General features: G+C 43.6%; 2 protein-coding genes across 2 annotated transcripts in view; both read right to left on the bottom strand.

The window, feature by feature from the left end:
* BUD13 (BUD13 homolog) overlaps nucleotides 1–4,436 on the bottom strand; it is a 33,961-nt gene extending 29,525 nt beyond the window's left edge. The window contains exons 1-2 of the mRNA XM_068240924.1: nucleotides 4,280–4,436; nucleotides 3,445–3,535 (exon numbers count right to left, since the gene is read on the bottom strand). Of these exons, the coding sequence (XP_068097025.1) occupies nucleotides 3,445–3,535; nucleotides 4,280–4,419 (231 nt within the window). The 5' untranslated portion in view covers nucleotides 4,420–4,436. The remainder of the gene's footprint in view (nucleotides 1–3,444; nucleotides 3,536–4,279) is intronic.
* Nucleotides 4,437–15,834: 11,398 nt separating this feature from the next.
* On the bottom strand, nucleotides 15,835–62,573 carry ZPR1 (ZPR1 zinc finger). The gene is made up of 14 exons (XM_068240923.1): nucleotides 61,985–62,573; nucleotides 50,901–51,062; nucleotides 50,228–50,318; nucleotides 49,503–49,573; nucleotides 48,216–48,302; nucleotides 45,796–45,918; nucleotides 43,842–43,907; nucleotides 42,886–42,952; nucleotides 40,572–40,642; nucleotides 39,816–39,905; nucleotides 33,270–33,380; nucleotides 31,233–31,322; nucleotides 22,018–22,083; nucleotides 15,835–17,493 (listed from the first exon to the last, which is right to left on the bottom strand). The coding sequence occupies exons 1-14, from the start codon at nucleotides 62,105–62,107 to the stop codon at nucleotides 17,356–17,358; spliced, it is 1,356 nt and encodes a 451-aa protein (XP_068097024.1). The 5' UTR covers nucleotides 62,108–62,573; the 3' UTR covers nucleotides 15,835–17,355.
* Between the last annotated feature and the right edge of the window lie 9,516 nt (nucleotides 62,574–72,089).

Genomic DNA, 72,089 nt, shown 5'->3' with positions numbered 1-72,089 from the left:
CAAGTTCTTCAGTGTTGTGGTTCTGCTATGAACTCCCCCTTCCAGGCCCCTCTATGCACACTGCCTGTGTGTTATTTAGGATTAGAGCAGCTTCTCTCTTCTCTCTTATCTTTTACAAGCTGGATAAATCGTCCTCTGAGCTGGCTGGGCTTTCACATACTGAAGAATTACAGACAAGGGCAAAGCTGTTTGCAGGAAGAAACAAGCAGCCTGAAACTTCAGTGCATGAGAACAGGGGGAAAGAAACACACAAATGATCTCCTGAGATTCAAAAGGAATGCTGTATACAGCCTGCTTGTGTATGGATGTATTTTCTATGTGTGGACATACTGTACATCAACCTACATCCTGTTTTGGTGGCCACTTTGTTTGTTTATAAACAAACTTTTTAAAACTGTTTTTAACCACTTTTAATGCGGCGAGGAGCGGCGAAATTGTGTCAGAGGGTAATAGGAGATGTCCCCTAACACACTGGTATGTTTACTTTTGTGCGATTTTAACAATACAGATTCTCTTTAAGGAACACAGGTAGTTCTACTTCTGTGGGAAAACACAGGATTGCAAATGTCTAAAGGTGGCCATACATTAGGCAACTTGACGGCCCATCGACCCTCCGATTCGATTATTATAATCTGATGAAAATCTGTGCCACCAATTGACAAAGCGACCAATTTCGGGCCAAAATTGGTCGCATTAATCGGACATGCTGCAAGATGTAGGGCCGACTTGCTCAATCTGGTGCACGGTGGTAACGGCAAGCCATATCGGGACGAGCGACAAAACCCCAGCGCCGTCAACCCCCAACCTCCTGATTCGGAGTGCAAGAGATACATAACCTGTCTATCACCTCCACTTGCCCCAGGCTTCCTCTGATATCCATGACGTCTGACTAGGCAACCACATGCTTGTATGGACAGTGGAGGGAGCCTGGAGAAAATCAGAGGTTACGGACAGGTAATGTATCGCTTGCACTGGACGTCAGGGGCGGGGACGACATTAAACATTAGGGCGGACAGCCTCGGGTTGGCGAGGTGGTCGGATGCGGCATCACAAGGGTGATTCCTGATCAATTTCAGTTAGGAATTGATTGGGAATCGGCCAGTGGAGTATGAGCCGACAGATCTCTCTCTAATCAGATTTGATTAAGGTGGCCATACATCAGGCAACTCGGCAGCCGATCGACCACCCAATTCGATTATTATTATCGAATTGGATGAAAGTTGGTGCCGCCAAGTGCATGCTCGGCCAACAAAGGGATCAATTTCGGGACAGAAATTGGTTGCATTGTCGAAAGCGCATGCAGGTTGGGCCAAAGTTGGTTGGTCGGGTGCAATTACCCCATGATCGACTAAACCATCCGCCGTCTCGCCGCTGTGCCCCCCTAATGTCTGCCGTGCCAAAGTGTCTCTGCTTGTCCCCCGGGCACATTCTCCTTTTCCGTATACATGCACGCCCCACATGGTTTCCTGGTAAGGGCACGCGTGTGACGTCAGACATGCTCCCTTACCAGGAAACCACGTGGCAGTGTTCTACCCAGGATCAATCAGCCGGGCGGAGCACCCAGGGAAAAAAAATGACCGCCCGACTGATGAGACTGCGAGCTGCATTCTTCCATGACAAGTGCCCGACTGTCAGGACGCGCTTCTTCTCCTTTGCGCCCGAGATCTCACGCTTCCCGGCGAGCTTGTGCACTTAGTGGGTCAGCGCATGGAGAGGCGTCACCATAGCACTAGCCACCGACTTTCACTGTGACTGCAGAGGCTCGTGGCTGAGGCTGTCAGTGAGCTGTGCAGGGATGGGCTGTGCACAGACTAGAGACAGAGGTATGCGCACAAACATTGACCAGCAGAACATCAATGTTAGATTTATATGCACAACATTCAGTGCATAGAGCGGGACGGAGGAGTGCGGCGGTCTGTGATTCATAGCACAGTGGAGAAACACATGTTGGGAGTAATAGCAGAGCTGACAGCGGGACGGAGCAGTGTGGTGGGCTGTGATTTATAGCACAGTGCAGGATCGTGGGCAGGTCATGGTGAGGGATGGAATGCTGTCTGTGGAGTCAGCCGTAGTGTAAACTACAGCCATAACGTGGCGAGAGCCAGTGGAAGCACATGGCTTTCTTATTGATCTATATGTGTGCTTGTGAGGTCCAGACAGCAATCCTTCATAAGTGACTCTGATGGTCTGTTCTGCCTATGCAAGCTGGGGAGGATATATATTTATATTTATTATTATTCTTTTTTTTTCCTCTCCTACCAAAGTCTGAGATTCCCCTGTCCACCAGCACCTCCCCATCAGCATCACAGTGTGAAACCCCCTCCATATCACCCAAAAGGGAAATGCTCCCTTGTCCATTAGCAGCAGCCAGTGTGTAACCCACTCCACTAGAAACACACAGTATGAGGCATCTAGTATGAACCCCTCACCCACATCAGCAGCACCCTTTCAATGGTACTACCTCCCTATCCAGTAGCACTCAGCACAATCTTCTCCTGCACCTGGTAGCACCCAGGGTGATCGAAACACCCCACCCGACACTTATTGTGATTTTTTTGCACATGCACGCACAACTCCCCCCCCCCCCCCCACCCCCAAAAGCGTGACGCTCCTTCACACAAAGTGACCATACTTCCCCACCCGGCTACTTTTCCATGCCAAATTTCTGGGGAGAACACTGCATGGGGCGTGCATGTATGTGGAAGAGGAGAATGCGCAAGGAGCAGCGGGTGACAAGCGGAGGCAGCAAACAAGTAATGTATACACTTTGCCACGGTGGACATGAGTGGGGCACAGCGGCGAGGCAGCTCATAAGGGCGATTTCAGCATGAAATTGATTGGGAATCGGCCTGTGGTGTATGGGTAGATGACAGATCTCTCTATAAACAGATTCGATAAGAGAGAGATTTGTCTTGGTTGGATCTGCCCATCATCGCTAGATGTATGACTACCTCAAGCCAATCCAAAAGATTTTATTTCATTCTACTCCTTTAACCTACCAGTAGTGATAATGAAACAGCTAGAATACAGGCTAAAATAATTCTTTATTAAGCCTGTAGAATGGGTAAGATACCTTTAAAGAGCACTTTTATCATTTTACTATGATTTTTAGTCTAATCCCACTTCAAATTAAATTTGTCATAAAGCAAAATACCTATGTATAAAGACTCTCAATGAATAATACATCAATTATTCTAATTTACTGCTTGCTTATTACAGTGAAGTGGAGCTTAACTTATTGAATGAATTAATTACCAAGAACTAACAGTAATATCAGTAACATCAGCCTTTGATATTGTAGTGTAGTCAGGCTTTGGCTATTTCCATGAGAGCTTCTGCAGAAAAGCTCTTGGATGTAACCATTAGTCATAATGCCTATAGCCAATATTTATAGATAGGCTGGAAAGGAAAAGATTATCTCTATGAATATGTGGAACTGCCTACCACCGGCTGGTCCTCTTCCTCCTCCACAACCTCCTCTATCTTCACAGGCTCTTTCTTCCAGTCTTCAGCATCATCATCTACTATCCGCATGCTGTTAGTAAATAACACAAAATAAACAACATAAAGACTCACAATCTCCCCCTTCTCATGACAATACAGATGCCTCATATTCCAAAGAACTTTTTCCCAGTATAATACATTCTTAAAATATTCAGTATAAATTAAAAGTGTCAGTTATCCGTAAAAAAAAAAAAAAGTTCCGAATATAAACTTTAGATTGCTGGCAGTCATCAGCACCAAAGCCAACAGACACAAACAACAAAAAGTTCTAATAAAGCAGAACTACAGTCATAATTAAATAATAACAATAAATTGGCCACACTACTATATCATACGTTTAAAAAAAAATACAGTCAGTCAGTGTTCATAGCCTTATTTTAATTTTGACCTTGAAGACTAATAAGTGCCCAGCGAGCTCTTCACGCCACAGAGATTTATGTTTTATCTCTGAGCCTGGATTCACACTTGTGTTCCTGTGCAGACACATGTGTGATCCCTCCCTAACACTAAGAAATACTAGTAACAGTATACTGCAGAGAAATCAGTCACTCTAAATGCTGGTCTCCAGGCTGTAACTTTTGTCTGTATAGTTGCCATGCTGTCATTAAAGACAACTGAATTCATGTTGTCTCTGGCGATAGGAACACAGAGAGCCTGTCATCAGCACTCCAGCACAGTGTACACTGTATGCACACACATGGAACTAGATGGATCCGCACTAAGCAGATCCAATCTGTGCAGCTCTCCCCGCACAGCTCACATCTGCCGCCCTCACCCCTTCCCCTCCTGCCGCTTCTTCTTTTTCTTCTTCTTTCTGGCAGCCCCATCCTCTCCTCCGGAACCACCGGGCTCCAGATACCGCTTAAGGTACTCCGCTTTGGAGACGGCAGGTGCACTTCTCCACTGCGCCGCCATCTTTCCGGAGCCGGAAAGTCACTAGACACTTCCGGAAGGTCAGAAACGTCACTTACGCTGCCCCATAGTTCAGTTCAGTTGTTTTACTCATTCTCTCGTAGCCAGTGTAGTATAAATAACGTTATAAAAAGTAAGATCGTTACTGGCTTCAGTCCCGTTCCTTTCAATGCTTCTTTAGCTGGATAATTAGACTAGTAGGGCAGCAAGTTTCTACTTGACAGACGTCAGGCCGCAGGAGTCTATAGATCTTATTGGTAAAAATGAGCAATGATATCCTAATAATTTTGAGTTGATGCACATTTTATGGAAATTTTATCTAACTTGTAACTACATCACCTGTGAAATGCTGCTTTTGATTGAGTCATGCATACGTTTGGTTAAAATTACGATAACATTTTCAACAACTCAGAATAATCAGCATCTTACTGACCATCTCTGTTTACTAGTAGAGATGATATGCAGATAGTTCCAAGTTAGTGCAATTTTTTTTGTCCTCATACAGGCCTCTTTCAGATGGTAGCTGACAAGCTGTGAATTTAATAAGTGCCAAAACATTGCAAGAACAGGGCTTTTTATTACTGGTATCCAGTGTTTCTTTTGCTCCGAGTTCCACCCAATTTTGGATGGGTTCTGCGGTTTACCTTGTGTTCCTCGATGTGGAGCACAGAACTTAATGAACTTAAATGGCATCCACTACCCCGGGAAGCGAGTACATTTGAAATCGGCGCCGGTAGACTTGGCGCAGGATACAGCCGGTATATCTATCTATCTATCTATATATATATATATATATATATATATATATATATATAGCGGTACTTATCCGTTAGCCGGGCGCATCCGGCAGGTGGCAACAAAACTCCACCAGAGTTACATCTTTCCCTACTATCCATGGCGGCCTGGAGGGGGAATAGTAATTAGCGCCACCTGCTGGATGCGCCCGGCTAACGGATAAGTACCTATATATATATATATATATATATATATATATATATATATATATATATATATATATATATATATATATATATATATATATATATATATATATATATATAAAAGATACTGCTTCTGCACAAGTCCGGGCCGTGTTAATTACTATTCCCCCTCCAGGCTGCCATGGATAGTGGGGGAATGATATAATTCGGCCTCCAGCAATATATATTATTGTGTTTTTTAAGCAACTTCGGCTCCGTCTTCTGACGGCGCAGACGTTACTCACTGAGCGCCGCTATAGACTGATTCCCATTATAAAATTCACATACAATTGTGTGCTAGGCACACTATAACACTAATGAAAAAAAGTTCAAAAACCCATAATTACAAAAGTATAAATTCATTTATTACTAAATAATCTATAAAAGACAATGCGGTGTATGCCCCAAAGTGCAACCCCCCCATAAAAAGACCCAGGATTCAAGCCCCAACACCACCCACAAGCAATACCCCTGACATGGGAGAGAAACCACCACAGGTAAACCTCCCTGCCTTCTACCCTCAGAGCTCTTGTAAAGCAGGACTGCCTAATACAGTTCTTAGTGTTGTCAGCAAAGCAACATACTATGTAGCATCTAGCTGGAGAAGTTCATATTATGGCGTGTAGCACAATTCCTGCACGCAGACTAAAAATGATTCCCATTATAGTCTATGGCGGCGCCAGCTGCGCCGAAAAGCACTGCTCCGCCAGGAAGCACCTGCCTTGGTGATGCCAGGGATTACCAGTGAAATCGGTTAGCTTGAGGTGGCCACTAATGATCCAATCTTTTTCATCAAATGTTACCAAATCTATGTAGTATAAAGGTAAATTTAGTGAATATGTTGAATGGATAATTTAGGCAGTTTCTTTGTAATACACAGAAATGGTAAGATTGGATGAAAAAGATTAGATTAGTGGCCACCATTACAGGCCCGCCTTATTTGCGACGGCCTTCGGCAGGGAGGGGGGAATTATGTAGCTAGCGCTCCCTCGACATCCTTCTGGTTCTTCTCCTGGTCCCACCACCAAATACAGCACCTGGGACACTCGGGACGGGTGTCCGGCTTCTTCTTTCTGATCGGTGACGCTGTGCGTCATCACGCCGGCCGCCGTGATCAAGCGCAGCGTCACCGATCGGGAAAAAGAAGCCCTACCTGGTTGTTGCCAGTGCGGTATGCGGCGGAGGGCGCAGGAGAAGAGCCAGGAGGACGCCGAGGGACCTCCTGACCTAGGGTGGGCTGGAGAAAGCCCCAGATGAGTACCAATTTCATTTATTTTTACTCCTCAGAGTCCCTTTAAACAAGGAGACAATAATCTCTTTGGATTATACACAAACAGTTTGGCTGTGATTGGGTCACTAACTGATGCAATTATCTGTACCTTTGGACTATATACGTATAATCAGTCTGGCTGCGAGTGGGTCACTAACGGACAATTGCAATACCTATATATACATAGGATATAAGTCCTTTCTTGAAATTGGTCTATATATCTATTCTTAACCTTTGTATAACTACACATTGACTGTGAATGGGTCACTGATGACTAATATCCAGCTGTTTACCCTCCTTTTGGTTACTCTGAATAAATTACCTCAATGGAGATACCAGTTGTTAACTACCTTGGAGTGTAATGCCAGGAATACACGGTACGATTAAGCCATTAGATGGCTCGATTGATAATTTCCGACATGTCCGATCACCCGCCGGATCGATTCCGTGCTCGATACCGCGGGCGGGACAATGGAAAAAGATAAGGAAAACGAGCAGAAGATAAGAGAATCGATCCGGCGGCATTATTGAGCGGTACCGTGTATTCCCGGCATAAGGCCTTGTTCACATCAAAATCAATCATGTCAGGGGGTTTTTGTGCGCAATTTTTTTTTAGTGCCTCCCGGCGATTACCTGTGTGCTGCGATTTTTTTTTTTTTTTTATAAAGTGCTTTTCTAAACGCTTTTGCAGAGTGATTTTTTTTTTACTTCCTGACGTCAGTCAGGAAGTGAACTCTTTCACTTGGAAATGAATACAAAATTATTCATGAAAGCGCTTTTTCAAGCATTTTGCGATTTCCCTATACCTTCCATTGAGGCAAATCATCCTGAAAATGGTACAGGCAGCACATTGGTGAGCGGATTGGAATCGAACCGCTCAGATGTGAACACTAATAGGGAATTATTGCACAAGCACTTTTAGGGCGATTTTCAAAATCGCCAGCGCTGAAAAAAATCCCAACAGTGCCCTTAGTGTGAACAAGCCCTCAGGCCTGGAACCCACTGAAATCAGCAAACGCGAAACGCAATCGCTAGCGTTTTGTCTGAGCGGTTTGCAAGTGGATTCATGCGCGTTTTCGGTCACGTTTTGCAACATTGTATTTTTTTGCTCAGCGGTTGCATAGCGTTTTGCGTTTCGCGTTTTTATCCTGATTGGTCCTGTGAATTATTTTTCATTTTGTTACAGTGTGCTGAACCGCAAAACGCTAGCAAAACCGCTCAGTTTAGGTTTTGCTGAGCGTTTCCACTAGCGTTTCAATACTTTACATTGAAGCGCTAACGCTCCCAAAATGCTGCACGTCCTGCGTTTGCGTTTCTGGGAAACGCAAACTCTCCTGTGGAAGTTGCCGAATCCATTAACATTAGCCCAGCGTTTTGGCAAAGTGCTAGCGTATCGCAGCGCTGCCAAAAGCGCTCCTGTGGGTTCCAGCCCTAAAGGTGCGTACACACATGCGACTATAGTCGTTTGTAACGATCGTTCCCCGATCTTTACCAACGACGATCGTTACAAAAAACGAACCAACGACTATTAAGGCAAACGACGAACGAGGCAAATCGCTACAAAACAAAGTTCTGTCTTGGCGGATTTTTACCACCGACGATCGTTAGCAAAAGTGGCACATCGTTGGAAACGATCGTTCGTACCAGGCTGGACATGCGCATTTCACTTTTTCTCCAAGGAACTTTACAATTTTATGCGCAGGCGCATTAAGTGCTTTTACGTGGTGTAACGTTCGTTCTAACGATGTGATCGTTACATACTTTTTACAACTAACTTTACTTCGGTCGTTCTTTCGTCAATTAAAAGATCGTTCGTCGTTGACAACGAACGATCGTTGTCGCATGTGTGTACGTAGCATTACTGTTTGGGAACACATATATTGGAACTATACTGGGTTTTATGCAATTGTTTGGAGTACTTTTGCCAAGGAAAATACTGTTTTTAAGAATTTTAGTGATTGTTGCACAATAAATATCTGTTGTTGAAAATGTCCACTCATACTCATGGCATGGCAATGCTACAGGATTCCCAAGCTATACTAAATTCAGGTTTATTTATGGTTTATCTCAAAGTTTGAACTTGGGAGTACTGTTATCTGATCTACTGATAGAGCTCAAACATGATTTACTTTGGTTACAGCATATTATGCAGGCTTTGGTGGGGTCCAGACATTAGGCACTTTTTAATATACATAATTTTTTTGTATGTGACTTAATAAAAATTGTTATACTTTTAGGGCTCTTTCACATTTGGACGTTGCGTTTTAGGGGACGTTAACCATTTCACAACTGAGGGGTTTTACCCCTGAAACACCAGCGCGATTTTTACCTTTCAGCGCTGCTTCCATTCCAGTATTGATGTACTATGATTGGTTATTGGGGACTGGAGGGTCCCCATAACCAATCATTGTACTGCAGAGCCTGGGTGTGTGCGCGGGTCGCTCGATCCCGCACTGCACGTTTGTTTACCTTACATTGTTTTGAATGAAAACGGCTTCTGTTTGAAGCCGTCTTCATTCTACTCACAATCGGCAAGGCTAATTGGATTTAGGAACGCTTGTTCCTAACATCCAATTAGTCACCTGCTGTGCGGGCTGGCTGGAGTGTGCGCAAGAGTTCCCCGCCCACTCCCAGCCAGTAAACAAACAAGTGCGCCTTTCTCCGTCCCTGGGGGTGAAGCGGTGCGCAGAGGGACGGAGAAATTTAACACTGGGGGGGTGAAGTGGTTAAGATCTCATAATGTCCCCTAACGCAACGCATGATGATGGTATTAGGACGACGCTACATAGAGCCGCGTTAAGCGGCTCTTGGTGCGCCTTTTTTGTCCTACAGACTGCGGAGACCACATGATCGGAACACTCCACATCACATGGTCCCGCCAGCCAATCAGCGGCCGCTCCAGGAAGTAAACACTGCAGTGCAGTGAATAATAATTAGCCATGTGGCTGGCCGCAATAGCGGACTCTCCCCTCCTCCTCTCCTGCATAAAACAATAAAAAAACAAATTACTGAGCATGTGCAGTCTAACGCGGCTAAAACCGCTTAGAACACACAGCATGCTGCACTTTCATACAACGTCCAGCATTACAATGTAACGCAACGTGGGCACTGTGAACAGCCCATTGATTTTTCATTACTGTGAGTTGGGCTGCGTTACAGGCTGCTGTAACGTCAGCCTGTAAAATCCCACTGTGAAAGCAGCCTTATAATGTTCCGTGGTACCTACCCATTAGCTTCTTATAATACTGCTTCTAAAGGCCTCTGGTCTGTTCTTGCAGTGGTGGTTTATTCTAGTTTAACCTCCCCGACGAATTATTTTTCCTGCAATTTTTGTACCAAAAGCGGTACAATTTTTTTTAAAGCATTTATTTATATTGTAAAGCATTCTTTCAGAATGCTTGCAGGTTGCAGTCTTGCAAGCTGTCCGCAAGCAGGCGTACAATGTAAAAAAAAAACGTTAATTTAAAAAAAAAAATTTTTTTTACATCTTTATAAACTTTTTTTTTTTTACTTTATTCTTTTGCTGCTATGGGCAGTTGTGCTGTCCATAGGTGTTTTGTTTTTTTACATTAATAGCTTTTTATATTGAATCCAATACAAAAAAAAATTGAATTTGCCACCTGATGTGATGATGCTGCATGTGCCCAACACCAGGGGGTGCACACAGCATCAGCGGGACACACTGGGGGATAGGAAGCGGAAGAGGAGAACATCGCCGCAAAGATGATGGGAATACGTGCACTGGAAAGCCACCAGGTGCCAGTGAGGGATCCTGAATGCCAGCGACGCAGGTAAGTAATAGCAATTACTGCACGAGCCTGACTCGTCCTTACTGATTCAAGCTACTTTTTTTTTTAGGACAAGTCAGGCTCATCCTTAACGCTAGGCAGGTCAATAAATCACTCCTAAAGGTGGCCACTAACGATCCAATCTTTTTCATCCACTCTTACCATTTCTATGTAATATAAGAGAACTGACTATAGTATCCCTTCAATACATTCACTCAATTTACCCTTTTTTTACTGCTAATATTTGGTAAAATTGGATGAAAAAGATTGGATCATTAGTGGCCACTTTTAGTCATATATTATGATACGAGTGAACCAATTTGCCTGTGTCCGAAATTACGTCTACATAAAGATTTCCGGAATTACGTCTACAGAAACTTTCCTGTGAACAGAGTTCCTTCCAAGATAAATGTGGAACATCACTTCCATGTTTGGTCACTTGCTAACAGTGTTTAGTGGAGTTTCCAGTATAGCTCTGGTACCGTTATACTGAACATAGAGAGCAATAGGCAATATAACATCGGCTTCCCCTTATTTGCATTTCTGGGACCTGTCAAAATCTCTTTACTAACTTAGGCCTGGTATCAACCAGCATTTCAAAAGCTCTTGCTAGTGTAATGCTGTGGGTGATGAAAGAAAAAAAAAAACCCTCAACTGGGATATCACACATAGGCCTCGATTCATAAAGCATTACCTCATGCGGTAATGCTGAAAACAGCAGACTTTACCGACCACTTAGCAAAATGTCAATTCATTAAGGCTGTTACCGCATGAAAAGCTGACATTACCGACCAGGGAGATAATTACCGACTTGGCTGCAGTTACCGACAACACGTCAGTAAATTGTCAGCAAATGTCAATTCATAAAGCCTTCAACAAGCGGTAAGCCTGGCGGTAGTTACCGACAGCTCTGATGAATGCAAAAGTGCAGAGATCCGAAGTCTGAGTCATCTGTGGAGAGAGCCAGAGAGCCTTCTGTGTGAATCATTTGATCAGGCAGGGAAAGACTGTGTGACTCATCTGTCTGAGTCATCAGTGGAGAGAGCCAGAGAGAGCTGTCTGTGTGATTCATTTCTGCAGGGCAAAGAGCGAATCGAGACACTGCTCTACTCTACAGCTCAATGGGCTGCGGTAATTTACCGACCTCCAAGGGCAGCTGGGGAAATCTTTATGAATTAGCACACAGACCGGGAAAATACAGAGTGCGGTATTTTCCCGACAAGATTTTTTTTTTTTTATCGCACTGCTGTTTATGAATCGAGGCGATAGCATTCCATCAGCAAGAGCTTTTAACCTTTTGCCGACCACCTCACGCATGGGCGTGGACACGGCGGTAGCCCCAGGACCGCCTAATGCCGATCGGCGTAAGGTCCTTGGGGCGTGGTTTGCAGGCGATCGTGTGCATCCTCGCTGGGAGACTGTTAGACCGCGAAACCGCCATCTTTTATTGCTGTACAGCTCTGCAATGTAAGGCAGCGCTGTACTCACAGGCTGAAGCCTATGACAGCTGATCACACGGATTGGCTGGTGGGGGGGAGGGAGGAGTATGAAAATAAAATACATATATTTAATAAAAAAATAAATATTTGTAAAAAATAAACAAAATATCTGGGGGCGATCAGACCCCACCAACAGAAAGCTCTGTTGGTGGGGAGAAAAGGGGGAGGGGTTAATCACTTGTGTGCCGAGTTGGACGGCCCTGCAGCAAGGCCGTAAAGCTGCAGTGGCCAATTAAGTGAGAAATGGCCTGGTCTTTAGGGAGGTTTAACACCGCAGTCCTCAAGTAGTTAAAGCACACACCTGAGGACTGAGGCCAGAAACCCACTAGGAGCGATTTTCTGAGCGCTTTGTGATTTGAAAGCTCTTGCTAAATGTAATGCTATGGGTATGATCCCACTTGAGCGATGTTAATGCAATGCTATGGGGGATTTTTATAAAATTGCAAGAGCTTTTTCAAATCACTAGCGATTAGAAATCACTCCTAGTGGGTTCCAGCCCCAAGTCAGTATGTGGATGCAGCATGCAACGGCTAGGTTTTCAGTGGGAGCTCCGTTGCATTCCCTCTAAAGCAGTGTTTCCCAACCCTCAAGGCCCACCAACAGTACATGTTTTGCAGGAAACCACACACAATCACAGGTGGAGTAATTAGTGTCTCAGCAGAGCTTTATACAAACATGCAGTGTTGGTGGGCCTTGAGGACAGGGTTGGGGAACACTAAAGGGAACCTAAACGGAGAAGGATATGGATTTTTCCTTTTAAAATAATACCAGTTGCCTGGCAGTCCTGCTGATCCTCTACCTCTAATATGTTTAGCCACAGCCCCTGAACAAGCATGCAGATCAGGTGCTCTGACGTCAGACAGGATTAGCTGCATGCTTGTTTCAGGTGTGTGTTTTAGCCATTACTGCAGCAAAGATATTGGCAGCGGAGCAGTGCTTTTCAGCGCTGCTAGATTTGGGCACAGCCGGCGCCTCCATAGACTTCAATAGGAATCATTCCTATTGAAGCGCTCAGTGAGTAACGTCAGCTCCGTCAGAAGACGGAGCCGAAGTTGCTTAAAAACATAATTCAGCCTCCAGCAATCGCTGGAAGCCGAATTATTTCATTCCCCCACTATCCATGTCAGCCTGGAGGGGGAATAGTAATTAAATCGGCCCGGACTTGTGCAGAAGCAGGTTCAGCTATATACCGCTGTATCCTGCGCCCAAGTCTACCGGCGCCGATTTCAAATGTACGCATTGGCAGGACTGACAAGCAACTGGTATTGTTTAAAAGGAAACAGCCATATCCCTCTCAGTTTAAAGAGAATCTGTACTCTAAAATTCTTACAATAAAAAGCATACCATTCTATTCATTATGTTCTCCTGCCCCCCCCCCCCCACTCTGTGCTGTTTCTGCCACTCCCTACTGCAATCCTGGCTTGTAATTGCCAGTTTTAGGCAGTGTTTACAAACAAACATGGCTGTTAACCTGCATGTGATAGGCTGAGAGAAGCTCAGTCTTTGACTCATAGAGAGCCAGCAGGGGTTGTGGAGAGGGTGTGTATAGCTTCTACCTATCACAAGCAGAGCAGCACATTCCTGCCTAAATCTGACAAAGCCGTCAAATGAAAGATTAGATTATATAAGAGATAAAACAGCCACTGTGCAACTAGGAAAGGCTGCAGTAAGAGACCACATTAGAACAGGTATAGGAACGTATAGGATAGAAGAAATAAGGCTGAACATTTTGTTACAGAGTCTAAATATAATATAATAAATATGCAACAAACGCAATGGAGGGTAAAAGTCACATCACACATTATAAAAAAAAGTTGCATCGCATACTGTGAAGCATAGTCAATGAAACGTATGTTTCACTGCCACTGTTCATGCATGCATTGTGTTGGAATACCAGAATCCATTGGATCACATTGCACTGGGTGCACGCTGAACTTCACATACTTACAATTACAGTGCGATTTTCTGCTTCAAGTTGTAGCCGTTACATTGCACTGCAACTCCCCACTGTGAACTTAGCCTTAGACTAAATTCACAGTAGGGCATTGCACATCCTTCAAGACCGCAACGGAGAGTAAAAGTTGCATCGCGCGTTAAAATATATTTGCATCTTGTTAGCAATGCAATGATATTGTTTGACGCAACTCAGCAACATGTCCCCAAAGGTAGCCTTATGGATTCTCCACAGGTAAGGTTACACGTAGGAATAGTCAACAAGATAAATTGTGAGAGGATGCAGGATTAATGTAATTTTGTATGTCGCTTGAAGATGGACCAATAAAAATCCTGCCAAGATGGAATTTAATTGGTTCATTTTCAAGCTGCAAACAAGATTTGCATATTCTGCATCAACTCAAAATTATTTGCATATAATTTTTCATCCAGACCAGGGATCGGCTTTTGAGTACTGAAGTACTCAAATTCGGAATTCTAATAGAGATTAAATTACTGCACCTGTGAATGGGGTGGGTGGGGTGTTTAACTTACCCAGAAGTCCGTGGATCCTATATGTGTCACCGCTGTAATATGCAACCTATGGGACGCATTCCAACACTTACTACCGAGGGCGTGGAGTAGTGAGTGGTGGAACGCATCCCATAGATTGCATATTACAGCGGTGACACGCATAGGATCCACGGACATCTGGGTAAGTTAAACCATAACCCCCCCTCTCCCAGTCACAGGTGCAGTAATTAATCTTTATTAGAATTCCGAATTTGAGTACTTCAGTACTCAAAAGCCAATCCCTGATCCAGACAAACTTGCAACAGGTAGAACTGATTTCCCAATAAGCTGAAAAATGTTATATGATCTCTTCAGCAGCTGAAGAAGAATGCTATGATATTCTAATCTAAGCAGTATATCTAAAGCCTCATACACGTGAAGATTATCAGCAGAGTTCAGTCAAGCATGTCTACAGGTGTCTCACAAGGACTCTTCAAGCAAACCTGAAGCAAGGAAACACTTCAGATTAGATACTAGCCTACAGAGGAAAGACTCTGGATTCCATAACGTCTTTCTGGACCTCTCTACGACTCTTCATTCCACCACTGTTGAAATTACGCGTCTTTGGGACTCCTTGGAAGCACTCTCGTCCGAATGCTTCTGAAGACTGGCATATCCATAACTGCAGCACATCCCCTCATCTATGGAATGCTGCCCAAGTGGTGCCAAATAAGTATTCAACCTGCTGTTTGAATAATTTCAAAGGGGGACAGTGGTGGAATGTGGGCACGGAGAGAAGACCAGGAAGACTCTATGGGATCCAGAGCCTTCCCTCGACGTAGGAGAGTATCTAACTTTTCTCCAGACCGCTTCAGGCCCATTTATATGAGCACAATTATCAAGTTAACGCACACTGGTGAAAAAAAAAATTATATAATGCACACAGACTTTTTTTTTCACTCTTTATTTAAAAAAAAACAATGCATACGACATCCCTGTATTGTATATCTGGCACAATAACCATTTTGGACGGCTAAGTGCCCTTTTGTTGCAAGCCTAACATAGTACAGATGAGTTATTAATGTATATATTGGCACAGAGCAGGTATATATTTAAAAGAAAAACGTATACATCCCCATATGTGCATAATCACTCTGCTTGTCAAAAGTATATATGGCATTTCTAAATAAAAAATATTCAAATTTCAGAGAACTGTAACTTTTCAATTTGTTACTCTAATTTTCAAAAATAATTAAAATAAATAAATGTGATCTGTCAAAGTGTCTAACCATTGCTGGTCCTTCAGAATTTAAACAACCCCAATTCTTTGGGAATACTACTAAGGTCAACAACGTGTAACTTAAACCAAACTTATTTTACAGTTGCATTACATTTTTAGACTGTAGCAAACAAAGAAACACACAAAACAAAGTATGAAAAGATTATAAAATAGTTTTATATTTTCTCAACAATCCAACAAAAAGTCAGACTCCCCAGTATACTCCAGCCTGTTGCATGTGGACACCAACAAATTTACTTTTTGCATCTTTTTATACCACTAACTAAAATAATGTGCCTGTCCAATGGCCGGCAAGAAGCAGGAGAAAAGATAAATATTAATGTGTATTTAGTTTCACAAACTCATCTGAATTTTTGTCCCCCAGTAATATGGCAAATTAAATGTATATTTTAAGAGCTGCTAGTAACTGCAGCATTGCCACACAATGAAACGTGTAGCTAAATAAAATCAGTTGGCAAGGCAGATGTTGCACCCTTTAAATAAGTAATGTGCAAAACTATCTATGCTGACATAACTTGGATAAGTGGTCCTTCAAAATAACAGGCTTTATTTGCAAAGAATTTACAAGCCTCAATAATATCCATCAGAGGGACAAGGAATAAGGTGGGGAGCAATAAAGGTAACAATTCAATCTCATTAGATATAAAAGCTCTAATGAAGGTATTGTTAAATTACATTGCCTAAAGCCCCGTCTACACGATACGATCGATCGATGCGATTAGGATTCTAATTACGGTCCGATTAAATACGACATGTTCCAATCAGGATTCAATTCGATTTGCCATTGTTTTGCAATGGCAAATCGAATCCCGATCGGACATGTCGGATTTAATCGGATCGTAAATAGAATCGTAATCGAATCGCACAAAGAATCATATCGTGTAGATTGGGCTTTAAAGAAAGAAATTGCCTCAGGTTCCTGCCACTTACTAATTTTGCCTTTTTTATTAGTTAGGAAGGATAAAAGTGAGGTCCTGATAAAGTTCCCAGCGTTATGAGTGGATGACAAGGGGGGGGGGGGGGGGAGGAGTGAGGAGAACGGTAACTTGTACAAGGAGTGTACACAAGCCTGTTCGTGTCACAGGTCTTCAGAGAGACATAGGAGTTTGAGTTGTAATGAAACAGTTTAAGGACATTTGTCACATCCTATTGTTTTATAAAGCCATGGCACACAAGTGCATGATGTGTGCTGACCTAAAACTGGTACAATGTTTATTTTCAAGTAGTATTGAGCAGTAGTATACCGTACATTGAGCACTCCTGACACCTGGAGAAAATGCAGAGATCAGCAGAGAACTCCAGATCTCTGCATTTTTCCCAGATAGGTATCTGGGAAACCACAATGTGTTTCTGCAGCAGATCGATGGGTTCGATAGATCATTTCTGACATGTCTGATCTCACGTTCGATCGCTTTGCCACTTAATTTCTGATAGACGTGAATGGCAAAAGATAAGAAAACCGTGGAGAATCGAGCAGCAGAAACGCATTGTGTAGTCCCAGCATTACTTGGCCTCAAGGATTTCAGTGTGCTAGGTAAGAAGTCATTATGTATTTACTTCATGTGCCACTGCTTTACAAAGCTTTAGAAGTTATAATTGTAAATTAAAAATCTCAGACACTTTTTTTTTTTTGAAGACTGGAATCTATTGAGCACATCTAGCAGTGGTCTTTCTTTTCTGTTGCTTCATATCCTTCTGTTTTCATATCATTGATTCCCAAGTCCTCATTCTGCTCAAATGATCGTTCGTATTTCTCCACTGTCAATTCTGGATCCTGCTCTGGCGCATACACATTCTGTAACAGAAGGAAACAGAAAACAACAAGGCTGTCAACAAGGAAGAACTTTACCCCATCATTGCATTATGTTGCTTAAATCAATATTTGTATACCTTCAAAGCTCAATTTTTCCTTTTTTGCATAAATTTAGCTTGTCAGAAACAGAGTAACCATCAGATAACTAGCAGCCACTGGGCTTACAATGTCATGCAAAGTCAATTTCCAAGCTCATTTCTATTGTTGTAGTTCCCCTCCTGGAATTTGTACTGGGCATGTGTAGATGTGTGTTTCTATGCATACATTTGTGTGGGATCATATACACATGCCTAGTGACTTTTGCGATGCATAAAGAGGTATTTGAGACTGCTCTGTGCACATATCCAGTAGCAAGTGCTCTTCAGCTCTGCGCCTCTGTACCAGATTACTAGTTTGATGCATCCTCCTCCGGCACTCAATTTATGTTCCTTCGCATTTATCCAAAATGTCAGTTAAAGAGAAACCAAGGTGGGTTTTAAAAATCCTAATTACACACAGAGACTGGGTCTGCATATATAATGCCAGCCTCTGTTGCTATACTATCTCCCCCCAGACCCCCCCTGCGCTCTGCTATCCCCCATAAATCAAACTGCCGTGTTAGCGACACGCAACGTGTCCATAGCCGGCTGTTTACATGGCCACTGTCCCTCTCGCCGCTCCCCCACCTCCTCCATATCGCCGCTCCCCGCCTGTGTCCCTTCCCTCCCAGCTGATTGGAGAGAAGGGACACAGACAGGGAGCGGTGACAGAGGAGGCAGGGGAGTGGCAGAGATTGACAGTGGCCATGTAAACAGCCTGCTATCGACACGCTGTGTGTCGCTAACACGGCGGTTTGATTTATGGGGGATAGCAGAGCGCAGGGGGGGGGGGGGGGTCTGGGGGAGAACAATATAGCAACAGAGGCTGGGCATTCTATGCAGATCCAGCCTCTGTGTGCAATTAGGATTTTTAAAACCCACCTCGGGTTCTCTTTAAGCTTGATTAATTGGCTTCGTAGCTACACAGCAGCAACTGAGTGTGTGTATGCAAGACAGATAGGCAGTGGCGTTCCTACAATAGGGCGGCATGGGGCGCCCCGCACCGGGTGTCAGGCGCCCCAGGGGGTGTCATCAAGGCCTCCCACAGAGGCCTGTGCTGGACAGGAGGGGGGACGCAACACGGAAAGGAGGGGTGGCAGGGAAAGCCCTCACCTGGGTCCCCTCCTTCTGGCGCTTCCCCCTCCTAATTAGTAGCAGCGGCCAGGCAGGAGCAGGCGGAGAGGACTTACCTCCTTCCTGCGTTCCAGGCGATGGCGCACAGCGTCATCGTCACGTGACGCTGGTCTCCGCCTCCTCCACCGCTCACTGTGCTTCCTGATTGGCGGAAGCGCAGTGAGTGACAGAGAAGTCGGAGAGCAGCGTCACGTGAGGATGACGCTGTGTGCCATCGCCAGGAGCAGGTAAGTCCTCTCCGCCCGCTGCTGCTAATTAGAAGGGGGAAGCGCCAGAAGGAGGGGACCTAGGTGAGGGAGGTGGGGAGTCCGGCCCCCCTCCCCGCCGCTTTCCCCACCACCCCTCCTTCCAAGCTTCCCCCATACCGGGGGGCAACTTTACTAGCTATTCTGGGGGCAACTTTACTACCTACTCTGGGGGCAACTATACTACCTACTCTGGGGGCAACTATACTACCTACTCTGGGGGCAACTATACTACCTACTCTGGGGGCAACTATACTACCTACTCTGGGGGCAACTATACTACCTACTCTGGGGGCAACTATACTACCTACTCTGGGGGCAACTATACTACCTACTCTGGGGGCAACTATATTACCTACTCTGGGGGCAACTATATTACCTACTCTGGGGGCAACTATACTACCTACTCTGGGGGCAACTATACTACCTACTCTGGGGGCAACTATACTACCTACTCTGGGGGCAACTATACTACCTACTCTGGGGGCAACTATACTACCTACTCTGGGGGCAACTATACTACCTACTCTGGGGGCAACTATACTACCTACTCTGGGGGCAACTATACTACCTACTCTGGGGGCAACTATACTACCTACTCTGGGGGCAACTATACTACCTACACTGGGGGCAACTATACTAGCTACTCTGGGGGCAACTATATTTGGTAGCTAAAGCTAACAAAATTTTGGGATGCATTAAAAGGGAAATAAAAACTCGAGATGCTAGCATAATATTGCCCCTGTTTAACTCTCTAGTAAGGCCACATCTGGAATATGGAATTCAGTTCTGGGCACCACATTACAAAAAAGATATTGCAGTTCTAGAGCAGGTGCAGAGACGAGCAACAAAATTGATACGTGGGATGGAAGGTCTCACTTACCAAGAAAGGTTAGATAAACTGGGTTTATTTAGTCTAGAGAAAAGACGCCTTAGAGGAGATCTAATTAACATGTATAAATACATCAGAGGGCAATATAATAGCTTGGCGGATGAGCTTTTTGTCCCTAGGCCTTCTCAAAGGACTAGAGGACATGATCTGCGCATGGAGGAAAAACGTTTTAGCCATTTATTTAGGAAAGGGTTCTTTACAGTAAGAGTGATTAAGATGTGGAATGCATTGCCACAGGAAGTCGTTATGGCAAACTCTATACCTGCATTTAAAGGGGGCTTAGATGCTTTCCTTGCGTTGAATGACATCCATGGCTACAATTACTAGGTAATGCCAATGATGTTCCAGGGATTTTATCTGATTGCCATCTGGAGTCGGGAAGGAATTTTTACCTTGTAAGGGTTTTTTCGCCTTCCTCTGGATCAACAGGGATATGTGAGGGAGCAGGCTGGAGTTGTACTTTGTACTGGTTGAACTAGATGGACGTATGTCTTTTTTCAACCAAAGTAACTATGTAACTATGTAACTATATTACCTACTCTGGGGGCAACTATATTACCTACACTGGGGGCAACTATATTACCTAAACTGGGGGCAACTATACTAGCTATTCTGTATCAACTGTCCAGGCCAGGTCTGCTTCATGATTGAAGTGGTTTCTGGCCAGGTTGGCCACATGATTGCATGTATTTTCTGGTCAAATCTTCCACGATTGCATGTATTTTCTGGGCAAAGCTGCCGACATGATTGCACGTATTTTCTGGGCAAAGCTGCCAACATGATTGAACATATTTTCTGGGCAAAGCTGCCGACACGATTGAACGTATTTTCTGGGCAAAGCTGCCGACACGATTGCACGTGTTTTTTGGACAAATCTGCTCACATTACGTGTTTTTTCTTGAGAAAACCTGCACAATTATGTGAATTTTCTGGGGAAAGGGTCACCAAAACTTGGGCCCACTGTCCCGAGGTGAGAATAATATTGAGGCTGCCATATTTATCTCCTTTTAAGCAAAACCAGTTGCCTGGCTGCCGTGCTGGTCCTTTGCCTCTAATTCTTTCAACCATAGACCCTGAACAAGCATGCAGCAGGTCAGTGGTTTCTGACAATATTGTCAGAACTGACAAGATTAGCTGCATGCTTGTTTCTGGTGTAAATTCAGTTCTACTGCAGCTAAATAGATCAGCTGGGCTGCCTATTGTTTAAAAGGAAATACATATGGCAGCCTCCATATCACTCTCATCCCGGGTTCACTTTAAATTAGTTAGCTCCACCCTCATCCGGTCATGGCCACGCCCGCTTAGCGCCGCAGGTTATAATCACACCCATTTTTTGTTAGCTACCTATATTGAGGCCAACTTTAGGGGAGGGAGCCTACACCTGGCATTGCCCGCCATGTTGCATTTAGCATGCCAGTCGCTTTTTTTTTTATGGCGAGGGGGGTGCCTTTTAATACCCAGCACCGGGTGTCAAATGCCCTGGGTATGCCACTGGAGATAGGGGGAGAAGGAGAAAGGGGGAGGGAGTGCGAGTATACACAAAGAATCATGTAAAATTAATCATTCAGTGCGAATGGAATGGCGGGGGGGGGGGGGGGGGTATCCTGGACATGTAATACAGTGCTCTCCCCAGAATTTTTTCCAGCTGGGTGGCATGAAATAGTAGCAGGGTGGCATGAAAAAGTAGCTGGGTGGGGCGAGATGAAAATGCAGGGCAACTCTGCTTACAGCATAGGAGGAGGGCGAGGAGGTGAGCAGATGTCAGCCGGGTGGTCACCAAATCTAGCCGGGTGGAGCACCCGGCTAAAAGAGCCTGGGGAGAACACTGTAATGCATAGCATGCTATTGTATCACATGTCCAATGTAAGACGCAACCAGAGTCTCTGTAACTGGTCAGTCAGGGTCTCCTGCGCATGTGCAGACCTCTCGCGCAGACCCCGGCTGCCAGTTACCGGGGATGATTGCAGCTGAACGAAGGGCAAGGAACTCTGATGTGCTTATAGGGCTGGAGGAAGCCCAGAGTAAGTATATATGGGGAAAAAAAAAAGTGTCTGGAGAACCACAGGTGTTTTTCCACAGGCCCAAGTGTGATATTTCCCTGAGAGTTTTTCATCGGTTAACTTAGATACATAGATGGGATAGTGTTCTGCGAGTTTACCTGCAGATAGCTATTTCCAGCTGGATCATCCAGAATTAGGTGAACTTTCATCTTTCCTTCCAAGATCTACAAACAGTGTACACAGATTTATATTTCACAGACAGCAAGTGAAACATTAATTTACACATTTTGCTTTAGCTTAAAATCATACCTAGACAACTACTCTCCATTCAAATGGCATGAGTGGAAATCCTGACCGAAGTTTAATAGATCAAAATGAAAGGGACTGCAAAACCACAAGTTGTACAACAGCATGGCACGAGAATGCTGTACAAAACTATAATCCCAAAATATTAGTCATACTCATATCAAAAACCTAAATCTCAATAAGTGACCATGCATATGTTTTGTATACATTCATGAGAAATATTCTCACTCCAAAGATAAGAAACCTGAGCCCATACGCAATTCACTTTATCCCGAGTTTTCTCCTAGGAGATAATTTTACATCTTCAATTTGAATTACTTTTTCGCACTTTGCAATCGAAAAAGTACCAAAAAGTAGGCGAAAAAGTACTGTCAAAATTATGTTTAGTATTGGTTTGCTTGCTGGTGGTGTAAAAGGCAATTTACAAGTTGTGAAAATATCACCTAGGAGAAAACATAGGTGAAAAAGTCAATTGCATATGTCCCCTGGCCTTTAACTGTTAAAGGCCAGGGGACATATGCAATTCACTTTTTCATCTAGGTTTTCTCCTAGGTGATATTTTCACAACTTGTCCCCAACCCCTGGGCCGCGGCCCACTGGTGGGCCATAGGCTGCTCTCAGCTGGGCCGTGCAGTCTGTCATGACTCATCACAGTGCAGAGAGAAAGGTCACTGAAGTTTGCCGGAAGCTATACAGAAGAGCAGTCTGCAGCCATTGTTACTGCTGCCACCTAGTGTCTGTTATTTGTAATGCATCATGCTTTCTGTTAGTACGGACACCAGGTGGCAGCAGTGAGGATGACTGGGACACTCTGGTCTCTTGCCAGCCACAGAGTTCAGTCTGGAAGGAGGTGAGCAGCTGATGCTGGAAGCTTAGTGTGGGAAGAAGCTTAGTGTGGGAAGAAGAATGGAAGGGTAAAAGTGAGTGTGGGGAGGAGGGAAGTGTGAAGTGGGTGTAGAGAGGAGGAATGGGTGAACTGAGTGTGGGGAGGAGGGTAAAGGGGCTGTGAGGTGGAGGGAACCCCCCCTCCACCCCACCTGTCGCACCAAATGTACTTTTCCAAAGTGCTGAGGGCAATGCAGATAGTGGTTAGGTAGGGCTGGTGTTCCCAGGACTTCTTTATGTAATGACTGCCTGTAAAATAAGCCCGCACCCTCCCCCCCCCACGCAATAACACCCCCATTCTCCGCATCCACCCGGTCCTTGGAAAAATTGCCTGATGCTCAAGCGGTCCTTGGGTCAAAAAAGGTTGATCCGATTTTACGGCAATTTGATAAAAACGATCGGATCTCCCGGAAAAAAATTGGAAGCTTTTTCATTCGACTGAAAAATCCGATCAGATTTCCAGTTTTCTTCGATTTTTATCGATCCGGAATGCCAGATATTTTTCTTCAATCTTTCTAAAGATTGTATGGTGTGTGTTAGATTGTCAATTTATTAATATACAGTGATGTGAAAAACTATTTGCCCCTTTCCTGATTTCTTATTTTTTTTGCATGTTTGTCACACTTAAATGTTTCTGCTCATCAAAAACCGTTAACTATTAGTCAAAGATAACATAATTGAACACAAAATGCAGTTTTAAATGATGTTTTTTATTATTTAGTGAGAAAAAAAAAAAAAAAACTCCAAATCTACATGGCCCTGTGTGAAAAAGTGATTGCCCCCCCCACTTTGGACCTCATTTTCCATTCAGAACTCCTAATATCCAATGTGGAAATTGATCCAGTAGTTTGGTCAGACCACCACACTGTCCACTTCTCCTTTACAGCACCGGCTACAAAACACCAAGTGAAAGAACTAATAAAATATCGTTCCTTGAAAGGTTTGACACCCCAACACCTTCAGAACAGCCTCAATCTAGGTGGACTGACAGATCACAACTTAGGCCTTGAATCCATGGTCCTTAAATATAACCACGATGTCTCAGCCGCTTTTGACGCCATAGCTCCCTTAAAGATTAAACGTTCCGCACCATTACATCACGCTCGCTGGTTTGACAACTCTATAAAGGAACTAAAGAAACAGGGACGCAGACTGGAACGAAGGTGGCGCAAACATCAGTCTCCTGATGACAAACTTTCCCTAATTGCTCACCTGGAAAAATATCAAACGATTAACAAAAAGAAGTCCTTATTCCTGTCTCACGAAATTGCAAATGCAGCCAACAGACCTGCCCAACTCTTCCGCACGGTTGACAGTCTCTGCAATCCATCTTGCAGGAAATCCAGCATCAGACCTTCACAGGAACTGTGCGAGAAATTTGCCCACTATTTCTCAGACAAAGTCTCCTCCATACGATCTGCCATTCAATTCACAGCCCCAGAAACCCATGCAGAGCCATATAACAGGTGCAAAAATAGCCTACCACCATGGTCTGATTTTAAGGTAATCACTGGAAAAGACATCTTGGATATCCTCTCAAACCTTCGCCAGACTACCTGCGATCTGGACCCTGGCCCCACTAAGTTCATGTTGAAATGCCCTGAACTATTTACACCGGCATTCCACAAAATAGTCAACGGCTCCTTACAAGAAGGGTGGTTTCCCTCTACTCTGAAAGAAGCAATCGTCAGGCCTCTACTCAAGAAACCATCCTTAGACCCAGATGCTCTAAACAGCTACAGACCTGTCTCAAACCTCCCCTTTCTGGGAAAAGTTATTGAAAAGGCTGTCTACCTCCAACTTGAAGCCAGGCTCTCCAGAAACAACATCCTTGACCCTCTTCAATCTGGTTTCAGGAAATATCACAGCTGTGAAACAGCCCTCACCCAGATTTGCAATGATCTGCTCATTGCAAGAGACAAGGGTCAATGTTCCATCCTGATTTTGCTCGACCTCTCAGCGGCTTTTGACACAGTCGATCATGAAATCTTACTCAACAGGCTACAAGAGTACTGTGGCATAGATGGCATTGTTCTCCGGTGGTTCAACTCCTTCCTGGCTGGCAGAACACAAAGGGTAGCCTTAGGGCCCTTCCTCTCCAACTCTGTACCACTAAAATACGGTGTACCTCAGGGCGCAATATTATCCCCTTTACTGTTCACCATATACATGCTGCCACTTGGAGAAATCATACAAAAACATGGCCTGACATATCATTGCTATGCTGATGACACCCAGCTATATTTGTCATTCAAACCTGATGTCACAGACCCTACTCCACAAATAAACGCATGCTTAGCTGAGCTTCAGGAGTGGATGAATAATAATTGGCTAAAACTTAATGCTGACAAAACTGAGGTTCTTGTTATCGAGGGCCAGGGCTCAACAGCAAAGCAGCTCCAGTCTCAACCAACACCGCTAAGGATAGGGAGCTCAGACCTGAACAACTCAGACTGTGTGCGCAGCCTGGGAGTACTGATTGATGGGAAATTAAGCTTCAGGAATCAAATCTCAGCTGTTGTGAAACATTCCTTCTTTCACCTAAGGAATATCGCAAGGATTAAACACCTAATTCCTTCAGAGGATCTTCCAACCCTAGTTCATGCCTTCGTCACATCAAGGTTAGACTACTGCAACGTCCTCTACACAGGCCTACATAAGAAAGACTTACGCCGCCTGCAATTAGTACAGAATACCGCCGCAAGGCTGTTAACGAGCCAACCCCGCCATTGCCACATAACACCAACCCTGAGCTCACTCCACTGGCTACCGATAAAATGGAGAATTCTGTTTAAGATTGGCTTACTGACATTCAAATCCTTGCACAATCTGGGCCCTGGATACCTGAAGGACTTGTTGCAACTACATCACACCCCCCACAATCTTAGATCAAAAGGACGTAACACCTTGGTCACCCCCAGAGTCCACCTCAAAACCTTTGGAGACAGAGCCTTTTGTCATGCTGCCCCTACACTTTGGAACTCCCTGCCACACCCAATCAGGACAGCCCCATCCCTGGAAGCATTTAAGTCTAAACTGAAAACCTACCTTTTCAGTCTGGCATTCATTAACATCTGACTATCTCCTCTGTAACACAACCCAGCCTGAAACCCTGTATTAATCTGAGACACAGCTATGCGCTTTGAGTCCTATGGGAGAAAAGCGCTTTACAAATGTTATTGTATTGTAAAAAAAAAAAAAAAAAAAAAAAAAAAAAAAACTAACTGTGGTTTATCACACCTGAGTTCAATTTCTGTAGTCACCCCCAGGCCTGATTACTGCCACACCTGTTTCAATCAAGAAATCACTTAAATGGGAGCTATCTGACACAGAAGTAGACCAAAAGCACCTCAAAAGCTAGACATCATGCCAAGGTCCAAAGAAATTCAGGAACAAATGAGAACAAAAGTAATTGAGATCTATCTGCCTGGTAAAGGTTATAAAGCCATTTCTAAAGCTTTGGGACTCTAGCGAACCACAGTGAGAGCCATTATCCACAAATGGCAAAAACATGGAACAGTGATAAACCTTTCCAGGAGTGGCCGGCCGACCAAAAATTACCCCAAGAGCGCAGAGAAAACTCATCCGAGAGGCCACAAAAGACCCCAGGACAACATCTAAAGAACTGCAGGCCTCACTTAAGGTCCGTGTTCACGACTCCACCATAAGAAAGAGACAGGGAAAAAACGGCCTGCATGGCAGATATCCAAGGCGCAAACCACTTTTAAGCAAAAACAACATTAACGCTCGTCTCAATTTTGCTAAAAAACATCTCAATGATTGCCAAGACTTTTGGGAAAATGCCTTGTGGACCGACGAGACAAAAGTTGAACTTTTTAGAAGGTGCGTGTCCCGTTACATCTGGCGTAGAAGTAACACAGCATTTCAGCAAAAGAACATCATACCAACAGTAAAATATGGTGGTGGTAGTGTGATGGTCTGGGGTTGTTTTGCTGCTTCAGGACCTGGAAGGCTTGCTGTGATAGATGGAACCATGAATTCTACTGTCTACCAAAAAATCCTGAAGGAGAATGTCCGGCCATCTGTTCGTCAACTCAAGCTGAAGTGATCTTGGGTGCTGCAGCAGGACAATGACCCAAAAGACACCAGCAAATCCACCTCTGAATGGCTGAAGAAAAACAAAATGAAGACTTTGGAGTGGCCTAGTCAAAGTCCTAACCTGAATCCTATTGAGATGTTGTGGCATGACCTTAAAAAGGCGGTTCATGCTAGAAAACACTCAAAGCTGAATTACAACAATTCTGCAAAGATGAGTGGGCCAAAATTCCTCCAGAGCACTGTACGAGACTCGTTGGAAGTTATCGCAAACGCTTGATTGCAGTTATTGCTGCTAAGGGTGGCCCAACCAGTTATTAGGTTCAGGGGGCAATTTCTTTTTCACACAGGGCCATGTAGGTTTTGAGTTTTTTTTCTCACTAAATAAAAACCATAATTTAAAACTGCATTTTGTGTTCAATTATGTTATCTTTGACTAATAGTTAACGGTTTTTGATGAGCAGAAACCAAGTGTGACAAACACGCAAAAGAATAAGAAATCAGGAAGAGGGCAAATAGCTTTTCACATCACTGTACACACCCTAGCCATTTTCTCAGAGTTTCCAATCATTTTTATCATAATTGGGGAAAAATTGAACAGACGTGTGTAGTGCATTGGTCATATTTTTTAAATATTACAATCAGTCAGAAAAATTGATCGCAATTCTTAAATTGAACAGATATTTAAAAAATTGTATGGTGTGTGGCCACCTTTAAAGTTTGGCAAGTACAACCTCACATGAACACCATATAATACTACACTGTGTCATTCGTAAAGCATTGAACCGTGTTAGCCCTTAAAAAAAGCAAGAAGGTTTGAATCAGGAACATAACCATTTATTGGCTAACTTAACCACTTCAGCCTTTAGTCGTTTTTCACCTTATGCATCAGAGCAATTTTCACCTCCCATTCACTCACCAATAACTTTATCACTACTTATCACAACTAATTGATCTATAGCTTGTTTTTTCTGCCACCAATTAGACTTTCTTTGGGTGGTGCATTTTGCTAAGAATGTTTTTTTTCTAAATGCATTTTAACAGGAATATTAAGAAAAATATTCATTTTTTTCTCAGTTTTTGGCCATTATAGCTTTAAAGGAAAATAAGCGAAAATAAACTAATGAAATAAACCGATTGTATCCATCTTCCTTCTCCTAAAAATGACTTAAGATATTCTGCAGTTTTATTTTATGTTTAAATTGACTTTAAGTTTTAACTGTTTTATTGTTTTTGCTCAATGACACATTCATTGAAGTATGATAGAGCTAAAAATCTAAAAACTGTTGACCCTTTTTATCCCTTTCCTGCTTTCAGAAGCCATTTTCTGCTAGGAAAAGGGTTTTATAGTTGGAATTTCTTATCAGTGAGAGTCACTTCCTGAGTCAGCCACTTACATACCTGATATTTGACTCTTTTAGGCAGAGAAGAAAAAAAAAACGAACACAGCACAGTTATTTGTATGGTAGGCACATGTCCATCTCATGTCACTTCTGGTATCCTTTAAAATACTACATGCTACCATCGTTAAAACCCACATATTTTATTTGCCAATTTTTCCGGTTATTACACTATTTAAATTATGTCCCTATCACAATGTATGGCCCAATATTTTATTTGGAAATAATGGTGCATTTTTTTGCAACCATCACTATTTACAAGCTTATAATTAAAAAAAAATAAATAAATGGCAATATACCCTCTTGACATGCATATTATATAAAAAAAAAAATTAGACCCTTCGGTAACGTTTTTTTTTTTTTATGGTATTTTATTATATACATATACTTACATTAAAAATTAACAGTTTACCTCCTACTGTCCCAAAAATACCCACGTATTTTTCGGACTATAAGACGCTCCAGACTATAAGACGCACCTAGGTTTAGAGGGCAAAAGCCAGGAAAAAAAATATATCCTAAACCTAGTGCATCTATAGTGCAGGGGTGTTTTATAGACCTTCCTCCCCCCAATTATGTCCTCCTTGTACCTTTCAAGTACCTCTTGTGCCCTCCTTTGTCCCCTATCCCTGTGTCCAGTGTCCCCATCTCCTCCATATCAGTATCCTCTGTCCCATATGATCCCATACATTATTGCTGTGTATTCTCTCCCCCTGTCGTCCATCCTGCTGTGTATTCTGTCCCTGTGTCCTTTCTCCCACTGTGTATCTGGGCTCTGTATCCTGTGTCCATGTCTGCTGTGTATTGCCCACTGTTTGTCTCCTGCCCTCTTCCCCCCTTCCTATGTCCCCGGATTCAGACCCCTTTTCCATACTTAGATGCAGCATTCTACCTGGTGTCTGTATCTCTGTGTACTCGATCCAGCTATGTATCCTACATATGTGTCTGCTGTGTTTTGCCCGCTGTCTGTGTCCTGCCGTGGTGCCCGCTGACCGCTGTCCCATGCCCTATGTCCCCGAGTGCAGACCAGTTTGTCCATACTTAGCTGCAGCACATCTTCTCGGTATTGAGGGCGGGAGCAGAGCGACATCACTGGGGCCAATCACTGCAATCCCTGCAACTGAGAGAGTGCAGTGATTGGCCCCAACAATGGAGCCCTGCTCCCGCCCGCGAGACCATCGCGTCCTATTATGAAGGGAGCAGGAGCAGCCGTGATTGGCAGTTTGAGGGAGCGCCTCTCCACTTGATTGGTAGATGGCTGCTTCCGCTTCAACGGAACGGTGTGCTGCAGCTAAGTATGGACAAGCGGGTCTGCACTCGGGGACATAGGGCACGGGTCAGCGGTCACCACGGACACTACATACATGGTGTGACAAGGAACAAAGGACACGGACACAAAGAAGGCAGGACACAGACGGCGGGCAAACCACAGCAGACACGGACACAGCATACACTGCGGGAGAAAGGAAATGGACACAGGATACACAGTGGGATCAAGGACACAGAGGGACAGACACCAGGTAGAATACACATGGGGACGGAGGACACATAGGTGCCAGTCCAAATTTTAGTATTCGGACTATAAGACGCACTGACTTTCACCCCCAACTTTTGGGGGAGAAAAAGTGCGTCTTATAGTCCGAAAAATACGGTATGTAACTAGTTTTACTATTTGGCCACAGTGAATTTTTATTTATTTTTTGGTCCTGCAAGCGTAACAAGTAAGCTTACAGGAAGTGCAGAGAGGATGTAACACTTGGAAAGATCGCGGTTTCTCATAGAAGCTGTCGATCTTTCTAACGGGGACTTACATCAATGAATGGGTACTGTGTTCCCATTCATTGATCTCCGGGCTAACGGGCGGCAACATGGGAGCATGCGAACAAGCGCGCGATCTTCTGCAGGAGCGCGCAGCAGCAGCCTTTTGGACATAGCACCAAAGCCTAAAAGGCTTAAATGGTGTATAAAAAAAGAAAAAAAGTAAGCTTTCAGCTCTTTTTCTTTTAACTGTCATTACTTATCTAAACAAACAGAAGTTGGCCTTCTTGAAACAGAAGGTATTTGTGATTACTCAGTATGGAGTGAGTCCTGAGATGTCTCCGATGATGCATCACTGCTGTATATGCAAACCATCCACTCGTTGTCCCTGATAGTTAAACACACCTCCAGCACTGCTGGAATGCAATGAGGTATCATCTTATTGATATTACAGAGCCAAACTAAACTAATCCAACATGCATGCATACAGACTGTTTCGGATTGGTTGATCCTCATCAGTGCATGGCATGGATTAATATGGCTCTATGGAGGTAGGACTTGAAACACTCAAGAGTTATAGATTCCCAGCAAGCTCATGGTTAACCTGAACTCCTAGGAGTGTGTAAGATGGTTAATAGAGACCGAAAAGACTGGTTACTAAGACATGAATAAACATTTGCCTTCTTAAAACAGAAGTTATTTGCAATTATTCAGGTTGGAGTGAGCTCACTTCTGTTTTTCATATCATATTAGTAAGGAGTCTTTTCGATCTTTCAGCCCCTTAAACACTCCTGGGAGTTCAGATTTACCATTAGCTTGCAGGGCAATCTATTTACCAAATTGCAGAAACAGTGTGTGGAAAATTAAAGTAAACCTGTGGTGAAAAAGATTAAAAAAAAAAAAGAAGTTAGATCCTTCCTTTCCTAGTGTATTCTATATGAATTATTCTAAACTCAGTGTAAAGTTACCTGATCAATTTTCTTTCCAAATTCCTTCAGTTTCTCCTTAGTTTCGGATACTGAGCTGTCACCAAGAGTGAATGGGTTCTTCTCAACCACCTGAGGAAAAACAAATTTATATGGTAGAACATTTCATTTGGATGATTAGAGGACCACAAACTGCATATCTACTGAAGAAAAGCCACAAAGCAGCACTTTGTATTCCTGGGTGTTTGTTATTAGTCTTTGAGTGCATTATTTCAATACCTGGTACTTCATTAGGATGTTAAGGTTATTGCCTGAAGTAAATTATCAGAAAAAGGAAGAAAAAGCGCCCAATATACAGCACCAAACCAATTAAAATCTCAAAATATAACAATCTTTATTTGGAACAATTTTTACATAAAAACAATTAAAATCACCATCAGTGAAACAGCAGGGTATACCTATATTAGTGTACCAAAATTTTATATTAAAATATTTGAGTTCTCAGAAAACCTCAATAGTGTAGCATTATATTACAAAACACAAACTGTAACAATATCAAATAAGTCACATTAAAGAATATACATACATGAAGACAGACCGGGCACCAATCCCTTTTACGTTCTTTAATATAGCATCTTGCCAAAAGACATTGCAGTGGTACATTCACATCAATTCACATTGGATGGATCAAACCTGCATAGATGAGTGTCCAGGGGGTGCGGGACACAGGACGCAAGCACGTGAGCAAGCGCCAGTTGGGCGAGAAACGGCTGTAGTGCCGTCCACTATTCCCTGGTCACCAGCATCCCGCACCCCCTGGACACTCATCTATGCAGGTTTGATCCATCCAATGTGAATTGATGTGAATGTACCACTGCAATGTCTTTTGGCAAGATGCTATATTAAAGAACGTAAAAGGGATTGGTGCCCGGTCTGTCTTCATGTATGTATATTACCAGACTGTTGTTCACAGAATTAGATACCGGTGCACGCCCTGAGTTCCAGCTATATGCCATCCATTTGAGTGTCTTGGGAAAGGGGAAGTGTTTACAGTACATCAAGCAAGTGCAGAGCCTGCCCCTCAAGTGCACGGACTGGGCCTGAGTGCCGAGTGTTATTTCACCGCTCTACATAGTACCAATCACATTAAAGAATGAAAAATATCTCTACATGTGCATGACATGAATATAAAAAAGGTATATTGCACAGTGATCCAATCAATAGATACATCTGTGCAATACATCTGTTATGTAAGTAGAGCAAGTATTTATCTACATATGTGTTTTTTTCTGAGATAGTATGGCTGACAGCTCCTCTTTAATCTTCCGCGTTCGTCCCAGATGAACAAGCTCAATGGGTTGCAAATAACTCAGAGCTGGGCTAAATCATTGGTAGGAGGCAGGAGAGAGAAGACAGAATATCTTCATGGGATGGCCTTGTGATTTTCCAACAAATGATGGAATGTCAAACAGATTCTCATCATTGTCTGAGGGCTCGTTTCCACTATCGCGGATTCGCACATGTAATGCAAGTGGATGGGCCCGTTTCCACTGTAGCGTTGTTGAGGTGCGTTTTTTTCAGCGGTGAAAAAAAACGCACAAAAGAGCCGCAGAATTCGCCTGCGAGTGGAATGCATGCGAAGTATTTAATAGGGGAATCGCATGCAATTCCCCATGCGTTTTTTGCAGCAAATTCGCATAGGTACCAATGTAAATTCACACAGGCAGTGACATGGTTAAAATCGCATATACCCTTACCTATGCGAATTCACGGCAAAAAACGCTTGGGGAATCGCATCCGCATGCGATTTCATCAGCGGTGGAATCCAGGCGATTCCGCACCGCAATAGTGGAAACGAGCCCTCAAAGTGGGGACAGAAAGGAAATGAGAACAAAGGGTAGTAAAGGCCTTTAACCTTCTGCTGCATTTCATACGAATGTTAGGTGCGCTGAAATCAAGGAAAATTAGTGAGTAAAACATTTTTCCCCTTATTTAACCTCCAAACCTCAAGAAGGATAACTTTTATTATAGCTTTTAACACTGCAAATCAAGGGAGTCAACTAAAATTATTTTTCTTACCAAGTCTTTGATGTCAGTCAAAAGGCCTTCCAGGGTAGTGAATTTTCCTCCTAAAGCACCCATTCCCAGCTCAAATTCTAGCTCCGGAATATCAATACCGCAGGTCTCGGACTGCCATGGAAATATATAAAAAGTCGGTTATTAAAAAAAAAAAAAAAAAAAAAAAATCAGCTATAAATTTGCTAAAGATCAATTATTTCTATAGTGGCTGAATAACTTATGTTAGATTCTTTTGCGATAGTTTTGAAAATATTACATTAGCACTGGTGTGTAGCAAGAATAGGATTATAAATCTATATGGATTGACAGTCAGCTACTATTGAGCTTCAAAAAGGACCACTATTGCGGGGGGGAGTTAGTTAATTCATACAGGTGTACACTTATAAGAACTACTACCTTTCTCTCAGATTAAAAATGCACTGTAAGTCCCCCTAGATGGACTAGTCAAAAGCCTTTGAGATCTGTGGCAGGAACCTAACAGAAAACTAATTCATAGCGCATTTTAATCTGGGTGAATTATACTTCTTATGCTGTATGTGTACAAATATATATTTTACAATTTTTCGAGATAGTGGTTCTTCAAAGAGACACTGAAGTCTCAAAAAAAAAAAAAAAATCAGGTTTTTTTTTTTATAACAAAATCCTCTTTAACATATTAGCCCTAACTAAACCGCCGTATCCCAGCAGCTGTAATCTATCTAAATCCCCCCAAACTCCCCCTCCCCCCCCCCCCCCTCACAAAATCCACAAATTTCTTGGTCGTGGATTTTGCTGCCCTCTACTCTTCCCTGTGAGGCAGAGCTATGAGCTGCAGCCCTGCCTCACACACGTCTGTCAGCGGCGGATCTCCGCCTCTCCCCTCTCAGTGAAGGAGGACAGCGGGGAAGGGGGAGAGGCAGCGATCCGGGCTGACAGATGCACTAAGAGGCAGAGCTGCGGCTCATCGCTCTGCCTCTCACGGAAGCGCTGCCCGGATTGTCCCCTGGGGAGTTTGGGGGGGGGGGATTTAGTTAGATTAGAGTGGCAGGGATGCGGCAGTTTAGGTAGGACTATTATGTTAAAGTGGATTTTGTAATAAAAAAAAATATATTTTTTAGAGACTTCAGAGTCTCTAAGCATGAAAAAATAATTTGAGAAAATACACTGGCAGTTAATGCAAAATACAAAGTGTGCCTGAGACGAAAAGCGTCTAAGGTACCATACTTACCTGGGGCTTCCTTAAAGTGTCCCAGAGATGGGGAGAAAAAAAAAAAAACACACACACCTGGGGGTTTCCTCCAGCCCGATCGCTCCCACGCCACCATCCTCCACCTCCGCCTTCTGTATCCTCAGTAAGGGCTCCCAGCATCCTGGCCAGTCAGTGCTTACTGCGCATGCACAGCCCACTCCCGTCGCCGGGATCTTTCTGCACCTGGGCAGAACTCTCTTGGCCATAGGGACGAGACAGGGAGAGCGTGCAGCTGCACATGTGCCGACTGGCCGTAGATGCCAGGAGCCTTTACGGAAGATACAGAAGGCAGAGGACACCTTGGGCCATATGCAATTCACTTTTTCACCTGACTTTTCCCCCAGGAGATAACTTTTCATATCCGATTTAAAGTAACTTCTCGGCACTTTTCAACAAAAAAAGTACCAAAAAGTAGGTGAAATAGTACTATAAAAAATTATGTTGTGTATTTTCTTGCGTTCCGTTGGCTTAAAAGGCATTGTATTGAGAAGTTTAAAAATATCACCTAGGAGAAAACTCAGGTGAAAAAGTGAACTGCATACGGCCCCTTTTCTTTTAATCTCTGGTACACTTTAAGCCCCCTTGAGGCCACTCGTCCCTCGCTGTCTCCCCAGAGGGCTCCTGTCCCATGCAATTTGGCCTGATAGCTTGGCCGAGTCACGCATGTGTGGCCACATACCCTTTGCGCTCCCATGGCCTGGAGCGTCTGCGCACACGCAGAACACTCCCAGCCACAGGAGCGTGACAGGGTTGCTCAAGTGGCCAAGCCATGCATGCGCAATGAAGCACTACTCGGTCAAGCTTTCTGGCCATCCAGCAGGGAACATGAGCCACCTGGAGAGACAGCAAGGGACGAACAGCCTCAAGGGGGTTTAGGGAAGACCCAGGTAAGTTTGGTACCCGAGACACTTCGCATCTTCAGGTTCACTTTTAACCACTTCAGCCCACAGGGTTGAAATTTTTTTGCATCTGAGCAACTTTCACCTCCCATTCATTTGCTAATAACTTTATTACTACTCGGCACAATGAATGGATCTATATCTTGTTTTTTTCGCCACCAATTAGGCTTTCTGTGGGTGATACATTTTGCTGAGAATTTATTTTAAAACCATTTTAACAGGAATATTAAGAAAGAAATGGAAAAAAAATCACTCCTCAGCTTTTGGCCATTATAGTTTGAAATTAATACATGCTACCATAATTAAAACCTATTTACCAATTTGTCCCGCTTATTACACCATTTAAATTATGTCCCTATCACAATGTATGGCGCCGATATTCAATTTGGAAATAAAGGTGCATTTTTTCAATTTGCGTCCATCACCATTTAGAAGCCCATAATTTAATAAATCATATTGATATACTCCTTTGACATGCATATTTAAAAAGTTCAGACCCTTAGGTAACTATTTGGGTTTTTTTTTTGTTTTTTTTTATTTATTTATTTAAAACTTGTATGTGGGTATTTTTTGGTGTGGGAGGTAAACAGGTTTTTTTTTAATGTATTAAAATGTATTTATTCAACACAGTGTGTTTTTGGTGTAATTTGCTATTTGGCCACAAGATGGCCAAAGTCCAAAAAGTCCTGGGAGCGATCGATCTCGCTCCCAGGCAGGAGAAAGGAGACCAGAGCTCAGAAAAGCCGCAGCGTCTGAAGAGACGCTGTCTGCTTTTCTCCGGGGGGGGGGGGGGGGGGGGGTCCGATCAGCGAAAGGGATCTATAATCCCTTTCACTGATCGGTGGGCTAACGGCCAGCAGCGGGGGCACGCACGGGGGGGGGGGGGGGGCCGCGGGAGTGCGCGCAGCCTAACTGGATGAAAATTTTCATCCAGTTAGGCTAAAGTGGTTAAGCTAGTGATAAGACTTTATAATTTCAAAGGACACCTGAAGCAAGAGGGATATGGAGGCTGCCATATTTATATCCTTTTCAGCAATACCAGTTGCCCGGCTGTCCTGCTTATCCTTTAGGCTTCGTTCCCATCAGGGACGTTTCTGTGCGCTTTCCACAGCGCACTGCCCTGTGCGTTCAGCAACGTATTGATTTTTCCATGTAACTAAATGTATTTATGCATGCATTTCTGTGCACTGAGCTGTAAAGCGCACATCAATGCAAGTGAATGGGTGCGCTTTTTTTAGCGCATAGAAGCGCATGCGTGTTTTACCCCTAATTGGAGAAAAAAAATACATTTATGTACAAAAACAAAGTTTTATTGACAACTGCTGCTGCTACAGTAAGCAAAACGTGCTTTAGAGAAGCGCAACGCACAGAAACGCGCATGCGTTTTTTACCACGCTCTTTAACACGTTTTTCAGCACAGCAGATGTGAACGAGGCCTTAAGGGTAATCTGAACTGAAAATAAACTTATGATATAATGATTTGTATGTTTAGAACTAAGAAATAGAACATTAGTAGCATAGATATGAGTCACATATTGTTTCTAGTACAGGAAGGGTTAAGAAACTTCAGTTATCTATGCAAAAAAGCTTCTGTGAGCTCAGACTTTATAAGTCGCTGGCAGCACTGTCTTTTGAGGCACTTATCTCAACCGTCTCTTATTGTTTGTTTATGTTTTGTTCTGCAGAGAAAAGTTTGTCAATAGCCTGCTCTGTAAAATCATTTTAAAATGCTAAGTGTATTGTGGAAACTGCAATGTTATAATAATAAAAAAAAAAAAATACACCTTAAAATAAAAATATGAAACTATTTTCTTTGCTACTAATGTTCTATTATCTGTATTACACAACCAATTCATTATATCATGAGGTTTTTTTCTGCTTCAGTGTAACTTCAATACTTTAAAGTGGACCCAAACCAAACATTTTTTTAATTCAAAATATTTAGTTGCACCCCTCTGACACATACAAAGATAAATAAACACTCCTTCAAGCCTATGAGCATTTCAGTGCATGCTTTTCACCCTCTTCTTTGCATAACTAGGGTTATACAGGGGGCACCCATTAGCAATTTCTCCTTTGCTGGACAGCATTTAATCCAACAGTCTGCTGGATTCTGTCCCGGCAAATAGAAAGGAAGGGAGGGGTTTCTCCAATAAATGTAAAATATTTTATATTTGTCATCATGCAGCTGAAAAAAGGCTGCTATTTATTATTATAATTCAGAAAATAGATTTAATTTCTGAAATCTTGTATTTTTACTTTGGGTCCACTTTAAGCTATAGACCCTGAACAAGCATGCAGCAGATCAGGCATTTCTGACATTGTCGGATGTGTCAAGATTAGCTACATGCTTGTTTTTGGCTTTATTCAAACACTACTGCAGCTAAATAAACCAGCAGCGCTGCCAGGCAACTGGTATTGTTTAAAAGGAAATAAATAGGTCAGCCTACATATCCTTCTCACTTCAGTTGCTTTCAGAACTCCAGATTCAATAAAAACATTGAATCTAATAAAAATCTATTAAAAAAAAAAAAAAAGTTATTGAATTTCAGTTCAACCGACGGAATGGCAACAGTACAGGACAGAGGCTCTCAAAGCTTTATACTGCATCAAACAGTACAAAACTAGCAGTGGTGGCAACACACTTGATCACATTGATGTTGCAAGGTGGTAAAATAATTGTTATATCATGACAGTTTCAATCAGGAAATATTGATCCTACCAAAGTTGGGAATGCAACATGTGGTATATGCCCAGCTCAACAGAAAGTCCATTTTAAAACACTGCCACAGAGCAGCACATCCATAATGCAATGAAGCAATTTGTGGCCGTACACTTGTCCCTAACGTGGCAGCTTTAGGTTGCTCCTCCAGGGTAAAGCAAAGGCAACCAGTAAATGCCCACCACATGCAGTTAGGCACGTTGTGAGACCTTTAAAAGACTGCAAGTGCCAAATCTGTAAAAAAAATGTTGGAACACGTGTGTGGCGCAAATGCCACCAGATGCTTTATTTCAATTACCTGTATCAGTGCCAAATAAACAACAAAAACATGATGGCATAAGGGCAGTTTGCTTTCCAGTACAAACAGAATACTTAAAAAAAAAATTAAAAAAAATTAACTGTTTATTGACTTCAGAAGGCATAGTTCTGAGAGTAAAAATCTTATACAGAAGCTAGAAGAAACCTGGGCAGGGCACTAGCACCTGCCGCTCATTTAAAGATCCAGCACAAAAGATCTCTAAATGACAAGCAGTGGACAGGCACAGAGTTCTCACTTTCAATGTGCCGTACACACTGCCCATCTATAGCTGTATATCTGCATAGAGCTAGAGCCTTATGGCATCACTCTAGCAAGTGAGCATAATCATTATGGGGTACACCTGTTAAAGGGAATCTGAGGTGAAAATAAACTTATGATATAATGAATTGTATGTGTAGTACAGCTAATAGAACATTAGTAGTACAGACAAGAGTCACACATCGTTTCCAGTACAGGAATAATTAAGTAACTTCAGCTGTTTTCTATGCCACAGAGCTTCACTGAGATCTTTGACCCAACTTGGGTAAGCTACAATGCTTTTTTTTCTGAGGCACTTATACTTTAAAGAAAAAATAGAACCAGATAAGGTTTTACTGCAAAGGAGTTCCAAGGGTCATTCGTTCTGTTCTGTTTCATAGTTTAATATACACAGTGTGTGATTTGTAATTGCAAATATAAGATGTATAAAAAAAAACAAAGAGAAAACTATATAACTGAAAATACAAATATGAGACTCTTCTTTGCTACTAACATTCTATTAATTATCCGCACTACACACACACACACACACAATTCTTTTTTTTTTATAGCAGCCTTTTTCAGCTGCATGATGACATGCAGGATATAAAATATTTTACATTTATTGGAGGAACCCCTCCCTTACTTTCATATTACCTTGACAGAATCCAGCAGACTGGTGGAGGAGATGGGGAAAAACACAAACAAAAAACACAGGCTGCTACTGAAGATGTCACAGGGAAGGTGATCTCAGCTTATGTGAGATTTCACATAGATGACGCCCCTGTGAGGGAGGGTAGCTGATGACAAACACACCCATGATCTAAAACCTCCTACTAAGCTCAGAACTAATGGCTGCCACCTGTATAACCCTAGTTATGAAAAGAGAAGGGTGAAAAGCATGCACTGAAATGTTCATAGGCTTGAAGAAGTGTTTATTTATCTCTGTATGTGTCGGAGTGGTGCAACTAAATATTTTGAATTAAAAAAAAAAAAAAAAAATGTTTGGTTTGGTTCCGCTTCAAGTTTCAAAGTAGCAAAGCTTCCTGAAATCACACAGGACACAGTGTTGGTGGCACCCTGGTACTGACTTCCAAATGAGAACTGAAAGCTTCTTGTTTAGTAACTAAATGATTCATACCTTAAGAACATCTCTGGTAAGGTCTGAAGGGTCTGTAATGTGAAGAGTAATTTTTGTACCAAGGGATTCAATAGCTCCTCCTGATTTGACCTGAAAGAAAACAAAAAAACGCACATTGTCTTACTTCTTGAGTATACAATATATACACATGCAAATAATGCAACACCAACTTAGGCCTCGTTCATATAAGACACCCAATCGCATGCCATCTGCATTGCGCTGCTGATCCCATTCATTACAGTGAATGGGATAAGCGATGCGTTTTGCCAAAAATGCTTGCAGCAGTGTGATAGTGCATCGTACTGCTGTGCAGCGCGCATAGTCTGAACTTCAAAAGTGCTGTCTATGCACTTCTGATGTTGCAGCGACAAGTCGCCCGTGAGTATGAGGCGTTGCACGGGCGTGCACCCCGAACCGTCGCTGATGTCGCCAGGCGATTGGCGCGGTCAATCGCCTGGCGACAGTTGACGCCGCAACTGTCGCTAGTCCACGTGGGTATGCGGACTAGCGACAGCAACAAGCAGGGAATACATTGAGCTTCCGGCGGGGGGAGGAACAGCGACAGCTTCCGCCGCATCAGTTGGCGCCGCATCCCTCCGCCATGTGTATGCAGAGGGACCTGGCGATGAGCTGGCGCCAGCCTGTCGCGCACACGCTCCCGTGTGCTAGCGACAGGCCAGAAATGTTGCCCGTGAGTATGGGCCATTATACTGCCACCAAACTGAATATTTAGAAATTGCCACAAACTTGGCTTACCTCATTAGTTCGATGTCCACAGGCATCACAATTTGTGGCCATGATAACGACTTCCTTAAAGTGAGGGATTTCTTGCATTTAGTCAAGGATATGAACCTTACGGCTGCAGCCAACACTTTATGACAAAATAATCATGAAACAATAGCAGAGACTTGTTGGGCTAATTACCGATGCTAGGGTCACTCTGCGACATGAAAACGCACATACTGCTTCCCAATGCAGAATCACAGTGCATTGGGAGCAATGTGCAGTTTTCTGCAGCAGGGGGGAAAAATAAAATAAAGCAGAAAGTTGCCTTTTATCGCACAACGTGTGTTTGTGTGGTGATATATTGAGGTGCTGATAATGTTAAGGATAATAACAGAACATATTTCTGTCCTTTTTCTGTCTACTGGGTAAAACCTCAGATGTGTATTGTGCTTGGGAGTAATTGGTCACCTGGCCAGAGTAAACTGAAGGATAATGTGAGTCTGCATGTAAATGTACATTACCTCTGCCCTCATTGTCCAGCAGGGGAAACTGTGTCTACTGCTATTAGCCGCCAATTGAGGAAGAATAGGCTGGTCGGCATGGCTTTTGAACTCGGAAGTCAGCAATTGACCATTATACAAAGCAAGCCTACCAGACTCTTGGGGGCTGGGGAAGCTGACACCTGAAAGTTTGAAATTTACATGACAGCTGGTGGGAAGGGGTTGTGAAATCTCTGCAGACTTTAAAAACCGAGACAGGAAAGCTTTGATGCTAGGAAATAATGTTGAGGAAGCCTTAATCAAGTTTTCACCTGGAGTTGAAAAGCCTCACTTCACAATCTTTTGATGTATAGACTTTTACCTGGGGAACTTGGACTAAGGAAGTCTTTTGTTGTGTGTGTGTGCTATAATACACTGTTCACATGTGGATGTTAGATCTCTGGAAATTGAATTATGTCTGAGATTTAATTAAACTAGTTCCCCTGTCGAAACGGGCTTGCAGCCTCAAGGCAAATATTCCATTATAAAAAACAGGGGACAGATACCTGGTAGCTGCAGCTGGACTCCCGGCCCAAGCTAAGGGGCTCCTGGTCAAGCCAGAGCTGTGTCCGTCCACAAAAGTCCAAGGTTCTTCTATCTGGATCCCTGTATTTTGGTAAGCAAATCGCTTTGTGTGTCTCTTTGTAACTCTTAATTTTGTAACTTTTTATTTTGTTTTTTGTAATCTTTTGTATATATTCTGTTCTGCATTGTTACACTTTTTTTCCTGGAATATTACATTATTATCTAATAAGCTTGACTTCTGCTGTACTAAAACTAACACTCATAGCCTAGAGGAGACTGCAGTGTAGCTGTGTATAAGTCCATGCCTAATTGTATGCTTGAGCAACACTACCATATGAAATTGTAATTGCATTGTGTGTATGGGGCACTTCTGCGCTCGACAGCAGAGTGGGAGTGGCTAACAGTATCGTTCAGAAGGACTGTTAGTGGTCTTGCTGCACGACAGTGTAACTTGCATTACATGTCAGTGCCTGATTGTGCTGTGTTACTGTACAACTGTACTGCGTGTGTGGGGGCGTGGCATTCCCGTATTCGGCCTAAGCACAAAGCTGACCCAAATACGAAAACGCAGATTGCGTGTTGAGCACTCGACAGCTGAGTTGACGTGTCTAGCAAAGGCTAGTGGTGGCAGTAGGAAGTGTTTGAGGGGTCCCAGCCTTGTTTGCAGCATGAATAAGGCTGCTCCCCGCTTGATCTGGTCAAACCCGGTCGGGAACCATATACGCAGGCATGCCGCGGGCCGGTTCCTGACAGTGTGCGATTCTCCTCTGCCGACAGTCAGCTAGCTGCTGACCAAAAATGCAGATTTGCCCGTTGTAAAACATTCTTGTCCCCATTCCCTATGCTCCATATCAAATATCTACCCATTCCCATCACACATTAAGTTGTTACATGAATTAACACAAGAAAGAAAAAAAAAATTAACAGTTTATACAAAGTAACTGAAAAGAGCATAGGTATGATACTTCATTCTACGACGGTGTCAATGCTGTCCTCCAGCACTAGTGGTGGTATCCCTGGGAGGGATCTCACAGAATCCCAGGTAAGAAAGGCTGGTCTACCACCTGTTTAAAGGAACCCACTAAAAACAGACAACCCTCTCCATGAACACTGAATACACAATCAGGACCTTTGCCTGTATTACTTTGTGCTGCTTGTTTGTGGTTCAAAAGCATGAAATCTACATCTATGATTTTTCTTGCGACAATAACAGAACAAATGTAAATGTCAAAGGCCTATAAAATGTTGCACAAGGAAATACAAAGCAGTCCAAAGGATACGAACTAACTTCATGTTGGTGGCAGCAGGGGCATTACATTCTGGGCAGTTGGTATGAAATTGAAGTACCTGTAAAATAAAAAAAAATAAATCAAACTAGAACATCACCTCAAACACAAATCGGAGCAATCCTGTCACTGTTTTATGCACACAAAATTAATCATTACTAAAGTTGCAGGAAAAACAGTCACAAAGCCCAGGAAGATCTCTTAAAATCTTACTCAGTGGGAAAACTTTAGGAACTCACTGGGGTTAAAAGAAAAAAAAAAAAAAACAATCAAACAAAAAAACTAACAAAATGGAACCTCCCTGCCAACTTTATAGTGCCCTATATGTAACACCCCCTGATAGCACATTCTTTAAAAATACACCTTTTCTCTTGGGGAGGAAAAATGTGGAGATGCAGGTTTAAAAGGTTCTTCTTTGAGAACATGGATCTGAAAATCTCATGCTGGATTTTTGAAATACTGACTGGAAAGCGTTTGCAACAACTACCTGTGTCATATCAGATTGCAACGGGACTGAAATTAGTGTTTGTACTATTGCAGTCATGCACACACCTAAGAACCGGATTCATAATTAAAAAATAACTCCTCAGTTATAGTACCCTATATGTAACGCCCCCTTATAGCACCTCCTATGTGGTTTTCTTGGTTGTCTGGTGGGCTACTAGTCCCCCTTTCTCCTCCCCCAACCAGAGATCAGCGTAGGGAAGCATGCTGGATAAGTATCTCCCTGTGCTAGCAACAATCAAGGAGTCTGCATTACATCCAGCCTCCTCAGACGTGTGTATCAGGTCCTGGTTATAACGTCATCAGCTGTGACCTGGCACATGCAGATGGAGAGGCTGGCTGCAGTACAGGGCACAAGAGACCTGCACTCATCACTGGACATTGGCACCAAGCTGTAAAAATAAGAAACCACTTTAAAAATGGAGTTTATTAAAAGAAAAACATACCTCATCACGGAGGTCCTCACCACCAACTTCAGCCTCTTCTTCACAGTTATCCTGGCCATTTAAGCTCTGAAAATAAAGTTGACTGTATTTAAAATGTACACTAATAAAAACATCATTTCACGAAAATGAGAAAGAGGTCATTACAATTAAGGGGAGAGTGCACAGTCATCAGAAAGGCTAAGACACTGCAAATCGATAGATGAAATTACATTCAGGGAATTGCTGCTTTGATGACAGTCTATTCGCAGGCATTTTGTTTTATAACATTAAAATATTATTAAAATACACCTTTCTCTGGGGGGGAAAGAGGAGTGGAGATGTAGGTTTAAAGGTTCTTCCTGGAGAACATGGATCTGAAGTGTCCACAGTCGGAAGTTCGACTCCTCAGTTTATGAAACCACCAACTCCAGGTACCCAAAAGTGCTCAGCCTCCAACTCCTCGACTCCACAGCCCTGACTGTAGATCCATGCATATAACTGAAATCATTAAAGGGAACCCGAGGTGAGAGGGATAAGGAGGCTGCCATATTTATTTCCTTGTAACAATGCCAGCTGCCTGGCATTGTGTACACTTCTAGCATAAGTAGTGTCTGAGTCAAACCCTGGAACAAGTATATGGCTAATCCAGTAAAACCTGAGCCAGCTGAGTCAGAGCACCTGATCTGCTGCATGCTTGATCAGGGTCTATGGCTAAAAGTATTAAAGACACAGGATCCGGAGGACTGCCAGGCAACTGGCATGGTTTAAAAATAATTAGATTATAGGAACCCCACTAAATTATAATGTGAAACAGACGATAGCTTTAAAATATCTTAGCATTAGATGAAGAAAAAAAAAACAAAAAGTTCAAGTTAACTGAACTACTCATCTTCTGCAATGATCCTCAATGCCACCAGGCCAGCGCCAGAGGAAGAAGAGGGAACCTGTGTTGGAACAGTGGGCTCTACACCATTCCGAGAAGGCTTAAAGGGACTCAGAGCAGTGCAGAAACTATGGAAAAATGCATATAATTTTAAAGCTCTCTTTCTCATCTTTCCAATGATATATAAACCGCCGCCCTACGCCTTTTATTTTTTTGCTATTTTCGCGATTGAAATTGCAGCGGCCACGATTTCAATCGCGAAAATAGAGAAAACTAAAAAGGTGTAGGGGGACGATTTAGGTGTTGCCAGAAAGAGGAGAAAGAGCTTTAAAATGATATCCATCTTTCCATAGTTGTATTACACAGGACGACACTTTCCCCAGTGTCAGCAGCTCCATTCAGCAGAATGGAGCTGCTGACTTTAGGAAAAAGTCGCCCTGTGTAATACAAGTAACTATGGAAAGGTGGATATCATTTTAAAGCGCTTTCTCCTCTTTCTGGCGACACCTAAATAGTCGCCCTACGCCTTTTAGTTTTCTCTATTTTCGCGATTGAAATCGCGGCCGTAGCAATTTCTATCTCAAAAATAGCGAAAACTAAAAGGCGTAGGGCGGCGGTTTATATATCATTGGAAAGAGGAGAAAGAGAGCTTTAAAATTATATGCATTTTTCCATTGTTTCTGCACTGCTCGGAGTCCCTTTAAGACCATCAACAGGCTTCCAGCTATTAACATAACACTTCAGGTGTCAATAAAATATACAAATATTTTAGGTAATACAAAGAATACTCATGACTACTATTTTATTTTTAATAGATATGATTAATTCACTTGTGGTCCTCTTTTTGTTCTTAGAAGAACCTTCACGCTGCTGTTTTCCCCTTACAGCTTTGCAACTTTTTAATTGGCACACAGGAATGTATTACGGTGCACTGAGAAGGTTTCAATGACCATATTTAATTAAAAGAGAAAAAAAACAAACAAACAAAAAAAATGAAAATATTTGCTTTTGAAAAACATTTTTTCACAGGACATGGGCAGTATTGGCTGAAGAAATTCTAACAAATTCCATATAACAAGCTGAATTTCTAACCTCTATTCCAAGCAGCGTGTCCTGGTCTTTGCTTCTCCTGTAATGTGTCACTGTGAGGGCTTCATCCTTATGTGGAGCGAATGGATTCTCAACAAAACTGTTCCCAGAAGGGTCATCTAGGACCTCAAGGAATAATGTTTTGGGGAAGGGGTAAGGAAAGAAAAAGAAAACAGAAACACCTGTAAACTTGGCAAATCAAAGCATTCCCATACTTACGGCAAAATATTTCAGGCTTAAAAGACAACTGAAGTGAGAGCGATATGGAGGCTACCATATGCATTTCCTTTTTAACAATGCCAGTTGCCTGGCAGTCATGCATATCAGATGCTTGACGCAAGGTTTGCCTGCATTTGCTGCATGCTTGTTTCAGGTGCCTGATTCATACACTACTGATACATACAAAAATGAGCAGAAGGCCAGGCAACTGGTATTGTTTAAAAGGGAAAAAATATGGCAGCCTCCATATTCCTGTCACTTCAGTTGTCTTTTAAAAGCAAACCTGTGGTGTGGAGAAAAAAAAAAAAAAGTTGAATACTTAAATTAACCAAGAAGAGGGAAGCTTCTGCATTCGCCAGAGGCTTCCCGCATCTTCCTTGACCTCATTGCCACTTGTCAGGACCCTCCTAGTTTACGGCCATGCTTCCCTTTGGCAAGATCATGGCCACGCTGCACCTGCATGAGTACAGCTGTGCCTGCGCAGAAGCACAAAACCTCTTCAGCTTACAGTGCAGGCACAGTATGACCACACCCTTAAACGGCAGGGAGCGAAGGCACGAGAACATATCCAACAAGCTCTTGTTGAGTAAATTCTATTACTAGACAAAAAGATCTATGCGTCTATGAGATGCTGCTGGTTGGATGTCTAGACCCAAGCTGGATCACCAGACCATGCTGCAAGTATCTGTCAAGCACTATCTCACTTTTTAAATAGCCTTTCATGAGGCGCTAGCCGGCACCATTAAAAACACAGAGCCTGAAGTACTATGTGAAGGGGTAAGACTGTCATGTCCTGTAATAAATGCAAAGAAGGATTTATGGGGAACCACAGCAATGGAGAGGATCATGTGACTAGGTCAGCGTTTTTCAACCGCTGTTTGGCGGCACACTAGTGTGCTGCGGGATGTTGCCTGGTGTGCCGTACAGGTCTGGCCTCTCGCTCCTCCCCTCCCCGCCGCTCCTGTCACCTTATGAGCGGGCGGCCGCTTGTCCAATTAGATTCCCCCGTAGTAGCCGCTCTCCTCCGTGGCATCTCCTATTACAGCAGTGCGCGCTCGGTGGCTGCTGTGATGACCAGGAAGCGGTACAGCGGTTCCCATGGTAACGGCGATGCATATCGCCGCTACAGGAAGCCGCTGTACCGCTTCCTGCTCATCACAGCAGCCGCCGAGCGCCCGCTGCTGTAATAGGAGATGCCACAGAGGAGAGCGGCTACTACAGGGGAATCTAATCGGACAAGCGGCCGCCCGCTCATGATAAGGTGACAGGAGCGGTGGCGGAGGGGGGGGGTGCACACCTACCCATACTAGTAAGCTATAGATTATTTTACAAGTGAAGAATTGACTATTGGGTGCATGTGAAAGAAATTAAAAAAAACAAAACAAAAAAAAAAAACGTATTTAATCCAAAGACATAAATAACCTACTGACAAATATAAAATCTAAAAGCCAATACAAAAATGCATAATATGATGTATATGAACCAACTGACTCCAGAGACAAATCGAGACAAAAGGGGCTGCAGTCCCCTATGTCCAGATACAACACTCACTCCTAGGCCTAAAGATGGCTGATGTGGTCAGCTACAGCAAAGAGTCCAAAACTTATGGCCCTATGACACTTCAATCAAATTGTAGGGCTGTAATCAATTGTGAAGTGGTTTGTGAATGGGCAAAAATCAAGCAACTACATAGTCCACCGATGATCCCAATCGCAGATGTCGGTAGTTGTGGAGACAGTTCAGTTTGTTATATACCCTTCAGGGAAACCATATTTACCGACCACCATATGTAGCAATTCTATTTGGTTTACTAGTAACCTATATTGGGCACTATACTAGCTATACTGGGCACTACCTATCCATACTGGGACTATACTAGCTATACTGGGGCACTATACTGGGGTAACTATACTAGCCATACTGGGGCAACTAAACTCCCTATACTGGGGCAACTATGCTAGCTATGCAACCGCACCCCAGCCCCCCCCCCCCCCCCCCATAGCCTGCTGCACACGGCACTGTCCACTAGGTCGCGCAAACACCTGGGACATTCCCTCACCCCCGCCGTACCCCGGAGAAAAATTTGGTCAGAAAGTGTTCCCCGGGCCGGAAAAGGTTGGGAACCACCGGACTAGGTAATTGGCTTTCTGTGGTGCCGGCTTCTTTCAGATTCGCTTTAGGAAGCCGTACTATTCTGTACTCACAAATGTTAACGGTGTGTCTCCATCTTTTAACCTCTGCAGCTTTCCAATGAACTCATCAATTCTGTCTGCAATTTCAGCATTTTCAGCCTACAAGGTAACAGAAAAAATTTATGCATGACATATTTGTTGTACATAGCAGAGGATGCCTGACTGAACAAGTACCATGAACATAGCTGGAATAGATTGTTCTGTAAAATAGCCAATGCTAGCTCAGTTCTTAAATTAAACCTGTATTTTTTTTGGGGGGGGGGGGGGGGAACAGATACAGGAGCCTCTGGATCCTACTGAGACTTCCCTTGTCTGCCTGTGCCAGCGCTGGCACAATAATATTTACCTTTGCTTCCTGCGCAGGCACACTAGCATGCTTTCTACTAGGACTCTGCGACACGCCTGTGCAGTAGAGCAGACCTCATGGGCTCAGCCATTTCAGATGGAGCCCCATGTAAAACCGCTAGTGCACCTGTGCAGGTCCAGCGACAAGTAGACTTTCGAGGGAGCCAGCGCTGGATACCCTCTGCAGAGAAAAATTACGGGGAAGCCTCTTTAGGATCCAGAAGCTTTACTCTCTTGAGGTAGGTACCCCCAGGTGCACTTTTTTTCCCTTCAGGTTAAGTAAGTAAAGTAAAAGTACTAGAGATGGTGGAATCCCACCAATTCTTCACCTCAACATGGTTCAAAGACCACTAAGAAATACAGAGAGGCTGGGCAATATAAAATGCAAGAGATGCTTCAACAAAGTGCTAGTTTAAAGGTATGGTAGTCTAGTGCTCCACCACCCATATAGCTTTCCCTGGTAGCCTATTGGTTCCCTCTAATAGCTCTCCACGGTAGTCTAGTGTTTCCCCCCTTGCAGAGATCAGCAACAGGAAGCGGTCCTGGTAAATAACTTCTTGCCTCTGTCCATACCTACAGCAATCACAGCTCTAATGCAGCGTGTACTACAGCTGGCCTCCTCTAGCATGTGTACCAGTACATGCAAGTACAGGAGGCCAGCTGCATTGCAGGGCATGGGAGAGCCACGATCGCCACAAGAACAAAGAAAAGGTGAGACCATGCTTCCCAGCACAGCTTCCTGCTGTGGATCTCTGCAGAAGGGGAAGTGGGGAAGAAGGGTGAAATTCAGAAATCAGGCAACATGGCAGGATACCCTAGTTAGTTCCAAAGTATCCCACGGGGTGATGAGCGATTCTGGCAGAGAGAATGCAAATATACTGTAGGGCCCACCAGAAGTGGTTAAACGCATTTGTATCTTGTATATTATTTGAGAAAATGAATTTAAAAGTTTACCCTTCGGAGAGGTTGTTCCTGTTGCAGACCCACAATTGTTCTCTCCAGAATTCCTTCGATTGTGGTAAGAACTGGAAAGGATGATAAATGTGTAAGCCATATAGCAATCATTTCTATTTGCAGACAGCTAAGACCTTCTAAAAGTTTTCAATGACATAACAGAAAGCAAGCTCAGACTTCCACTTCTTTCAACCTTGACAACAGTACTTTTTTGTAGACTAAAGCATTATTGCCAAGACTGTCCAAAAATCTACACATTGCCATTGTCATGCCGTTTTGTACAGTGCCACAGAACATGTTGGCGCTTTATAAATCAATAATAATAATAATAATAATAATAAATGCAGCAAAGAGCAACAGCCATAGTTACTCATTTCCAATCCATTGACTAGAAGCAAACTTGACAATCCTATCTGCCAATTAATTTATCATTTAGACAAAACGAAAGGTAGGGAAGGGTTAATGTGTAAACAATGTGCCACCATAGAAAACAAAAGGGGGTGCATTTGGAAAAGCAGGGTCAAGTAAAGAGATACACAAACAAATGCAAGTGTCTTATGCTAGGTACACACCATACAATTTTCTGTTAGATTTACCTGCCAGATAAGTTTTTTTCAAACATCTGGCAGGTAAATCTAACAGAAAATGGTATGGTGTGTACTTAGCATTACAGCACATATCAGCATATCACTGAAATGTGAAATGGAATGTTCTACACACAGTACCTCCTTTCTGAGTACAGGCAGGAATCTCAAAATCAATCTCTGGAATACGTGTTGTGGCATAGTCAGTTTTCACTACCTCACGGCTGATATCCTGTGCATAGAAAGGAGAAGAAAAAAAAAAAAAAGAAGCTATGAGTGACAGCTTCCCAAAGTTCTGCTTAGAACCATGCATTCCTAGGTGACATTTTACACATTTAGGTATAACTACATTATGAATTGATTCATTCATTATGAACACTGAATAAAATTTACATCCAATCTAAGGCTTTGAAAAAACGCCCTCAAGCACCATTTGGGTGCAATATAAATGCACACGAATGGCAGCATTTGTAAGAAACATGTGACATCGCTTGACACGCAATGGAGTTACCAGGTGACAAAGGACCGCGACAAGTCATGTCTGAGCACAGCTGCAGCAGCACTCAGATGTGACCACATTTGACTTTTTCATGCTTCAATTCATTTAATTTTGTAGACGGCATAAAGGGAAAAAAAAAAAAAAAAAAAAAAAAGTATGATAAAGGCATTAACCATGAAAGAAAAAGGAATATAGTACATCTCTGCATACCACTAATTTTATTAACACCTCAGGGTTAATTCAACCATAAAGCAACAACAGGTTTTTTCTTTAGATCATGGTCAGCTCTTTTGACAAATAAACATAGAGCCTTACCCTCTTATTTCTAACACTGAGTGAATATCGGACACCCTGTTCCTGGATTCGACCAGCAGACTGAATCTCTGTGTTGCTCCAGGCACAAAAGTCACAGGTGAAGGAACTGACAATGATTTCTCTGAAGAAAGGAACTTTGGTGAGGAGCAGTCTGGTCATACCCTAAAGATATAGTAAACAGGTTACAAATACGTAAAATTTAGGTGGTTAGTACATAGGCATGTTGATAATTAAAAGATGAAGTGGACAACCACACGAGATGTTAGAAATGAGAGGATGAGATGTTAAAGTGTACCAGAGCTATGGGAAAAAGAAGATTTGATATTCACCTGCAGCTTCCTCCAGCAGCATAAACACTTGCGAGTCCTACACTGTCCTCCTGTGGTCTGCCATTCAGCCGCGATCAGCCCCATTAATAGGCTCAGTCAGGTCCAGTCTGGATCTTCTGTGCGGACCTACCGCACATGTGCAGTAGACCCAGACTGATACAGCTACTGGGGCTGATCGCAGCTGAATGGCAGACCGCAGGAGGATAGCGAGGGACTCACACGTGTTTATACTGCTGGAGGAGGCTGCGGGTGAGTATTAAACCTTTTTCACACAGCTCTGGTTTACTTTAAGCAGAAACTGAGTAAGAATTTACACTTAGGCCTCAATTCACGGAGCATTATCAAACGTTTATCAAACGTTTGATAATTTACCTCATGGGTAAAATCTCATTTTGAATTCACTAAGGTGTTATATATTTGTTGAACGTTTTATCGGTAAATCATTCGATGAATATATAACACCTTAGTGAATTTAAAATGAGGTTTTACCCATGAGGTAAATGGGTGAATTGAGGCCTTAGACAGTGTTCCTGCATATAAACTCAAGTATATGTGTTAAGAACCTATAGCAAGTGACTCATGCTGCCACTTTACATTTCTGATCACTGAAGCTACTATCAATGGTGTGAGGTTGCAAATAAAGCTGTTAAACCTCAGCTCAGAGCAGCATATAACATCTGCTTCAGTGATCAAATGTTAACTGGCAGCATTAGTCACCTGCTTCAGGCAAGGATGTCAGGAAACACTGAGAAAATACAGTAGAATCTGGTTATAGTAAACTGGTATAGTAAACCTCTGGATATAGTAAACTTAGTCCTCAGGTCGCAGCAAAATCATCTGTATAAATATACAATGTATGACCAATTCTGACATAGTAAACTTCTGATATAGTAATCTACTTTTACTGGTCCATTGGAGTTTACTATAAAGGAATTCTACTATATATCTGTAGTAATTTTGCTCCTGGATCAAAAATGAAGGAATTTACTTTATACGCACAAGTAATGTCTTCTGAAGGTATTCCATTTTTTTTCTTGGAGATAAGCTTTAATTAACCACTTGCCGACCAGTGGATTTTACACTGATCGGTGCTGCGTGGGCTCTACAGCCCGCAGCACCGATCAGGAGTCCAGCAGGGCGATCAGACTACCCCCCTTTTTTCCCCACTAGGGGGATGTCCTGCTGGGGGGGTCTGATCGCCGCCGGCCATCTGCGTTTTGCGGGGGGGGGGGGGCTTCTCAAAGCCCCCCTCCGCAGCCATTTCTGCCCTCCCGCTCCTTACCTCCCTCCCTCCCTCTCTCCGTAATGCGCAGGACGGAGTTCCGTCCTGCGCATTGTAGGATAGGCTTCAGCCTATCATATGCCGGCGATCCCCGGCCAATCAGAGGCCGGGGATCGCCGATCTGCCTGACGGCGCTGCTGCGCAGCAGCGCCGTATGATGTAAACAGCAGGGATTTCTTCCCCGCCTGTTTACATTTTGCCGGAGAGCTGCGATCGGCGGCTCTCCGGCTGTTCACGGAGACACCCTCCGTGAACTGACATGGAAAGGCCGCTCGATCGAGCGGCCGTTTCCATGGTAACCCGCAGACGACCAGTTTACGCCAATCGGCGTTAGCTGGTCGTCAAGAGGTTAAGCCTCAACATGGGACGGAGTTCCCCAAAAAAGATTTCTATTGCAGCGAGGCTGTATTGTGCCATCTCTACTGAGCTCTTCCTGGTGCTCTCCCCTAACCTCAAGTCCCGGTTGTGTAGCGCCCTACTGCATGCGCACAAGAACACATCACTGCATGTGTCATAGCAGGGCAGGAAACACCTTGGTCTGTCTCCACCAGTACTTCGATGTTACCCTCTGTCCCAAACCGAGGGCATGGGAGTAATTGTTTAGGAAGAGGAACATCAGCCGCGTCATGATTACAACAGAAGACAGGTCTACACAGGCAGGGCAGCCATCAGGGTGGTACAACTGACACTGCAGTGAGGGGCCCAGGGCTTCTGGGGGCCCTGGGCCCCCCTCCCAAAGCGCTGGAAGGGCCCCATGTGCTGGCTGCGGGCCTGTGGCTCACTAACCAGCACACCGCGTTCCAGCACTGAGAGAAGAGTGACATCAGCGCTTGAACGTGGGGAGCAGATGAGTGAGCTCGCTACAGCGGACTTACTATACTTGGGCAACACCTCTATCTGGCTACAGGCTACCTATACTGGCCTACCACAAATACCTGGCTTTCTATACTGGGGCTGGAACCACCTATGCCTTTCTACCTACACTGGGAACCACCCATACCAGGCTACCTATATTGGGAGCACCACCTATACTTGGCTACCTTTGCTGAGGGCACCACCTGTACCTGGCTACCTATACTGGGGCGCCTATAGCTTGCTACCTATACTGGGGGCACCTGTACCTGGCTAACCTATGCTGGTGCACCACCCATACCAGGCTACCTATACTGGCCTACCACTAATACATGGCTTTCTATACTGGGGCTGGAACCACCTATGCCTTGCTACCTACACTGGGAACCACCCATACCAGGCTACCTATACTGGGGGAAACTATACCAGGCTACCTATTCCGGGGCACCAACTATAGTTGAATACTGGGGCACCTGTATCTTGCTGGCCTATACTGGGGCACCAGCTATACCAGGCTACCTATACTGGGGCACCAGCTACACCAGGCTACCTATACTGGGGGGAACCCTTCCTGGATACCTTTACTGGGGGCAGCTATACCTGGCTAGGGCAGGGGGACAAGAGGTAACACAGGAGGATAAAAGAGGCACAGGGGGAACAGAGGCGGACAAAATAGGCACAGGGAGAAAAGAGATGAGATGGGAACATGAGGTCACACAGAGGGACACAAAAGAGGCACAAACTGAGGTGAGACAGAGGGAGGAAAAGAGGCACAGGAAGAAAAGAGGGGGACAAAAGAGGATAAGAACGGGCCTACAAGTTCCTGTCTCATTTGTTAACCGGGGACTACCTGTATTTTGCTAGTATTTGGCTCCACCCACAACATGCCATGGTCATGCCCACCTTTTGCCGCATCACGCTGTGCATGCCGCTTTCTTCAGTGTCGGAGCCATGCACATTTTTTGCCGCAGCGCACTTCGCGCACAGACGCAAATGTGGGGTGGCTAGTGGGCGGGTACAGCAACCAGTGGGTGGGCCTAGGGAGGAGGGGGGGCCAGGCCTGATGATGTGCAAGGGGCCCCAAAATTTCTGATGGCAGCCCTGTACACAGGTAGACAATCATGCCCATGGCAGCAGCAGCGAAGATGGGGTAAAGCCTAAGGGCCTGTTTCCACTGCACGCAGATTGGATGCAGAAAAACTGACTCCAATGAATGCCTATGGGAAAATCTACATTAGAAAAACTGCGTTTAGTGGAAACAGGCCCATAGGCTTTCATTGGAGTCAGTTTTTCTGCATCCAATGTGCGTGCAGTGGAAACAGGCCCTAAAAGAAAATAACCTATCTGGAAAGTATCCATTTTATAATTTAAACATCACTGCTAACAAAACCAGTGCCAAATTCAGGTACTTGACATGCCCAGCAAGCAACGTATGTTCAATTCTATGTCAGAAACATTCACTTGTGATTACTTGCAGACAGTTTATCCACGATCAGTGTGCTAATCTCCAGCGTAGCTCTACACCAAACAGCCATTTCTAAAAGGAATTTTTTTCTCAAAATTTGTCCAATTGTTAAAGTGGAGGAGATCAGTACACAGCCTACACTATCCCCTGACAGGATCACACAATCATTTTAGGAAATGAAAACCTACCATGCGTACATAAAGAACTAAGGCGAGAGGGATATGAAGGGTGACATTTATTTCCTTTTAAAAAATACCAGTTGACTTACCTGGCTGCCCTGCTGGTCTATTTCTCTGCAGTAGTATCTGAATAACACCAGAAACAAGTATGCAGCTAGTCTTGTCAGATATGACTTCAAAGTCTGAAACACCTGATCTGCTGCATGCTTGTTCAGGGTCTATGGCTGAAAGTATTGGAGGCAGAGGATCAGCAGGACTACCAGGCAACTGGTATTGTTTGAACGGAAATAAAATGGCAGCCTCAATATCCCTCCATCTTCAGTTGTCCTATATGTGTAGCAACATGACAATGGCCTCAATTGCCTAAGCTTATCTTCTGTCTTTAATAACGTTTCTAGAGTGATCACCATGGTGATAAGGCATGTAGTATTCAGGAAACATTTTACCTCAGGCAAACCTAAAGTTAACTCTTCTGTCTTGAAGTTAACTCTTCAATCCTTAAAATTACTCCAGAAGATAAAGACAGGGGGCCATAAGCAATTCACTTTTTCACCTGAGTTTTCTTCTAGGAGATAATTTTTCATCTTCGATTTAAAATAACTTTTCAGCAATATTCAACTAAAAAAGTACCAAAAAGTAGATGAAAAAATTACTATCAAAATTATTTTGAGTATGTTCTTGCATACTCAAAAAGTAGATCATGTAGGCTAGCTACAAAAAAAAAAAAAAAATACTGCTGAGTTGCCGCCCTGGCGATCTTAATAGAACGCCAGGGTGGTTCAAAAGCATTTTATTGACAAGTTTAAAATTATCACCTAAGAGAAAACTCTTAGAGAAAACTAAGAGTAAACATTCTGTCATTAAGTTACATTAGTTATGCTAATTAAAATAGATAGGTAATATAATTTTTTTGCCCACCCTGTTTTAAAAGAACAGGCCAATGTTTGTGATTCATGGGGGCAGCCATATTTTTGGTTGAAAGGAGGTGACAGGGAGCATAAGACACAGTTCCAACTGTCCTGTGTCCTGATCACCCCTCCCAGCTGCATGCGCTAGGCTTCAAATGTCAAATTCAAAATGTTAAAAAATAAATTAAAAAAAAAAAATTGCACCAAAACAGCAGAAGGAGAACAACAACATCAGAAATCCCATCATGCTTTGCACAGCATCAGGGGAAAAATGCCCGGGCAGTTTTCTTCTGTGCAACTAAAAATGAGGCTTGTATAAGAGAGACAAAGTTCTGATGCTGTAAAACTGTTAAAGAAACACCAAGCCTTTCAGTGCTGCTGAGTCGATTTTTAGTCTGGAGGTTCACTTTAACTACAGAGGAAAAATCAATTAACCCTTCGCACACTCACATGCAAATGTTCAAACAAATGCATTCACAGATTTACTCATCCAGGCACAACTGTTATCCCTACAGCTAAATTAAAAGCCAGGGTTTTAGTTCACAGAAGAATGCATTCTTATGCTTAGTCACCTATACTGCGTAGAAGTACCCAGGTAAACATAGGTGTCCTAACTCTGGCCCTGTAACATGCATAGTGCAGACATGCAAACACATTCATTGCATCAAACCTATCAATGGATTAGGAGCACACATCCTAACTTCCTCTCCTGGGAAAGACAGTGCATCTTACCAATCGCACAAGGGAGCTAATGTTATGTGTCCATGTGCACCATGCGCATACACCAGCATAAGCTGTCTGCATGCTGACAAACATACAGGGGAAGGGGGGAGTGCACCGAATTGGACCCTAGCTACAGGGGTCAATGATAAGAATAAACATACATATATCCAGGCACATCGCCTCTAGTTAGGACATTAAATAAATTATTAGGGAAAGGGAGGTGCTGAAGGGGGTGTGGCTAGAAACAGCAAAAATCAATTAACCCTTCGCACACTCACATGCAAATGTTCAAACAAATGCATTCACAGATTTACTCATCCAGGCACAACTGTTATCCCTACAGCTAAATTAAAAGCCAGGGTTTTAGTTCACAGAAGAATGCATTCTTATGCTTAGTCACCTATACTGCGTAGAAGTACCCAGGTAAACATAGGTGTCCTAACTCTGGCCCTGTTACATGCATAGTGCAGACATGCAAACACATTCATTGCATCAAACCTATCAATGGATTAGGAGCACACATCCTAACTTCCTCTCCTGGGAAAGACAGTGCATCTTACCAATCGCACAAGGGAGCTAATGTTATGTGTCCATGTGCACCATGCGCATACACCAGCATAAGCTGTCTGCATGCTGACAAACATACAGGGGGAAGGGGGGAGTGCACCGAATTGGACCCTAGCCACAGGGGTCAATGATAAGAATAAACATATATATGTATGTTAACTACAGAGGAGGTAACTTAAGGAATGAAGAGATAAGATAACTATCTCACTGTGTGGAGGCAAGTTTTCTCTTGCCTTATCTCCAGCATGATCTTTGTGAATTGAGGCCAACGTCCCCACTGCAAATAGACCCAAACATTTTGTAGTCTTTCCCATTCTAGCCAATATCAAAGTAAAGGTTTTGGACTGGAGAGAGGAGTTGCTGTTAGACTGCTAAAGTAAATCCGAAAGATCATAAAGTAAAAAGATTTAGATCCCTCCGGAGAGGAAAGGCTCTGGGTCCTACAGAGGCTTCTCCATCCCAAAGCTGAGTCCCCACAAGTTCCACAGAAATCACCCTCACTATGCAGGCACAGACAGTAGTACAGATCAGTCTATGCATGCACAGTGTGGGCGAGCTCCATCAAGACCATGTCAACGGGCTTGCAGGGGTCTCAGCACTGGAACAGCAAGAAGGAGGACAACCGAGAAAGCTTGTAGAGGATTCAGAGTCCTTCTCTTGAGGCAAGTACCCAAATTGGGACCTATATTCCCTTCAGGTTTACTTTAAAGTGTAAGATACTTACCTAAAGAAAGGGAAGCCTCAGGATCCTAGTGAGGCTTCCCTTGCTGCTCTAATGTCCCTTGTTGCTGAGTGTAAAACAACCCCCTGAAGATTAGCGACAAGGGATTGTCCTCAATCATATCGGGGCCGCAAAGCTTGTCTTCCTGCATCGTGGCCGCACGAGCCTGCCCATGTATGCGCAGTAAGCCAGAGCCACGGGTTCCGTGCTACTGCGGATGTGCAGACGGGCTCGTGCAGGAAGATGAGATGTGCAGCCACGATAAGGAGGGAGGCCATATTCAGCAACGGGGAGGGGGGGGCTGGGGCATCAGACCACTGAGGCAAGCCCCAGTAGGCTCTTGAGGATTCCGTCTCTTCAGGTTGTGTTATTTTGAACCCAAGCTTGAGTTCAGGATTACTTTAAGAACTGCAAAATCCCATCCCTGTCCTCAAAGTGTCTTAACCATAGGCGCTCATTGATTCCATTGGCATCTGCAGCGTCCGGAAAAATTGTGCAGGTTGGGACTTCCAAAAATAAATCTGTTCAAAATGCCAAGTGTTCAAAATGCCAAGTGTGAATGGTTCCTATATACAACAAAGAATCTGTGGGCGCATCCATTTCTACGTTCTCTAAAGTGTACAAAATGTGTCTATTTTTACAGCAATGATGTGGCATAAAATGCTACGACACTCCCAAAATATATCTCAACAATACGGGTTACCAGCTGCCTTAATGTTCTAAGTATCAAAATGTATTAAATTAATTAAGGACATACAACATCTCTAATACACATATGAAAAGAGCAACCATGATTCAAAAATTTAAAATTGCATATGCAAAGCTAATGTAGCCATCAAAGCAGCAATGATAATTAATACTCCAGCTCAGTAGTGCATATAGAAAAATTCCACACATACACACTCCAAGCATTCCGCGCTTTCGCACTGGTGCCATGCAATTGATAAAGAATTTTAGTGGGGGCCCCCTTTATAATTCAACAACTCAGCGTACTCCGGGCATCAGCCACCGATAGTGGAATTAGATTTTCCCTTCACTCAGTGTCCATTAATTTAGGGCTGACACAATCAGTACCCCTGGAATCGTTGCAGTTCATGCATCTATGTTAGGGGGACAAAGGGTAGATCTTACCACAGACAATTGCTGGCGTCCGCTCAACTCCCTTGATGCGTATATCGCTGTTCCATTTACCACTGTAGGGTAGCCTAGATAGGTGTAGGGCCATCCCATTCGCCCGCTCACCCCAGTGGTTAAGTCACCTCATCCCGAGTACAGTCCAGTTAGCTGTTTGATTTGCCGGAGGCGATGGGAGGAAACAGGACGCTCACCAGCGTGGAAGCACGGCCAGGAACTCAAGCTGCGTGGCTCCGCCCACCTTCGCGGCCAGGAACGCAAGCTGCGTGGCTCCGTGCTGGTGAGCGTCCTGTTTCCTCCCGTCGCCTCTGGTGAATTAAACAGCTAACTGGACTGTACTCGGGATGAGGTGACTTAACCACTGGGGTGAACGGGCGAATTGAGCGAGTTGAGCGGACGCCAGCAATTGTCTGTGGTGAGATCTACCCTTTGTCCCCCTAACATAGATGCATGAACTACAACGATTCCAGGGGTACTGATTGTGTCAGCACTAAATTAATGGACACTGAGTGAAGGGGTTATCTAATTCCACTATCAGTGGCTGATGCCCGGAGTACGCTGAGTTGTTGAATTATAAAGGGGGCCCCCACTAAAATTCTTTATCAATTGCATGGCACCAGTGTGAAAGCGCGGAATGCTTGGAGTGTGTATGTGTGGAATTTTTCTATATGCATTACTGAGCTGGAGTATTAATTATCATTGCTGCTTTGATGGCTACATTAGCTTTGCATATGCAATTTTAAATTTTTGAATCATGGTTGCTCTTTTCACATGTGTATTAGAGATGTTGTATGTCCTTAATTAATTAATAAATTCTGATAATTAGCACATTAAGGCAGCTGGTAACCCGTATGTGTTCAGATATATTTTGGGAGTATTGTATTGTTGGGGTTGGCCCCACCCATCATCCTTTTATATGTGGGTAAGATGACTAAGTGTCTAGGGACTACCGCCACGGGCAATCTTTGCCCCTTGTTTCTATATTGATAAAATGCTATGACGCCAGTCCTAAACCAAAGTGTTCTCTTTGAAGCTTAATTCCACAACCTATCATTGTGACAGGTATGGTAGCATACTTTGCAACCTATCAGAATTTGTATCCTACAGGAGATGGTTAGTGTTAGGCAGAGGGGATAATAGATTAAAATTAGGAAAAGGACAGGGGAGGCTAATGTTAAGCAGAGGATGGGTGGAGGGTAGTTTAGTGTTGAGCACAGCATGGGAGAAGGGTAGTTTTAGGCACACGATACGCTAGGTTACGCATGGGATGGGTGGAGGGCAGTTTTAGCTACTGGACAGGGTAGGTTAGGGATGGGATGGGTGGAGGGTAGTTTTAGCTACTGGACAGGGTAGGTTAGGCATGGGATGGGTGGACGGTAGTTTTAGCTACAGGATAGGGTAGGTTACACATGGGATGGGTGGAGGGTAGTTTTAGCTGCAGGATAGGGTAGGTTAGGCATGGGATGGGTGGGGGGTAGTTTTAGCTGCAGGATAGGGTAGGTTAGGCATGGGATGGGTGGAGGATAGTTTTAGCTGCAGGATAGGGTAGGTTAGGCATGGGATGGGTGGAGGATAGTTTTAGCTGCAGGATAGGGTAGGTTACACATGGGATGGGTGGAGGGTAGTTTTAGCTACAGAATAGGGTAGGTTAGGCATGGGATGGGTGGAGGGTAGTTTTAGCTACAGAATAGGGTAGGTTAGGCATGGGATGGGTGGGTGGTAGTTTTAGCTACAGAATAGGGTAGGTTAGGCATGGGATGGGTGGGTGGTAGTTTTAGCTACAGAATAGCGTAGGTTAGGCATGGGATGGGTGGGTGATAGTTTTAGCTACAGGATAGGGTAGGTTAGGCATGTGATGGGTGAAGGGTCGTTTTAGCTACAGGACAGGGTAGGTTAGGCATGTGATGGGTGGAGGATAGTTTTAGCTACAGGACAGGGTAGGTTAGGCATGGAATGGGTGGAGGATAGTTTTAGCTACTGGACAGGGTAGGTTAGGGATGGGATGGGTGGAGAATAGTTTTAGCTGCAGGATAGGGTAGGTTAGGCATGGGATGGGTGGAGGGTAGTTTTAGCTACAGAATAGGGTAGGTTAGGCATGGGATGGGTGGAGGGTAGTTTTAGCTACAGAATAGGGTAGGTTAGGCATGGGATGGATGGGGGGTAGTTTTAGCTACAGGATAGGGTAGGTTAGGCATGGGATGGGTGGAGGATAGTTTTAGCTGCAGAATAGAGTAGGTTAGGCATGGGATGTATGGAGGATAGTTTTAGCTGCAGGATGGGTTAGGTTAGGCATGGGATGGGTGGAGGGTAGTTTTAGCTACAGAATAGGGTGGGTTAGGCATGGGATGGGTGGAGGGTAGTTTTAGCTACAGAATAGGGTAGGTTAGGCATGGGATGGGTGGATAGTTTTAGCTACATGATACGGTAGGTTAGGCATGGGATGGGTGGAAGATAGTTTTGGCTACAGGATAGGGTAGGTTAGGCATGGGATAGGTGGAGGGTAGCTTTAGGCACAGGATAGGGTATGTTACACATGGGATGGGTGGGGGTAATTTTAGCTACATAAAAAGGTAGGTTAGGCATGGGATGGGTGGAGGATAGCTTTAGGCACAGGACAGGGTAGGTTAGAGACGGGATAGGTGGAGGGTAGTTTTAGCCACAGGATAGGGTAGGTTAGTGTTTGGCAGAAAGGTTGGAAGGTGCATGTGAGGCAGAGGAGTGGTAGAGGTTGCAATTTCTGATGAAGTTTTAAAATATTTTCTCTGCAGGGAGCATTTTATGCAACCTGTCAGAATTTGCTACCTAAAGTAAAAGACTTGTGGGAGATCGAAGTGGCAGCAGCCTTGTAGAGGATCAGACTTCTCATGTACAGTACATTGCAGTGCTCTGCGCTGAACCCCGTGCACCCTCCCCCTAGCGCTCACATTGCGGTAGCAGTTCATGCAGAGAGACTCGATTTCCGCCGGTTGCTGTTCCTCGTCCTCCGCGTTGATGTCCCGGAACACGGAGCCAGGAGGCTCCGGAGCTGTGCGGCGTAACAAGGACATGCTGGAAACTTCGCTGCCTTCCTTACTTCCACACTAGTGACAGGATACCTCTTCCTGCACCACCCATGTGACTCACTCTGACCCGGAAGTGGCTCTCACCTACACTTGCTATAGGCGCAGATCTTCCTAAACAGAAAATATCTACCAATGGAATAAAACTGTCACAGAAGTCCTTCCTACCGGAGCTGGTCTGGGGAAAAGCAAGCGTGTCCTGATAGGAGGACATGTGCGTTACAGCTGGCATCCAGTGCTTCCCAAGTATCGTGTCGCTCCCTGCTTAAAGAGAAACCTGTAACCAAGAATTGATGAACTTCATCCCAATCAGTAGCTGATACCCCCCTTTCCCATGAGAAGTCTTTTCCTTTTCTGAAACGAATCATCAAGGGGGTCTGTATGGCTGATATTGCAGTGAAACCCTTCCCACAGTGAGATGTCAGGACCATGGTCTTGACAGATTCATGTCTGTGAACCTCATTGCATTGTGGGAAATAACTGTTTACAGCTGTTTCCAACTGCCAAAAAAACAAGCAGCATCTCTTTGCACTGACATCACCTGCCAGCAGTAAAAATGTCACCATGTGATAAATATCAGAATGTAAATCAGGGAGAGGAAAGATATTACAATGGGCAAACACTGACTAAATAATTTATACATAATTATTGTAAAAAAGAAGCACTTTTTAAATTACATTAGTTTCACTGGAGTTCCTCTTTAATACAACTGTGTCTGAGATTAATGTTGGTCACCAAGTGCTCGCAGTTTTTAATGTCCTCCAAAATGTGTACAGCTTAGGCCTCTTGCGCACTGCATGCGTTTCCGATTCCAATTTTTAGGCTGGTTTCACAGTGGGACGTTACAGGCGCACGTTAGAGCAGCCTGTAACGCACCCCCACCGCACAGCAATGATAAATCAATGGGCTGTTCACAGTGCCCACGTTGCGTTACACAATAACGCTTCACGTCAAGATCAACGTACTGCATGCAGTACTTTATACGCGGCTAAGCTGCGTCAGACTGTTTGCACATGCTCAGTACGGGTGTTTTTTTATTTTAGGGGCGGGGAGAGGCCGCTACGTAGCCAGGCACATGGCTAATTATTATTGACTGCACTTGCAGTGTTTACTTCCTGGAGCGGCCGCTGATTGGCTGGCGGGACCACGTGATGTGGAGAGTAGAGTTGGGCGAACTGTTAGTTGAACTTCAGCCGAACTGTTCGGCTGCCCAACCTGTCATGTCGCTGTGGCTCTTACTACTTCCGGGTCGCAATGAGTGACGTCACACACATGCGCAGAGAGTGCCCGGCAACGGGAGCGCAATCTAGGACGCGCTCCGCCGGGCCAGCGCAGACGTACTACTCCGGGTCATTGCGACCCGGAAGTAGTAAGAGCCACAGCGACATGACAGGTTGGGCAGCCGAACAGTTCGGCTGAAGTTCAGCTAACAGTTCGCCCAACTCTAATGGAGAGCTCCGCTCACGTGGTCTCCGCAGCGCCTCCGACAGAGCAGGCGCACCAAGAGCTGCTTGTAACGCGGCTCTTGGCAGCGTCCTGCTACAACACCACCAGGCGTTGCGTTAGGGGCACGTTATGTGCCCTATAACGTCCCCTAAACGCAACGTCCTGGTGTGTAAGTAGCCTCAATCTTTACTGCAAGCTGCATTTTTTTTATCCCTTTTTCTGTTGAATGTATTCAGGGAAAATCGGAATCGCAAAATAGATTTGCAGTGTGCAGGGAGTCTTATACCGTCTAGCATGACCACACAGCATTCTGCTATTAAAGAGAAACCGAGTGTAAAAAAAAACAAAAAACTTTGAATACATTCCCCCACAGCATTGTATATACAGTGGCTTGCAAAAGTATTCAGCCCCCTTGAAGTTTTCCACATTTTGTCATATTACTGCCACAAATATGAATCAATGTTATTGGAATTCCACGTGAAAGACCAATACAAAGTGGTAGCTTAGAAAGAACACAAAAGAAACCGAGAGCCCGATATGGTGTAGTATGTCAGGAAAATTGGAAATAAAGGTAATCGATAATAAATATACTCACAAAATTGGGTTACCATGCAGGCAACCACTGATATGGCAGGTGGGGAGAATTATAACCTGACCCCACTCAGGTATTAAAATGTCGCTCTCTGTAGACAGGAAAAAAAGTTGGGGATACACCCCTCCACCCAGGGAGGACTCAATCAATGTAATCGTCAAACAGCAGAGGCGCCAAAAAGTGTAAAAGAATTATTTTTTAAAAAACGGGGATGTGGGTGGATTCACCTCCCTCAAGCAAAGACCAGCCAATGAGCCGTTATCAGACAGCAATATCATTTATTGGGGATTCTCCAGGTAATGCTAAATTATATTGCTGTCTGATAACGGCTCATTGGCTGGTCTTTGCTTGAGGGAGGTGAATCCACCCACATCCCCCCGTTTTTTAACTATTTTAAAAAATAATTCTTTTACACTTTTTGGCGCCTCTGCTGTGTGACGATTACATCAATACAAAGTGGTGTACACGTGAGAAGTGGAATGAAAATCGTACAAAATTCCAAACATTTTTTACAGATCACTAACTGCAAAGTGGGGTGTGCGTAATTATTCAGCCCCCTTTGGTCTAAGTTCAGTCAGTTGCCCATAGACATTGCCTGATGAGTGCTAATGACTAAATAGAGTGCACCTGTGTGTAATCTAATGTCAGTACAAATACAGCTGCTCTGTGAGGGCCCCAGAGGTTGTCTAAGAGAATATTGGGAGCAACAAAACCATGAAGTCCAAAGAACACACCAGACAGGTCAGGGATCAAGTTATTGAGAAATTTAAAGCAGGCTTAGGCTACAAAAAGATTTCCAAAGCCTTAAACATCCCACGGAGTACTGTTCAAGCGATCATTCAGAAATGGAAGGAGTATGGCACAACTGTACACCTACCAAGACAAGGCCGTCCACCTAAACTCACAGGCCGAACAAGGAGAGCGCTGGTCAGAAATGCAGTCAAGAGGCCCATGGTGACTCTGGACGAGCTGCAGAGATCTACAGCTCAGGTGGGGGAATCTGTCCATAGGACAACTATTAGTCCTGCACTGCACAAAGTTGGCCTTTATGGAAGAGTGGCAAGAAGAAAGCCATTGTTAACAGAAAAGCATAAGAGGTCTTGCAGTTTGCCACAAGCCATGTGGGGACACAGCAAACATGTGGAAGACGGTGCTCTGGTCAGATGAGACCAAAATGCAACATTTTGGCCAAAATGCAAAACGCTATGTGTGGCGGAAAACTGACACTGCACATCACTCTGAACACGCCATCCCCACTATCAAATATGGTGGTGTCAGCATCATGCTCTGGGGGTGCTTCTCTTCAGCAGGGACAGGGAAGCTGGTCAGAGTTGATGGGAAGATGGATGGAGCCAAATACAGGGCAATCTTGGAAGAAAACCTCTTGGAGTCTGCAAAAGACTTGAGACTGGGGCGGAGGTTCACCTTCCAGCAGGACTATGACCCTAAACATAAAGCCAGGGCAACAATGGAATGTTTTAAAACAAAACATATCCATGTGTTAGAATGGCCCAGTCAAAGTCCAGATCTAAATCCAATCGAGAATCTGTGGCAAGATCTGAAAACTGCTGTTCACAAACGCTGTCCATCTAATCTGACTGAGCTGGAGCACTTTTGCAAAGAAGAATGGGAAAATATTTCAGTCTCTAGATGTGCAAAGCTGGTAGAGACATACCCTAAAAGACTGGCAGCTGTAATTGCAGCAAAAGGTGGTTCTACAAAGTGTTGATTCAGGGGGCCGAATAATTACGCACACCCCACTTTGCAGTTATTGATTTGTAAAAAATGTTTGGAATCATGTATGATTTTCGTTCCACTTCTCACGTGTACACCACTTTGTATTGGTCTTTCATGTGGAATTCCAATAAAATGGATTCATGTTTGTGGCAGTAATGTGACAAAATGTGGAAAACTTCAAGGGGGGCCGAATACTTTTGCAAGCCACTGTAGAAGGTGCAACAACAATACTACCTAACTAAACCTCGCCCACAGTTATAACATTCTGATAAGTGGGTTATTGCCTAATAAGGTAAAAGGTTGAAACATTTATGGGGGGGGGGGGGGTGTGTATAAGATATAAGGCCATTAGTGATGACCCCACTTAGGAGCGTAGTAGTAAATAGCTATAGCAACTGCTATGGGGCCCTAGGGAAGAGGGGGGGGGGGGGGGGGCAGACAGTACTTGATGTGTTTTCTATTAACTTTGCTTTGGTGCTCCACCCTCTGACTTTGTCTCAGTGCTAATGGACTATACACAGTGTGCATTGCATGAGCATGTAAATTGCTAAGTCAATTCATATTCTATCTATGCCACTGGTATCCACTTTAAACTTACCATTTTCCAATTAGAGATGGGCTGAAATTAAGACTTTAGTTAATTTCCTTGCTCTATGTAAACATACCTGAATGGAGTCATCAGGAGAAATAATGAAAATAAGTGCTACTTACCCGGGGCTTCCTCCAGCCCCAAGCTCCCAGCATGTCCCTCGCTGCAGCTCCGGCGTCAGCCGTTCGCCGCCGCTGCCTCCTGGTCCCCGGTAAAGTAATTAAAAACGTGCTTCATTTTTACAATAATTATGTATAAATGATTTAGTCAGTGTTTGCCCATTGTAAAATCTTTCCTCTCCTTGATTTACATTCTGACATTTATCACATGGTGACATTTTTACTGCTGGCAGGTAATGTCAGTGAAAGGAGATGCTGCTTGTTTTTTTGGCAGTTGGAAACAGCAGTAAACAGCTGTTATTTCCCACAATGCAACAAGGCTCCCACAGTGTGATGTCAGAATCATGGTCCTGACACAACACTGTGGGAAGGGTTTCACCACAATATCAGCCATACAGCGCCCCCTGATGATCCGTTGAGAAAAGGAAAAGATTCCTCATGGAAAAGGGGGTATCAGCTACTGATTGGGATAAAGTTCAGTTCCTGGTTTAAGGTTTCTCTTTAACCTTTGCACAAGGTAATCAAGTCTGGAGATGATTAAATACAGTATAATCTCATTATAGTAAACATTTGGGTATAGTAAACTAAGTGTCCAGGTCCCTGCCAAGCCCCATTATAAGTATATGTCAGTAATGCCTGATATAGTAAACTCTGATATAAAAGAACTTCTGTTTAAAGTAAACCTGTTTTTTTTTTACCCCTGCCGTATTCTGTTAGGTTAAAGGGCAGCTAATACGCTCATTGCACTAGCCTCCTCAGAAGCGGGCGGTTTCCCGCGAGGTGCACTAAGGCGTTCCCTGCGTCTGGGGGTCCCATTTTTTCTCTCTCGTGCCTTCCATTGTGAGTATTCCGCTGTTCCTCTGCACTCTTGTGTTTCACCACGCCATTTTGGCGCATCTATTCTTAATTATTCCCTGTTATTTCCACAGTATTTACCATTGTATTGCGTGTTTTGCACAAGTATATACATTTACAAAAATATATTTTGTCACAGGTGCACGTGTCACTTTGTTTTTGCATTATTGCTTGTTATACATACTACCTCATTGCTATTTTGCACTATATAATATATTTCATGTATATATACAATCTTGGAACATTGGATCATTGTCACTGTTTATTGTCATATTACATCATCTGGCACTGCAGAGAGCTTTTTGTTATTATATAACCTTTAAATGCACTGTGCTATCATTTTGTATCGCATTAACCACTATATGCACTGTGTTATTATCTTGTATTACATTATCAGTGCTGGTGCATTTATTTACTGTTTATCATCATTTGGGACCCCAGACCCATGGTTTTGTTTTTATATGGTTTTATCTTGTGTTGTTTCAATAAAGATATACCTTTCATACATTTATACACTTTGGCATGGTGTGGTGCTTGTCAGGCTAGTCTTTTTTCTTTTGAGAGGTTTGCCAATTTCTATAGCCTATAGCACACCCAGACCTTATTACTCACTTTTATTATAGTGGTGCTTGTTTCCAAAATATATGTATCAATTGATTCATTAAGCGTTTTCTCTGCTTATTTCTAGGAACGACAGCACACTTTATGCTTGGAAGCGAATTATTCCAGTTCTTTTCTTTTCATTGATCAGTTTTTGTGGTGCATACTGACATACTCTTGGCTACTTTACTCCTTCTTTGAGTGTACCTATATGTGTGGACATATATGATTATTTTTGAGAGATTTGGCTTATTTCTACCATGGAGGTCCTCAATCGTATGGAACAGACATGGAGCTCTCAATTGAACTCAGTGTTTGCTACATCGGAGAATAGAGACAGTTCCCAAGCTTCAGTGTCCCCAGAGTTCAGGAAACTATGTGTAGAAATTAAGGATGCACATGCTGATTACATCAAACTGTGGTGGAATATCCACAGTTTGGAACATTACTGTAGAGAAGGCATCTACCCTAGGGGCTTGCGCATTAACATTTTTCCATCATGGAGGGTTGATCTCAAGGAAAGGGGTGATTGGGAAGCAGGACTAGCAAAATGTTCTGTTATCATTATACAAATGCTGTTGGGTCATGACAAAAAACTGCTACCCATACTCAAAAATCGCATCAATAATCTCCTCCAGGAGCTAGATAAATTTGACTCCCTTACCCTGGTTCAGCCTTTTTTAACACAATTGCAGAAAGATGTTGCTAGGGTAGAACATGACACCATTGATGCAAAGAAGAAAAAGTTGCAGCGGGATAGAGAGGATTACGATCAAAATAAAGCATATCTATGGAGACATAGAGGTAATCGTAGGGGACGCAAATATGGAAAAAATCCCAAAAGACTCCCTAAAAATAAGCCAAAGGAAGGAGCCGTTGGGGGCGAACAACTTGCCAGACCATACAGTAACCAATCCTCTGATGCATCCGATTTTTTAGAATCAGGAAGCGAAAGCGAAGGGGTGGTAGGAGATATCAGAAGAAGGTTAACCAGTTATGTTCAATCCCCGAACAAAAAGAAAAGACCTTTGGGGAGCCCGGAGACCCAACGGTAGCGGAGGATTTACAAATCATCAATCTGTCTGATGAACCCCTTACACCCATTGAAGCTAAGGTCTTGAGTAGAGGCTTGTCTTTTTCTCCAACTAAAGAGTTTGATTTGTTTGAACTGGTCAAGGATCTCTATCTTTTTTGTCGTAAACTTACCTTAAAATATGCATATCATAACAAGAAGCAGACGTCCCAGCAATTACAAAGTGCTCTGTTTCTCCCTGAGGCAATAGACCGACAAGTCTTGCAAGATCTACTTGACTTGGTGAGCGAAAGTGACCCTTCGCAAGAGGACCGACCCCAGACTGGCTTTAGGTCCCCTTCATATTTTATGCCTTCTTTTGCATTATGTCCACAGGTTAAGGTCTTCTTCGAAATGATGCTCCAGGATCTAAAGAAGATCCAGAGAACTTCGAATATACAGGATAATCTGTCGAGGGATGAAAGGAAAGCACTACAGGTATTAAGAGCACAGACAGATATAGTCATAAAAGAAGCAGACAAGGGGGGCAACATAGTGATCTGGCCGACCATTTTATATGAGAAAGAGGTCAATAAACAACTTGGCAATAAGAAATTTTATCGCAAACTCTATGACAATCCAACTACTTTGTTTAAGGGTAAACTGGACTCTATTCTTGGGGATGCCAAACGGATGGGTCTTATTTCGCTTAGAGAATGGCAATTTCTGACAGTGAAGAATCCAATTACGCCCACTCTGTATTTGTTGCCCAAGGTACACAAAAATAGGGAGGCAACGCCTGGGAGACCCATAGTAGCAGGTATTGGCAGCTTGTTAGAGCGTTGTTGTTCCTTTATTGATTTCTTTTTACAAGACCATGTGACCAGTTTGGATTCATATGTAAAAGATTCGTCAGATCTGATCACTAAATTAGATGATGTTGTTTTACCACCAGATTCCCTGCTCATCACCTGCGATGTTGAATCCCTATATACAAACATCGACCACAGAGATGCCTTATCGTCTGTTAGATACTTTCTCAGGACCACTTCAACTGTGAGGGATGATTTCAACGCCTTTCTCCTCCAGCTACTGGATTACGTTCTCAAGCATAATTTCTTTACGTTCAATGGTAAATATTATTTACAAATCCATGGTGTTTCGATGGGGGCCAAATGTGCCCCCTCAATCGCTAACCTTTTTTTAGGCTGGTGGGAAAGAGAAGTTGTGTGGTCCTCAAAAACGAAAGTGCATCATGACAATATCTTGGGCTATTTTAGATATGTGGACGACATACTGATATTATGGAATGGGAGTATGGAGAAGGCTCAAACATTTGTTTCCGAACTGAATAACAATGATCATAACATCTTCTTGACCGCTAATTATTCTCGAAATGAGGTTAATTTTTTGGACTTGAAAATAACAATAAATGAGCAAGGTGTCATTTACACCTCACTATACCGCAAGGAAACAGCTGTTAACAGCCTTTTACATTTCGACTCTTTTCATACAGATGCATTGAAACGTAACATTCCGGTTGGCCAATTCCTTCGTTTGAGACGAAATTGCACAAACTCATCCGATTTTGAGAAAGAAGCAGAGCAATTGTCACAACGCTTCCATAAGAGAGGATACCCCAAGAGTACCATCAAAAGGGCATTATCCAGAGCGAGATCCAGCAAAAGAGTTGATCTACTGCAGCCCAAGGTAAAGAAAAAAGAGGAATTGGTTAGGTTTTGTACGATGTACAACAACCGATGGACCCAGATACGCAATATCTTAAATAACCATTGGGCAATAATCCGCAGTGACTCAATAATAAGAGAATACATCACAGAACATGCCTCACTCACTGCAAAGAGAGCCCCTACTCTAAGGAATATGGTCTGCAGAAGTCATTATAGTAGGCAACAAAAATGTCCAGTTAAAGTAAAAGGCAGTTATCCTTGCAATAGCTGTAACATCTGTCCAACAATGACTCCCACCAAACAAGTATGGAATGCCTCACATACGAGATATTTCAATTTAAAACTATTTGTCAACTGTCTTACACCTGGTGTTATCTATCTTTTAGAATGCCCTTGTGGCCTTAAATACATCGGCCAAACAAAGAATATGTTAAAACTACGCATACAGAAGCACTTCTCGACTATTAGGCTTTCAGCCAAAGACCATTTGGAGGGTAAACAGATTACTCCTGTGGCCTCACATGCCCTTCTACACCATAATAGTAGTACAGTCGGTTGGAAAGTCACTGGTTTGCAAAGGATTTTCGTCCCTACACGAGGAGGAGACATTACCCAGTCTCTACTTAGAGCAGAAGCAAGGTGGATCTTTGAAATGGGCACACAAACACCTGGAGGCCTAACGAAGATTTTTCGTTTAGTAGCTTTCTTCATTGACTCGTTCATTGAGCCCCCTTTGACCCCTTGTTCCACCTATATATTATTATTTTTTGTATGCTCTCGATGGGGACATGTCCTACGTTTTGTGAACGCATAAATATCTATGTATTCACATTTGTCTTGTGCGTCACACATGTTGGATATTCACGTTCGCTCCCTCCTTCATTTGGATTTCTTGTCTCTAAATACTCTGCTCTGGTCCTTTTCTTCTTTGTATACAGGTGTCCATTGGTTCATGGCCTCCCTCTGCCTTTTTCTGGGTGCTACCTTTTGTTATCACTTCTCACTCTTCGTACTTTGGTGTTATCCTTTTTTCACCCTGTAGCACTTACATGTGCGTGTGTGTGCAATGCATATACAGATATGTACATGTATATACATCCCTTTCTATGGCATCAAGTATGTGCCTTCCCTGGTTTCCATTGGCTCATTTGGTCTCCTCTTTGGTGGTTTCCTGGCTGTCTATGGATCTCCATGGATGCAGAGATATAAATGTATATAATTGTTTAGTTTCTATGCCATTACTAATTCAATATATATTTTTTCTCCCCTCTCTCCTTTTGTCTTTCTTCTTTCTTTCATCTTTATCCCTGCAGCCTTTTCAGGGCAATA

Source organism: Hyperolius riggenbachi, chromosome 6 (genome assembly GCF_040937935.1).
Source record: "Hyperolius riggenbachi isolate aHypRig1 chromosome 6, aHypRig1.pri, whole genome shotgun sequence".
NCBI classification, from domain to species: domain Eukaryota; kingdom Metazoa; phylum Chordata; class Amphibia; order Anura; family Hyperoliidae; genus Hyperolius; species Hyperolius riggenbachi.
This window is presented reverse-complemented; position numbering and strand designations above follow the sequence as displayed.

What these genes read in the sequence shown, in the direction of transcription:
- ZPR1 (XM_068240923.1), bottom strand. Translation starts at nt 62,107, where the DNA reads ATGTCCTTGTTACGCCGCACAGCTCCGGAGCCTCCTGGCTCCGTGTTC. An exon ending in GTGGACATCGAACTAATGAG is followed by an intron (nt 39,906 to 40,571) that starts GTAAGCCAAGTT and finishes GTTTTCTTTCAG; the next exon opens with GTCAAATCAGGAGGAGCTAT. An exon ending in TTGGAAAGAAAATTGATCAG is followed by an intron (nt 22,084 to 31,232) that starts GTAACTTTACAC and finishes CACTGTTTGTAG; the next exon opens with ATCTTGGAAGGAAAGATGAA.